General features: G+C 39.0%; 2 long non-coding RNA genes across 5 annotated transcripts; one reads left to right on the top strand and one right to left on the bottom strand.

Annotated features, from left to right (window-relative positions):
• Positions 1 to 18,042: 18,042 nt before the first annotated feature.
• On the top strand, positions 18,043 to 62,984 carry LOC120372459. 4 transcript variants are annotated; one of them, XR_005584984.1, is made up of 4 exons: positions 18,043 to 18,197; positions 46,773 to 46,831; positions 50,606 to 50,706; positions 62,486 to 62,984. It is a non-coding gene; the product is annotated as an uncharacterized LOC120372459 (long non-coding RNA). The 4 variants fall into 4 exon arrangements; XR_005584986.1 differs by lacking the exon at positions 46,773 to 46,831 and adding an exon at positions 29,908 to 29,939; XR_005584983.1 differs by lacking the exon at positions 46,773 to 46,831.
• On the bottom strand, positions 42,949 to 57,822 carry LOC120372460. Its single transcript, XR_005584987.1, has 3 exons — positions 57,773 to 57,822; positions 44,690 to 44,858; positions 42,949 to 43,191 (listed from the first exon to the last, which is right to left on the bottom strand). It is a non-coding gene; the product is annotated as an uncharacterized LOC120372460 (long non-coding RNA).
• Positions 62,985 to 72,089: the final 9,105 nt, after the last annotated feature.

Genomic DNA, 72,089 nt, shown 5'->3' with positions numbered 1-72,089 from the left:
GCGGCTAACACAACTAACTGCAAGGCAACTTAGTCCAGACAGTCAGCAACCAAGCCTAGATTTCCAAACATAGCCCAGAGTCCTATCAAACTTGATGGCAAGTTCCCAGCATCGCTCAGAAAATGCTTCTCTTTTGCTCTCCAATGTTAATCAATATCAATGAGACAAAAGTTCCAGAGATGCTCCCCACTGTTATGTTTATTATGTTTCTAGATGTTCATTGGCTCCTTAGCTAGCTGAATTAACTCAAACGAAATGAGCAGTATATATTAGCCATTTTGAAATTTACTCAACAAGAAGTCAGTTCTAATCTGCTGCCTTGCCTCTTTTCCAGTGAAGAATTGGTGTTGAGGTTATCCATACATCTCTGTAGATACCTACCTCTAATGTTTATAAGCTAAATTATAGGCCTGGCCAGGCACATTCTGATCTGAGATATAATCTGCTCCTGAAACTGTCAGTTTTGTATATTTTAAATACTAACTACTTAGCTCCCTAACAGAATGAAGTAAAAATAAGCTATTCATTTTCACAATGCTTTATTAATTCTCCTAGCTGATGTAAAAGCACTTTTCAGTGAAAGGAAACTCTTTTTTTCAATTTTTCCTAGTTTGCTCATTAGGGGGCAGGTTTTAGCTATAAATGTGAAATCCTCAACATCAAAAATCATACAAAAAGCTTTTTCTGTTATAATGCGACAAAAATAGCTAACAAGATGTTAACATTAATTTTTATCATAACCATTTTATCATGCCTAAAATAAACAGATTATCAAGATATTTGATAGTGTATCTTTAAAACCCTGAACAAACTAAAATGGGTGGGAAGAGGGGAAATAATCTCTGTATTGAGATTTAAAATTAAGGTGTGGCAGAAACAACAACAAAAGTCTCTTAATCCCAGATAAACCCAATTTTGGAGGACCAACTCCTCCAGGAAAAATATGTCTTGCTTGGAGGGACTAGCAGGAAGAGCAAGGATAAATTATTTCACTTGAATTTAATTTCCAAGTTACAGTACCTAGTTTTCATAACAACAATGATGATTTACTGCTAGCAGCCTGAGCAGTAGATATTCAGGTTTTAAAGAGGGTGGGAAAAACCTACAAAATACAATTGAAAGTCAAATGTGAATTTTGAAATGACAGCATCTTGTTTCATCTGTTAATGAATCTTTATGCAGGGGTGCAAACAACCAGAAGTGGTTGAAGCAATACCCAACCACCTTCCCCAGAGCTATATGCTGCAGCAGTCCTGCATTAAGAAATAACACCGTTTACATTTTGTTAGCCTTATTGAAATTTGGTCCAGTCAAATCAAAACATGCAGTAGAGCAAACAAGATTTTTAAGAGCCTGTGGTCTAAAAAGTTAATCACAAATGGGAACTTACTTGGGAAAAGCAAATAATTACGGCAGTTCTTGTGATGGGCACCTACAGAAGACCTAACCCTGCACTATATATGCCAGTGGGAGATCCTCCGTTGTCTTCATTGGCAGCAGGATCAGATCCATGTTCACTAGTTCTCTGTTTCAGCCAACAGTTTGCTGATTGCAAATTTATACAGTTAAGTTTAAAAATCATCATCTATTTGTGTTATGCAGGTATAAATGAGATAAATGAAAAATAATATGACTGGTTTAAGTGATCCTCAGAAATGCTCAGTGATAAGAATGTTGCTAGATGAGTTGATCATATTTTTTCTAGAAAGTAGTTTAACCTCTGACTTTGCAGCTTTCAGGCAATTGTGCTACCTAATCAGCCACCACATTTCAGTCTTCTTCCTGCAGTTGCTGAAATCATTAGTAAGGGAATTGGTGAGGAAACTGTAGAAACTCACAGTAGCAGTGGGGTATAAAGTCTTTAACGGTAATAACTCACACTAAGAATGACAATTTATGGCTTTTTACAGAATGCAATATAATGTATGGGATGTTACACATTGATGTGTATGCTTAACAAGTGTTGTATAAAGCTATAAATCATCAGTATTTCTAGCTTCCTATTAAGGTCTGGTGTATTGCACCATCCCAGCTGTGCAATTTCTCATGATAACCACACCCCTGTCATGCCTTATTACTTGGGGGAGGGGGGGAAGACAGAGAAGGTGGATGTATTAGTAGCCTGATATGATAGATAGAGATATAGATATATAAATATAAAAGAGACAGAATAACAATCCAACCCAATAATGCAGAATGAAAGCAGGATAAGTATCTTAGTTGATAAATGCACTGACCTTTCTGATCTTATTTGTTTTATTAACAACCAGGGGAATACATGGAAAACATTTTATCACATTTATCTGCTAAAATGCAACATCTTCTGTACAAAGCTAATGTAAAGACGGGAGGGGGCAAGACGATCTCCAAAGCAATACATAGTTCTTTCCACCAATGACCAATGTTCCATAGAAACTTGTATTTTGAGTGCCTCTCTCTCACTCACACACACACACGTACGTACAGTGCAAACATCAGCTGGAAAATGTTGACATTTTATGAATCCTTTACTGTAATTTTGAGTAACTGAATGCAACCCTAAAATACCTCAGCATTCAGAACAAAAGAAGCGGGACTGGCACTCACGTTAGAAAAGCCAAATCAGGATCTGGGAACAGACTATTGCCTTAAGACCCTTTTGTACACGAGGTGTAAGATAGTTTCAAGGGAACTGTTGAATACAAAATGAAATGAGATGTTGGGATGGGGTTGATTATCCCTAGATATTATTTGTATGCTGCCAGTACTGATTTGTAAAACCGCGCAAACATTTGTAACTCAATTCACACCCAACTGAAACAGTCCAACTGTTGCATCTGTTACATTTATAAATGAGATTATTGCACTATTTTCTAAGCAGAACTGGTCAGAAATTTGTCAAGAAAAAAATCTTTGTGGTGTTGAAACAGAAACTTTTCACAAAAAAAAAATCTATCAGTTTCCATTAAATTTTTGTCAGGAAGGTTTCTCAGGTCCAGAATGGAATTTCTGGTAAAAGTCAGCCAGACAACCCAATGGGCCTCATGATAGCCACTAGCCCCGGACACTGACTTACAGTGTAGAAGACCCAGCTTTAAGACCCTGCTCTGAATCAGGCAGAGCTGTAAAACACCCTGATCACTGTGTTACTGGCTATTCTAGGGAGTGTCTTTCTTCACTAAAAAAAAAAATATCAAAAGGTCTCACTTTCATTCCATTATAAAATGAAAACATTCCAAAGCCTCCATTTTTCACTCAGTACAATTCTTGTTTCCTGGCCAGCCCCAATTTCAGATCATCAGGCACTAAGTACAATGGTTTAGATTTGGAATCCAGGTAATGTGGGCTGGAGACTTTAAAGACTTTTTGAATGACAGGCTTTGTGGAAGTAAGCCAGTGCAGGGAGGGAAAAGGTCAGTGGCAAGTGGCTGTGGATCAGATCACAGCACAGGAAATTGATTTCAATCAGGTGGTACCAATGCTGTCTGATAATGGGCATTTGTTAGAATGGCAAAATAGAGTGGATGTCTGTGTTAATTCAAGTAGCCACTATGTGTCCATGTTTGTAGTGACGTTTCAGATTAGATATTGTCCCATCTCCAGCCACAAACCTGGCCATGATTCAAGTAAACCTGAACTGAAAAATCAAGAGAACCTGAGCCAAATTTTGAGCAAATCAATGTATGGTTTTTGGTGGAAACCCTGGGAGATGTGATGGTTTACATTGCAGTTCTTTGAGCTTTTAGGTTTGATTGGATTGTCACGACTCATCTCCTGTACTAAAGGGAAGTATGGGAACAAAAAAATTAACAGCTCAGGATTCCTCCACACCAGCAAGTCACTAGATTAAGATCACTTTTTCACTGCTCTGGCAGCATAAAAGAACTTTAGCAGAGGCAAATGACCTGGACACACATGTGTGTGTCTGTGGTTTACATGAGATAACATGATGGGGTGGGGGGGGGAGACAGAGGCAAGTTACTTTATTAAGTAACTTTTGTAATTCAAACCTGAATCACAAACAAAAACAAAAAAAAAGAGATGTATTTATCCTATAAATAATGGAACTCTGCAATGCTGACCATAATAATAAAATAAAAATAAAATAAAAATACTTTGCATTTAAAGCACATTTCATTTTAAGATTTCACAGTCCCTAAACATTAAATCTCATAACATTCCTGTGAAGTGAACAGTATTAAACCCTGTATTCATATTGCACAGGGTCATCCTGAGATGCAGAGAGGTTATGTGAATTATTCATGGTTACGTATGAGCTAATGTTGTCCCCTCCCTCCTGCTCGAGCACAAAGGGTCATATTTGCAGCCTTGGAAGCAGAATACCTTGTCTAACCCTGAGCTTGTGGAACCATTGTCCAATTTCTCTGGCCAGTCATTACCAGAGATAGGAATGGAATCCAGGAAACCTGACTTCAATCCAGTCCCCTGCTTCAATGGTAAGAACACAGACACTTCCCATGGTGGAAACAATTAACAGAAAAATAGCAAAAACAAGAGTTGAGAAGAAGTCAATAAAGAATAGTGTTCTGAGTAGAAAATTAGAGACCTAGAACAACAAATAGAGGACTGGGAGGCTTCCAGAGTCTTGTCTATGGATTTCTGGCTCCAAAATCAAAGTTCTGAGTTTTAATATATTCATAGTGGGCTGTAGAGGGGTCATTCCCATCTACCCTATCCCTTGCTTGGAATATCTCTTTGTTCTCCTTGTACATCGGAGTGGGGGAGCACGTCTTTTCACATCCTTGATAACGTAAAAAATAAAATAGTTTGTACATCGCACAACAGAGGACAAAGACAGAAATTAAATTCTATGGTGCCATGTGGAAACACAGTCAAGAGAGATTACTCTAAGGAAACCCACAAGGAAATGTTTTTCATGTAGAAATATTATGTAACAGACCATTCTGGTTTTGCATGTAATAGATCATCTCTAACTGTGCAAGACAGCAACATTTGTTGATGAAACAGATATAAAAGAATAGTCTATTATAGTATCACTGCTATTAGGACTCTTGACTACTCCTATACTATACTGTGATGTTTGATTTTGTAGGTACTGAATCCTATTTTTAAATAAAATAGTATGCTTGAAAACATTTGCTTAGGTTGTTTCTTTGGTTTTAATGTGTTATCATCTATATTATCTAGCCCTGGAAGTGTCAATTTGCTGCAGAATTCAGCAAAGGATGAAGATGGGTTGCAAAACAAAACAAAAAAAAAACCACCAAGGGTCTTCCCACCAAATTTTATGCTTATTAACAATCGTGTTTGGATTTCTTAGAACTGAGTGTATTTGTCACAAGATTGAAGGAGAAAGACATTTGGATTAAAGAGGAATACTCACTCAGTGACATTGCAAGGAGTGAAATTATAATAGTCCCTAACACAATTCTAAGCATTATTAACTCAAGAGTTCCATATGGTACTGTATCTGTCCAATCACTGGTTCTACCCTAATGGTCTTATCCCAGTCAGGTTGTATTCTGTCATGTCCATTGCTTATTACAGTTCTCTTCTCTGCAAACATCCTGCTTTCTAAGCATGGGAAAGGGCAGATTCTACATCTTTTCAGGAACATCGACATACTTTTCAAATTATTCAGTATCTATTTTCTTGGTGGGAAAGAGTAGTTAATTTTCTGACTGCTCTTGGTCAATCACAACATCAGAAAGTGCTGGGAAGTAGAGAACTTTGGAGAGTTATTTGTAAGGCCGTAGTTCTCAAGCCTGCTGAATTTAGCATTATCCAAAACAAAGTTAAATATTTCTTCCCAGACAAGTATGCAGCCAAGAACTCTTCGGGTACTAAATCGTCTAAAAGAGCTCAGCGGTAATCTGAGAGGTTTATTTTCACGCAGCCAATGAAACTGCAACACAGTATTAAAAATGGACAGTAGCCAAACTACAATTTCTATCCTGCTGGAAAAGCTACTTTCAAAGTCATGAAACATCCCTGACTATGTCCTATAAAATATCTCATACAGAGTTTTCTTTATAAGGGCCCTTACAAAATGTATGACACATCAAATGTTAATTTTTATTAACACCATAAATCTAGACCCAATTTGCTGAGAAAAGTCCAGACTCAATGGAGCTATGGGGAAAAGAAAGTAAACAAAAAACAAAATAATCCATTAATACAAAAATTCCACTAATCTTGGATTCCTCCAAAGAGCATGATTCAGCCCCGCGAGCACTTCAACCTGCTCAACAGTGATAAAAGTTTCAGCTTATGCAGCTGCTTTAAAAACAATTCTTTTAGAAACTCTACTTGGTTTTTCCAGGGATAAAACTATAGATACTACTGATTCCAGCTGCTGAAAAGACTTCTTCATGCTGGTCTAGTGGATAGAGTACTAGACTGGGAGTCAGCGAACCTGCACTGTCAATGACATCTGATAAACTACTTCCTCCTGCCCCCACGGTGCCTTGTATGCTTTATTTAATATTCTTATGTTTGTTTTGTTACAGTCTGTACTGTAAAGAAAGCCAGACTCTGGCACCTTTGCTCCTGGTGAGTAGCACCTTACTGCACAAGTACTTCTTTTGAAATCGAGTCCCAGTGTTAGTGCTAAACCATCAACAGGAACAAGGATGGAAGGATCAGCTGGAGAATTATTATTAACATTAAAACATTATATAATTAACTCTCCAAACTGGATGCACAAGACAGTTCCTGCCTCAAAGAGCTTACAGATTAAACAGGGAAGACAGATAAAAGGTAGCAGGGAAAACAGAAGCAAAGCAACTTGCCTGAACTCACAGTAGGCAAGGAGCAAGTAGGAATAGAATCCAGGTCTCCTGACTCCCAGAACACTGGTCTATTCAGTGGACCGTGCCTCTCTATGTCTGGGTGTCAGCCTGGAAAGTCAGAAGACAAACAGGTACCATTGCTTCAGATGAACATGCGGATAGATGACATGAGACATTTGTCCCTCAACCGAACTCCACCAGTAGATATCGGCTTTACATTTTTTGTAATTTTTTTTATGTTTACACAGTTGTATTTTTATATGGTGCATGTTGGAATTAATGGACGTGCATTGTTCAAACAGTTACAGAAAATTAATACTGCATTTCTGATAAGTGTAATTTATTGTTAGGTGATGTTATTGGCAAAGTATGCAGGCTCCTTTTGTTAATGTGTTTAGGAAGATTTATACTGTGCAAGTGCAAACTAATGAATACAATCTATATTCAGATATTGACTCACTTAACTAATGTTATGCTGTGGATTTTCAAGACAGGAGGAAGATATAAGATCAAAACTGCCACCCCCACCCATCTTCGGCACATGCTCAATGAGGTGGAAAAGAAATGGAAAAACGTTTCTATCTTTCTCTAACTGTGTGCAGATTGTTTCCCTTTATATGCATTTGAGCCATAGGGGACTGATATGGTGGTCGAGTGATGATGCATTTCAGTACCCACAAGGGATCAGAGTCTGAATGCCAGAGCAGATTCATCACTGTGTTGGCACAAGCAATAGTGCATGGACAGAGAGGACATAGTTTGCACCTCACCTACTCAGGACCTACATCATGGTCCCCAGAGCAGGCTTAGTTGTACCCCTGGTTTAATGTCCCCTGTGGTGCTTGCAGGTGCATAGAATCAGGGCATCAGTTTCCCCATCACACACACTCCCAAAGCTCCTCTGCCCTCTTCCAATTCTATCCTGTCAATTCTCTGCTCCAAACCTTCCTCAGAATGTCTACTGTGCGTGGGGTTGCTGCAGTGGAGGTATAGAACAGCCAGAGCTAGCTTTGTACCAGGTATAGGGGTTCCCTATGGGAGAGTACTACCAGACCATGGAAGGTCCTTTATGAACTGATTCCTTCTTCAAATCCTTCCAGAAAAGCCCCCCAACCCCCAAATATTCCAGTTAATAAGGGGTATATTGAGGAGCAATCAGGCAGAACTGATGCATATTTATTAAACATTTTTTCACAGCTGGTTGAGCTTTTGTAACAAATGTGAAACTTGCATCAAGATTCACCAGTGCTTACTGAAGTTCAACTTTTACATACATTGACTACCAAGTCAGGGTTAATTTTTGTTTCAGATGGTAAAAGGAATCATAACAATTACTAGTTAGTGTTGAATTTGAGTTTGGAGCTCATTTTGATCCAGAACTTTAGGGAAAAAACCCTATGTGAACTGAAACAAAAATGAGGTTTGTGTGAAACTGTGACAATACTTTTTTTTTTCACATTTGTAGATACAAACTGTGACAAATAAGGAATTCCTAGTGGATATGAGGATGATGCATGCAGTACAAAAGTAAGCCTAGCATCACCAAATTATTTATCAGTGACTCAGTCAAGAGAATTAAGGCACCTGTATGACTTAATATCCAAAAGCCTGGGTCTCCCAGTTTTGTTTGTAATTCAATCTCTATGTTCATTTAAAAGCCTAGACTCTTTGGAAGATACTAGAGTGGCTGGGAAACTTCCAATTTCACAGTTTGACAAATCACTGATAAAACTTTGACTCATGAAATAGCCATTAAAATTAATGGGCACATTTGATGTTTATTTGCAAGAGGAGTTTTGCTGCCTTTTGTTTTGTTTTTTTTCTTTCAGACAGAAAAATCTCCAGTCTCCTAGGAACAGAGTTAAGAAGTAAGCCATAAGGTAACAAAAGCCTATGAATCAAATTCCAAATTCAAATCCTCACTGGATTTTCCTCAGCTCTTGTTATCAGTTGCCTATTTACACTGCATAATAAAATATGTTTTTCAGTACTGCAAATTCCATTTATTCCGATTTTCTTGTCTAACAACTATACCTTAACCAAACACTAATTCTGCAGCCTGCTGCTTGCATATGGAAAAGATGAATCTGGCACAGTTGGATTGGATTTTTAGTTTTGGCTGGCCAATGGCCATATCAGTTGGCAAGTCCCACCACACCTGTCACCCAGCCAGTAGTCAGTCTTCTATTCCTATTTCTTTCCAGTAAAACGAGCTATTTATTATCCAAGAACACCGCTGGATATTGCTAGAGTATCCAGCTTGGAAATATTATTTACTCATTAAGGAACAAATATGAAGCAACATGCATTCATTCCCGTCCCCAACGTGGGCAAAGTTCAAGAAACAGCCAGTTGCCAATTTACATTTTCACAGAAAACACACTGACAGTTCTTGAAAGTTCAAAGGCCAATAGCCAACTGTTTCTGATTTGTCACCTGCTGGGTTAACATTTGTAGGATGGTTTGTACAAAAGTACTGTATTTCTACAAGTGGATCTTCACTCATGTGGTGTGTAATGAACAAGGTACTTGTTTTGTATTGAAGGAAGAGGTAATTTCTGCTGACAATGAGAAGGCACTACACTTCAAGATGTGAATGGTTAATTACTTTCTGCTTCCCAATTATTCCCCCTGTAGTTGCAATTGGTTATGATATTCTTCTCCACTTCTCGTCCTGAAATGATGTGTAGCGTTACTATGTGCTATTAAATACTTTTCATGTATCTCCCCAGAGAAGGCTGCATTGCAGAGATGGGCAAAAAGATTCCCAAACATATATATTTGAGAAGTACTTTGGGGATCCTACAGGATATAAAGGTGCTACACATTACTATTACAATTTCCAGGTTTCTTTCTTCTTAAAGGTGCCTTCTGGCAGAAGCACTGCATAACACAGATATTTTGGGGTATCCAGTGTTTACAAAAACTTCCCTTCAGAGTTCTGCATAAAAAAAATGAGGTCTGAAGCAAAAATCCAGATGTCAATAGTCCCAACCTCTGGATGGAGGGTTATAAATGTGGATCCTGACTTTGAGACTTAGGTCCATCTTTGACCCAGGAAGTCTGTCAACTTCTCTGAATGAATGAAAGCCAGGGGCATGGATCTCTGCTGATTCTGTCCCTGGACAAGTCTGCAGGTGAGGAATCAGAGACACCATGCCCACTGCCCCCTAACAACCATGCAGAGACTTTTCTTAATAATTAGCAGAGTTTTAAGCCAAGCTGGTTGTTCATACTGTGGGTAAGGCAAACACCACATGCTCTTCCACTGCCCTGACTCAGTGGAAGTATCTTCTTAAAACCATGGGCCTAATACAAAACCCACTGAAGTCAAGAGGGGTCTTTCTCTTTAGTTGAATGGGCTGCAAAGCTATAGTGAGCAGAGCTAGATGAGGTCAACCTCACACATACAAAGAGGATAGAGGTAGGGTGACGAGATGTCCCTATTTTACAGGGGCAGTCCCGATAGTTGGGGTATTTTCTTCTATAGGCGCCTATTACCCCCTACCCCCATCCCAATTTTTCACACTTGCTGTCTGGTCACCCCAGATAGAGGTAGATACTTTCTTTGGATATTTCAATTTTACATTCAGATAAACAACTATTTTTTCCCAGATATCTATAGTCTCTTCCCTATGAAATCTACATATTATATTCTAATCATCCCTCTTATCTGTGATACCAGATATAGCCTTTTAGTCACACGTGTTGACGATTAAAAAAATTGGAAACAAAATATAGTTTGAACCTCCTAATTGCATTTTGCCTGATATATTGACAATTAAAAGGATTCCTAGAGCATTAACAGACTGGGTTTTTCATGGCCTAATGAATGCTGTAATCATTTGTGCATAGCCCCAGAAGGCTTTCTGGTTTTAAAATGAACGTAGGTGAATAATAATTTTTTTGTTTACTTTATAATTATACACTCAAACGCACGTATTTTATTTAAAGATTTACAGGTCAGCACCAAGGCAGTTGCCACAGTAAATTAAGCTAATAATTGGGTTTGAATAGATGGTGGTGTAATGCTATTAGATGAGAGTTTATCTATCTGCAATAAAGTTAGGCTCAAGTGGCAATAAAGTGAATTAGCAGACCTGTGCAAAATTCACTTGCCTTCATTACTGGATTCACAAAATTCTGGATAAGAATCATTATGGCATAACCCTTGCTATGAAATTGGGAAAAAATGCTTAGCATGAAAGGAATGGTTATGCAAAGATGTATACTCTATAGGCAATTGAATCCCTACTGGGCATGTCATTGATTCTTCGGATTTGTAAAATAAACTCACAGATTACGGATTGTAGTCTCACAAAAATTAATAATTTGTTTACTATTCCAGACACATGCATCTCAGTATATGCTGAGAACCACGGGAAAACATTCTCTGCCTCATACAGTTTCAGTATTTTTAAGCATGCAATTTCTATTTCAGCTTTACTATTAACAGATTATGAAAAAAAGATATGTAATCACCTGATGATTCATATTATGGAAAAATCTAGTAAATTTAGAAATATATACAGGATAGTATTGGCCATCCAGTTCTAATGCTTGACCCAATGTGAACACCTGACAACACACAGGGATGAGCTAAAATAGTCTGGCTTATGCTGGACACCTCATGAAGACTGAGCTTGGTCATACTGCTTTGCATTGTCCCCCTGAAGTTATAATATTAGGTCATATATGAAGGAAGTATGGCAGACATTGTGCAATACGTGCATCGCTTGACCACCACAGTTACAGTGTGACAATTCCTCCCCAAACAAGTTGTCCAATAGAAGAATGCCCTTCCATATCCCCTGGAACATATCAAAGATCACTCTGATACTGTGCTCTAATTTTAATCACTGTGTGCTAATCAGCAATCTGCTCCTGTGGGTATGGATATAGTTTGTTGGCACATTTTACATCTCCATAAATAACTAATTACATACTGTGGAGGTTCAAAACAGAGAGCACAGTACAGAACATGCATACAGGTCCTTTTTTGCTATATGGGAGGGGTGTCGCACACTAAGACAAGAAGTACCCCAGCTAAGTCATATTGCATGGGGTAACCCAGCTGAATCAGAAAATGGCATAGTGGATGGCTAGTAAATTCCAGCAGGAGGGCTGGAAAAGATGATTTTTTATTTTCTTGTGGAAGAATTGATAGTAACTGAGGCAAGCTGAAGGCTTCCCACTTGCACTTGACTTCATCAACTGCAACAGGTGAGCCCTGCTCGATTCAAAGCCTCACCGGGGCTAGGTGTCATTCAGGAAGGAAACAGATCAGGGTTACCTACTGGGGGACAGATAGCTGTGGAGACACTAGATTCTATACTGCTTTATTGTTGATTTCAATGTTTAAAAATTGTTCAGGGAATGGGGCCAGACACACACAGCTGCTCTCTCTCTTTTTTTTTTTTTGGTGCACCAAAAATAATAAAATAAAAAAAAACACAAAAGAAAAACCACAAAAAATATAAATAAACTTGGCACTTTAAAAAAGGATTATTCTTTGCCTGACCTGAGAATCCTGCTGAGTTTCTACGCAGCTGCATGGACCTTGGCCCTGCCATAGCTTCCAGAATTAATAGCATAGAAATGTTTATTAACATATCATGCCTGATTACTCTTTAAACTAAAATGAGTGTGAATTGTAGTTTTATTAATATAAACTTATTTCTGTATGTTTGCTTCTACAATGAACGCTATTTTAGGTGACCATTCAACAGCCTCAAAATACGGCTGATTAATGGAGGTTGTCTTCTGCCAAAGCCACAGAACTGTACACAGTTGTTGGGGATGTTTTGAGGCAGTCTCTTAAACAGAGATGGGTGGTCTTAGGGATAAATTGTTATTCAGTGCAGCCCTGAGCAAGGGATGGCATGGGAGACAGTGTGTATCAGACAACCCTTAAGCACAAATCTCTCCCTATTTCCTTGCTCTGGTGGAGAGAGTGGTAGGAATTTGCAGAGCTATTGGCTGGCATGATGGGGTAGAGCCAAGGCTCTACCACTCTGAATCCCTTGCCAAGAAAGGGATGGGAAAGAGGGGTATGGACAATGCCCAGTTACTCCTGCATGTTCAAGGAGAATGTGCAGGTGTGCAAGCAGGGGTCATACTCCCTGTTATAGCCTAAGTTTGCAATCAAGCCCTAATTAGTCACAGAAAGGACATTTTCTTCCCTTTCTTTGCATTTGTCCCCTGTAAAACCTTCAAAGCTTATCAACTAAACAGAAAGGTGATAGTCTGAAATGGCGTTTAAGACTGAAAGCAAAGGTAAGACTGCCAGGAAAATATGTTGCTCAATAGTGCCCCTGTCTAAAAATACCAAGCCCTTGTGGTTTATGCCACTTCCATTCACTGCAATGTATTAGCATAGCCTACCTAGTGGGATAATATTTCCCCCACAGTCTGTCACCACCAGCCATTCCTTGATTTCAGAGGAGGAGTTTCCTTCTCAGAACTGCTTCTTTCCTGGTGAAGGACCAGACGAGGGGGAGGAAAAGCTTATAGGAATGAACAATGAATATGTCCAGTATAAGCCATTATTAAACAAGATCAACAAATGCCCCCACCCAAGTCTGGATACACCTCTCTCTCTCATTCTGCCCTTCTAACAAGTTATCGAGTGACTCCTCCTCTATTTCTGAATACCAATTTACTTTCATGAAATATATGTAAGATGCATACTCGAGAGGGGTAATTGATTTTCTTGAGCTATTTCTTGATTTCTAGAGCAATACAAATTAAGGAACCAGGTAACCATTGTGTCTTAAAACTTTTTCTCAGGCCCCAATATATTTTTGCACACTGTAAAAATCAAGGTCCCTTCCCCTGACTGCCTTCATCCTACATAGTTCCTTTTATTTTTTCCCCACCTCATTTGAAAATCAAAAGTAAAATCCATTGCTAGTGTGATTAAAAAAAAAGTCACAGAATTGTGACTGTGGATGAAGCTCAGCTATTTCATTAAGAATGCAGTCATAAAGTGTAGAGCCAGCACAGAGTGGCTCATTAGACCACTGCAGCACTAAGCAATTCTCTTGTTGTAGTCAAGAGACAAGTAATAGATTCAGGTATAGATTTTCCTCTTATTTCATCTCTCTTATGATATCTATATTTTTTAGAAGGAATCATGTAATGTCTTTATGCTCCTAAAAGTTCAAGTAAAAAATACTGGCATAAGAATTGGATGTTGGTTGAAAACACCCACTGTTTGCCCACGTCTGAATTCTTGTCAGATGCTTTAACATGCATTCTCGCTACCTGCTTTCAGTAAACAGAAGCAAACCCTGGTTTGTATAAATTAGCACCAATTTGGAATGCAGTAATTGGATATATTCATGCTCAAACCAATAACAGCATCCAATACATATGTCATAATTACACCGTATGAAGCTTTTCTATTACAGAACTGCAGTCTCGTCTACATGCAGCAGGGATAACAGTTTACAAGCCACCTCCTTTGTTCTAGGGAAAAAAAGCTGGGGGGGGGAAGGTGTCCTTTAGGTGAGGAGTCAAAAAGATACCCTGCTGAAGAAACAAATTAAACCAACCATCTTTGTACTTTAAATGCCATATAATCTGCACATTGGAAGGACAAATGTTGACAGGGGAAAGCTTTAGGGTTGGTCTCTGAAGATAGGACTAGTAAAAAATAAGCCCCTCTGTGGATTCTGAAGATATACAAGGTACCCTGTATCTGGAATGCAGACAGATATAATGGCATGTTTTCACAGAAGTGTCAGAAGGATTGTAATAACGCATACTTCTTCTTGAACAAAAGGAGAAATAAATGGGATTTTCAAAGCAGACCCAGGAGTGTACGCTCATATTATTAGCTTTTGTTGCCATTTCTATCCTTAATTAAGTACAAAACTAGGCAAGCAACACGGAAACCTATTCTGGCATAGAATTATACCAATTTGTGAAAATGTCACTAACACAACTCATGCAGGTTTATAACTGTGGTATGAGTGGTTATGAATTTGTAACATTTTCTATCTCTGTAAAAGCCTAGGAGATGAATGATGGTGCTCATTTCCAGAGACACAATGTCAAAAGGGCTTGGGATACCTAGTCTCAAGAATAACAAATGTCCTCAGTCAACAAATGTTCTACTTGATACAAACATTTCTAGGTCAATGTTTTGAATTTTTGCCAAGACTTCTGAACATATAAAGCTTATTTTTAAAGCAAGCCCACATGCAAACGGATGTTGCTTGAAAAGGAGAGGACAAAACCCAAGTAAAAAATAAAACTGATTTTCTATCTATCCAGAGTATAAATACATGCCTTTGCTATCCAAGCACCATTATGGCCACAATATTGATTTTATTATTTTTCATCAATTTGCAAAATAGTGTTCAAAAACCACAAATCAAAATGTTAAAGTCAATTAGCCTCTACTTGAATCTTAAAGATCAAAAAAGTCTGGCACAAGGGCAAATCCCATTACTATAAGACAACTCACCTATCAAAGTAATCAGATTCCCACTCCTAGATCTGCTGTGACTGGTCAAATCACATTGTGTTCTACTTTCACCCACCCCCCAGAAACTGGACTGAAAGTTCTTACCCTTGCCCAAGTGAACAACATGTGCGGATATTTTTACTAGAACATTCTGTGTTTATATCTCTTGAATAGCATCTAGGTCCTAGCAGGCAAGTATTTAGTACGTGTTTTGATTTCCACAGAGGATATGAATAATATGTAAAAGAAAACAAGATCGTTTTTAAGGCACAATGCTGAGGTGAGGGCGAGTCAAGGACCTTTCCTGTTTTAATACTGTTTGGTTTATTCATCCTCTTTAACTGAATTTAATTCAAGGATATAGAATCAAAGGACTGGAAGGGACCTTGAGAGGTCTTCTTGTCCAGTTCCCTGCACTCAAGACAGGACTAAATATTATCTAGACCAGGGGTGGGCAAACTACAGCCCAGGGGCTGCATCTGTCCCTCCAGAAGTTTTAATTTGGTCCTCGAGCTCCTGCCAGGGAGCGGAGTCCAGAGCTTGCTCTGCTCTGGTGCACCAGCCGGGGAGCAGGGTCAGAGGCTTGCCCCGCTCCACGCAGCTCCTGGAAGCAGCGGCATGTCCCCCCTCTGGCTCCAATGCTGCCCCCACCCCAAGTGCTGCCCTTGCAGCTCCCATTGGTCGGGAACCACAGCCAATGGGAGCTGCAGGAGTGGCACCTGTGGACAGGGCAGCGAGCAGAGCTGCCTGGCTATGCCTCCGCGTAGGAGCCAGAGGGAGAACATGCCGCTGCTTCTGGGAGCTGCTTGAGGTAAGCGCTGCCCGGAGCCTGCACCACTGACCCCCTCCTGTGCCCCAACCCCCTGCATCACCCCTGATCCCCCTCCCACCCTCCGAATCCCTCAGTCCCAGCCCAGAGCACCCTCCTGCACCATGAAATCCTCATCCCCAACCCCATCCCAGAGCCTGCACCCCCAGCCGGAGCCCTACCCCCTCCTACACCCCAACCCCCAATTTCGTGAGCATTCACAGCCCACCATATAATTTCCATACCCAGATGTGGATCTCGGTCCAAAAAGTTTGCCTGGCCCTGATCTAGACCATCCCTGACAGGTGTTTGTCTAATCTGCTATTAAAAACCGCCAGTGATGGAGATTCCACAACTTCCCAAGGAAATTTATTCCAGTCCTTAACTACCCTGACAGTTAGGCAGTTTTTCCTAATATCCATATGATAAAAGGAAAGGTGAAAAATCTCTGCATGTACTGTAAGGAAACTATGCTTACTTTATCGCTTAGATACCAGTAGCACTTACTGTGTACAAATGTTAACTACTTTCTCTTATAATACCCAAGAAACCCTCACAAGCAAGGTAGGTATTACAATCCCCATTTTTAAGAGAAGAAAAAAAAGTGACGTGCTCAAGACTCACTGCATGTCTGCAGAGCAAGAAGTAGAATCCACAAATATCAACCTCATTCTCAGGTAAACTGTAAACTGTTATCCCTGATGCGTTCAGCAACCCCACATTCAATGATAGATGCTCACTATTTATTAACATATTATAAATTATAAAACTAGAATTCAACAGTGCTTGTAAGTCAGTTAGTTCCCTATACAGGACAGCAATCAGGTGACAAGAGCAGGTCTAATCAATGCAATGATTCCCACTGTGTTAAAACATATGTACGCAAACTGAGAAGGTTTCGGATTCAGTATATGTAACAAGCATACTCTCCACCCTAATCCCTGGAGAGCTGAAAGCATATGCTGCGAACCCTCAGCTGGTCTGTTCCCAACCCCTTCCTCACACATTTTTTCTATGGGCTCATCATGACATAACCCTCGAAATTAGGGGATGGAATACCATGGAAATTTACTGCTCCTCCCAGGATTCTTCATTGGCAGCAAGTGGCTGACTGGAAGCAGAAAGCTGAGTGCCCTGGTGCCTGCTGCTTACTAATTCTGAATCAAAGTCCACTCCAGCTATAGCCTCATATCCTGCCAAGGATCCTGCCTTAAGCTTTAGGTGAACTGAACACCACATTAGTGTCACAGCATAAAAATCAAACCGAAGAACTCAGATTCCTGATATTTTTTGCACCCATTCCTGTCAATGAGCTGAGAGTCCATGATCCAGGAGCCAATGGGCCAACAGAGCAGAGATTAGCATTCCTAGCTCTGTCTCAGGGACTCGCCATGTGTTATCTCCCTTCTCCACTCAGGACAAGGGCAAAAAGGTGCATTGTTGTCATTTTATGCTTGGATCCTCCCAGTCTTCTTTTAAGTCACGATCCTTGACTGTTACTTGAAATATTCAGTCTGCCCTGATAAATTTACCTAAGCATTGTTCTATTAGACTAGGCAGCAAGAGAGTTGCAAATGGTTCTGTTTACCAAAATGAATTTTCCAGCAAAACAATGTAAACCCAGAGATTAGCAAAACCCAGACCAGATAAAACTCAGCTGACTTCAGGTCTCATATCATATGGATAATGTATTGTAAGTTATAACTACTGCAGGGTGAGTGAAATCCTGGCCCTCTGCTATGAGCACCTTAGAACTGAATTTAGGGATTATTTAATAAAATAATGCATTCAAATTCTCATTTTTTCCATCCAATATTTTTTCAAAAAAAAATGCTTCTTTTCTCTACCAGCTGTAGCTAAGACAGAGTGAATGTTATCTGTCCCCTGTGTGGCGATCCAGAGTGTAGACAGGGTATGTTTGCCAAAGGGATTTCACAACACCCTTATCTCCATGGCAACTATACATAGAACCATAGTAGATCAGCTCAGGTGGTGACTTTGCATATTAGTCTACTAGCTCACAAATCCACACAGGGAGAAAGATGGCTCAACAGCCTACGGTCATTATTACAGCTTCTAAGCTGCAGTAACAACCACAGATATACCATGCAAGCATCCAGACTAATTCCAGATTGGAGGGATGATACTATCTCCCAATCCCCAGGTAAGAGTCTAACACTAACCCTGTTTACTCAAACTTTGTGCAGGGGACATGAATTTCAGCCTTAAAACGTATTTATCGCTTTGCATCGCCAGAACTTCAGAATGTTCCAGGTTTGTGACCAAGAATTATTGAGCTTCCTGAGGTTTGGACTCTATTGAAAATGTTTCTATTGCACTAATAAGTGTCAGGTCTCTGTCACTGGCTTGCTAGATGACCTTGTGCAAGGTCATAGCAACACTCTGTGCCTCAATTTCCTCATCTGTAAAATTGGAATAATGTTACTTAACGCCTTTGTAAAGCACTTTGAGATCTACTGCTGAGAAGTGCTATGGAAAGAGCTAACTATGATTATTATTCATCATTATATGGTATAAGTACTGAACAGAACGCTTGTCCTTACTCAGTTTACCCATTGAAGTCTAGAACTTGCAAGTTTGCAGACACCTTAAACAGCTACATTTGTGCACACAAATGATTTTTACCATATTTAAAGTACTGTTCTCATGTATTAAGCTTAGTCCAAAAGTATTGACTTTGATAGGAGTATTAAAAGAGAGTTGGTATATCCAAGTGTGACAAACATGGACAAGCTGTCATGGGATAAGATAAGTCTTCTCATGGATTGGTAACTAGTTTAAAAAAAAAAGGAGACAAAGGGTAGGAATAAATGGTCAGTTTTCGGAACAGAGAGAGGTAAATAGTGGTGTCCCCCAGGGGTCTGTACTGGGACCAGTCCTATTCAACAGATTCATAAATGATCTGGAATAAGGGGTAAATAGTGAGGTGGCAAAATTTTCAGCTGATACAAAAAACTACTCAAGATAGTTAAGTCCCAAACAGACTGTGAATAGGATCTCTCAGAACTGGGTGACTGGGCAACAAAATGGCAGATGAAATTCAATGTTGATAAATACAAAGTAATGCACATTGGAAAACATAATCCCAACAATACATAGAAAAAGGATAGTGTCTAAATTAGCTGTTACCCCTAAAGAAAGAGATTTTGGAGTCACTGTGGACAGTTCTCTGAAAACATCCACTCAATATGCAGCAGCAGTCAGAAAAGTGAATAGAATGTTTGGAAGCATTACGAAAGGGATCGATAAAAAGACAGAAAATATCATATTGCCCCTGTATAAATCCAGGGTACGCACACATCTTGAATACTGTGTGTAAATGTGTCGCCCCATCTCAAAAAAAGATATATTGGAATTGGAAAAGGTTCAGAAAAGCTAAACAAATGATTAGGGGTATGGAAAGTCTGCCATAGGAGGAGAGATTAATAAGACTGGGACTTTTCAGCTTGGAAAAGAGATGACTAAGGGAGCATATGATAGAGGTCTATAAAATCATGACTGGTGTGGAGAAAGTAAATAAGAAAGTGTTATTTACTCCTTCTCATAACACAAGAACTAGGGGTCAGCAAATGAAATTAAGAGGCAGCAGGTTTAAAACAAATAAAAGGAAGTATTTCTTCACACAATGCACAGTCAACCTGTGGAACTCCTTGCCAGAGGATGTTGTGAAACCAAGACTATAACAGGGTTCAAAAAAGAACTCAATAAGTTCATGGAGGATAGGTCCATCAATGGCTATTAGCCAGGGTGGACCGCAACCATGTCCCTAGTCTCTGTTTGCCAGAAGCTGGGAATAGGCGACAAGGATCACTTGCTGATTACCAGTTCTGTTGCCTGAGGAGGTTGTGAAGGCTAGGACTATAACAGGGTTTAAAAGAGAACTGGATAAATTCATAGAGGTTAAGTCCATTAATGACTATTAGCCAGGATAGGTAAGGAATGGTGTCCCTAGCCTCTGTTTGTCAGAGGGTGGTGATCAATGGCAGGAGAGAGATCACTTGATCATTACCTGTTAGGTTCACTCCCTCTGGGGCACCTGTCATTGGCCACTGTTGGTAGACAGGATACTGGGCTGGATGGACCTTTGGTCTGACCCAGTATGGCCATTCTTATGTTCTTAAAATATGATGTTGCTTAAAATCTGGAGTGGGAGAAATAGACACCTGAAGACTGGTCAAAATTGGGACACAATATGACCTTGGTGAGCTTGTATTGGTGCAAGAGTTGACGTGTGATTATTTCTTAGGAACCAAAGATCCTTCTGGTGCAGAGCTGACACTTCATAAAGGTCTTGCCTCAGCTGCAGCACAACATATTGTAATTCCGATTGATGGCATTTTCTGTGAAATAGCAGGAAACATTGCAAGTGACTCCAGCATCATTTTCCTTATGTCAACAAGACTGTTTGATGAAAAATAGTGGTGCCACTAAAAGAATAGCATCTCTCCTGTCAAGGAGTTGCTGAGTGCTTGGTTCTGCTAAAAGGATTTTTATTAGTAGATGAGCAAAGCTAGTTCCCAGACTTGAAAAACTAGGACATGTGGTGCCTGTCTACACACTGCCGTTCAATGCTTCTGCATTTCCTACTGGCTACAAATTTGAGATGGCAGTTTTCCATGCCCTATAGTAACCAAACTTCACTTACAAAAGAGAGATGAGCATATCTGTGATATGTCTTTAGAGGTGGGACAAATTCCAAAGTCTAAGCTAATATAGCATATATATCCATCAGCACCTTTTGGCATTCATGTTACACAAATGTAGACTGTCTTAAGCCTGGTCTACACTAGGCGTTTAAATCGGTTTTAGGAGCGTAAAACCGATTTAACGCCAAAACCGTCCACACTAGGAGGCACCTTATATCGATTTTAATGGCTCTTTAAACCGGTTTCTGTACTCCTCCCTAACGAGAGGAGTAACGCTAGTATCGGTATTAACATATCGGATTAGGGTTAGTGTGGACGCTGATCGACGGTATTGGCCTCCGGGAGCTATCCCACAGTGCACCAGTGACCGCTCTGGACCGCAATCTGAACTCGGATGCAGTGGTCAGGTAAACAGGAAAAGCCCCGCGAACTTTTGAATATTTCCTGTTTGCCCAGCGTGGAGCTCCGATCAGCACGGGTGGCGATGCAGTCCGAAATCAAAATAAAAAAAGAGCTCCCGCATGGACCATGCGGATGTGATCGCTGTCAGGGCAGGCAAATCCGTTCTATCAGCGCTCCGTTACAGAAGATGAAATTCAGAATCCTTTTTTAAAAATCTCCAGACAGACGCCATAGCAGGGACTCAGCGCACTGCAGCGTGACAAACGTAACGGAAAGCCAAAGAATCAAATGGATGCTCATGGACTGGAGGACTGAAGCTATCCCACAGTTCCTGCAGCCTCCGAAAAGTATTTGCATTCTTGGCTGAGCTCCAAATGCTTCTAGGGTCAAACACAGTGTCCGCGGGTCAGGGCATAGCTTGGCAATCTACTCACCCACCCCACACCCACCCCCAGAAGCGAAAGGTAAAACAATCCTCTGACTCTTTTACATGTCACCCTATCTTTACTGAATGCTGCAGATAGACGCGATAGTGCAGCACTCAACACCAACATCCTTGCTCTCCCCCCCCCCGCCATGGGCGGCTGATGGTACAAAATGATGGAAATCCATCCTCATCATCAGCCTCAGCTGATGGTACAAAAGGACTGGTAACCGTCCTCGTCATCAGCCTATTGGCCCTAATTTTTTCTGGTGGATGGATGGTGCAATATGGCTGGTAACCATCCTCATCATAGCAACAGGGGGCTGAGCTCCATCAGCCCCCACCCTTCATGTGTAAAGAAAAGATTCAGTTGCCCTGGACTAGCAGTGGGATGCTGGGCTTCTCTCCTACACACTGCTTAATGTCCTGTCTGGACTATCATAGCAGCTGGAGACTGCCTTCCACTCATTTCTCACTAACAAGTCAGTGTGTCTTATTCCTGCATTCTTTATTAATTCATCACAGAAGTGGGGACAATGCTACGGTAGCCAAGAAAGGCTGGGGGAAGAACGGAATCAACAGGTGGGGTTGTTACAGGAGCACCCCCTGTGAATAGCATACAGATCATAATTTCTGCAGGCTCTGACACAGAGCAGCTGTGCTCTCTGGTTCTATGATACGGTGGTTCTCTAGTACACTTGCCTATATTAGGCAGCACTGATTCTATTTTTAGATACCAAAAAGGAGGGATTGACTCAGGGAGTCATTCCCAATTTTTGCTTTTGCGCCCCTGGCTGATCGGCCAGGGGCACTTATGACAGCAGCTAATGGTACAAAACGATGGAAGGTGCAATATGGCTAGTAACCAATCTTGGCTTTTGCGCCCCTGGCTGATCGGCCAGGGGCACTAGCAGCAAATGGTACAAAAGGACTGGTAGCCATGATCATCCTCATTCCAATTTATGGAAGGGTTTGGATGGTGCAATATGGCTAGTAACCATCTCTGCTGTCATGCAAAAGCAAAAGCATGCTTCTGTGTAGCGCTGCTGAATCACCTCTGTGAGCGGCATCTAGTACACATACGGTGAGAGTCACAAACGGCAAAACAAGCTCCATGATTGCCATGCTATGGCATCTGCCAGGGCAATCCAGGGGAAAAAGGCACGAAATGCTTGTCTGCCGTTGCTTTCCCAGACGAAGGAGTGACTGACGACATTTACCCAGAACCACCCGCGACAATGATTTTTGCCCCATCAGGCACTGGGATCTCAACCCGGAAGTTCCAAGGGGCAGGGGGGCTGCGGGAACTATGGGATAGCTAGGGAATAGCTACCCACAGTGCAACGCTCCAGAAATCGATGCTAGCCACGGACCATGGACACACACCACCGATTTAATGTGCTTAGTATGGCCGCGCTCCACCCGATTTTATAAATTCTGTTTTACAAAACCGGTTTATGCAAATTCGGAATAATCCCGTAGTGTAGACGTACCCTTAGACATCACAGCTACTTCCTGATAAATTACTTACACATTGCCTCTGACTTGGGCTGACTTAAGTCCTGAGTTTCAGATGGTGCAAGTAGGGTGACCAGATGTCCCGATATTCAGGTCTGTAAGGGTGCAGACTCACCCCTGCAACACCTCCTGCTGGTCATCCTCGGGAATTAGCTCCTTTTCAGGCCAGTGTCCCACTTCCACTTGGCCCCCATGTCCCTCCCAGGACCCCGGTGCCCCTTTAACTGGGTGCTGCCCCCCTACAGTTCTGGGTCTCCCCCTCCCAGGGGAACCCCCACCCACTATCCCCACTTCACCTCAGTCTGGGCTACTGCCCAGTCTCCATCTAGCCCCCATTCACTAGGGCAGCCTGCAATGTAAGCCACTCATCACAGGCAAAGGGGTTTGGACCTTCTCCCTTTGGCTACCCATGGGCTGCCCCTGCAACCCAGTACCTAATAGGCCTTACCAGGCCTGCAGCCTGGGGCTTTCCTAGGCTGGAGCTCCCAACTCCTCTAGCTCTTGCCCAGCCCTGCTCCAATCTAGGTTCCTTATTTAGCACCTTGCAGCCAGGCCCTTCTCCCTCTACAGGCAAAGGGAGACTGACTGGGCTTCTGGCTCACTGCCTCTTATAGGGGCCAGCTGGGCCTGACTGAGGCTTGGCCACAGCTGAGCCTACCTTCCCTAATGAGCCCAGGCTTCTTGCCCCAGCCACAGCCCTCTTCTGGGCTGTTTTTAACCCTATCAGGACAGGAGCAGGTAACCTCCCCGCTACAAGGTCTTTTTCTTATAGGTCCCTATTACTCCCCCACCCCATCTCGATTTTTCACACTTGCTATTTGGTCACCCTAAGTGCAATTGACATACAAAAGACTGGCAGAGAGGAGTCTAGCTGAAGGGTCTAAGAAGCACTAAATGCATTTTTTTAAAAATCCACCAAATTATACACAAAAACTATCTTTTAATAACTTATCAGTATAACTAAGGGAGGCCATTGGTTAGAATCTTAATCAGTTCACGAACCCAGGATTGTGTTTCATTCTATACTACACTGTGGCTGAAAAGCTTAGGAGAACAAAAGAAGTCACATAAATATCCAACTAGACATAATTTTTGCCTGGAGTATTTATTAAATTTTGAAGCTCATTTAATATGAACGGAAACAAACAGCAATTTCAGCAGAAGATAAAACATTAAACAAAAATTCACACAACTAACAATAATGGAAAAGATTAGAATAGGAATACAGCCCCAAGATTGAGATACCAATTTACAGGAACATAGGTAATTGTGTAATCTTCAGTCTGAAATTTACAAGAGAGGAAAAATAAATTTTGATTCAGATATTTTATTATTGGAAACAATCTGAATTACAGATGAAGGGTCTACCCTTGCAGTCAAGGCATGGGAAAATTATCATAATAATAATCATAAATAATCCCAATGGATTATTTCCTGTATAAAGACTGCTTTATATTCTCCTAGGGCTAGTTTCTTCCATCCTTATTCTTCATGCCTGACTGACCAACCAGGTTGGGGGTTGGGGGAGAGCATACTTAGAAGTCACATTTGCAGTCATGGTACAGGAGTCAAGACTCATCTGGGTCCTGATACCAGGAGGTCAGAAGCTGGAAACAAACTGGAGGTCAGATACAACAAGTTAGATGTCAGGAACCAAAGTGGAGTTTGGAATGCCAGGAGATTGAGCTGGGGCAGGTAGCAGGAAGCAAGGGTGGAGTCTAGTTGTTCAGACTTGGTTCTGCTGCTGGCTTAAGTAGGTCCAGGGGGCCAAACAGCTGTCCTGGGACTCTGCCAATTGGTGCTTATGAATGCAGCCTCACATTGGGGCTGGGCTCTGATATCTGGATCTCAGATAAGCTATTGCCAGCTGACTGTGTTACCCAGGGTTCTTTCGACCCAAAGCTCTCGGTAACTTTTACTCTGTGCAAGGTGGTGTCAGGAAATAGATCAGAGGAGACACGGCCATCCGACCGATAGATGGCTGGAACAAACAGGACAACACAAGAGTGCTTTCACTTAAAGCTAAACTTAGTCTCAAGCACTTACACACGTCCGCAACAAGATTAGTAAAACACCTCCAACCCTTGATAATTACCAAAGCTGAGTGTGGCTCTTGAGTGAAACAGCGGCAGGCTTCTGGCGGCCAAATTTTCCGTCTGCCGGTGGGGACCACAAGATGTATTCAGAGGGAGAGTCCAAAAAAGTCCAACTATCTCAAAACTTTTCCCCTTATTTATACATTAGTAATAGAATGACATATCCCTTAAAGAAAACTTGTTAATCAAGCAGTTCCAATGGGCAAGCAAGAGCCTCCTTCTGATTACTGATTAATCAGGTGTGGGTTTTTCCAGAGTTTACAGCCTTGAGACATTCCTGGGGCACATCCTGCTCTTTTAAAATGCATGTATCAGCAACTTTAACACAATTCTTATCAGGAAGGACACGGGGTCAAGCTGCCCTTTCTGTGGCACCCCAAAACCCCCTCCCCTCATGCCTTGGTCAAGATGATTCTGCTTAATACCCAATTTACAGCTTGCTGACTAGGCTGCCTTTAACAATAAGCCATAGTGGTTTCAGGCACTTTACTGGTTTGCCAAAGTCTCCCTGTACACAAGGGGTTAGAGCATGGTGGCTCCCATGAACCTTGTGAGCCTGGGTACAAGACCTGTGGGTCATGACACTGACTCTGTGCAGAACCATCGACTCAATGAGTAAGGGCATCATCATTCTCCCAGAGATGAAAAAGGCCCATTAGACAAGCAAAGGCAGGATTGGTGTGTCAGTACATTTTCTAGCGTTTTGCCTAGTATAATGTTAACATCTCTTTTGCCTTCCCCATTCTACCCTCACACATATTTTAGCTTGTCTTCAGTTTTAGTTTAGAGTCAGTGACTTCTTTTATTATCTGACCAAGCTCCTGCCCCAGGTAATCCCCTGAGATGTCAGTAACACTAGAAATTGTCTGTATGCAAGAAAAAAAGGCATACTCAAAAGGGATTAATTTTAATTAGACTAAGAGATATGATGCATTGTAGAGTCTTTGTCCACTGGTGTCTGTTAACAGGCACTGAGAGATATGGGGCCTGATTCTGCAACCACATTGAGTATTCCCTTTGAAAACACTTTACTGCTTCTCTGTAATTAACGTATTTATGAATAAGTAGTTAATATATTCACTATATTTTAATAACATGTTGATTAATGCAATTGCAATAATAAGAGTTTTATAATGTATACTAAAAGCAAGCCTTTACAATAAAATTGCATGTTAATTCAATTACTATCTCGAGATCATTCAAAGGATAAATTCTGTGCTTCTAAAACAGTTACAATCCTAATATTTCCAAGGATGGAAATGATGCCTCAAATTATCATAATCTAAAATGTGTGAAACTAATACACAATGTGCCAAATTCAGACCTCAGTTACACCTGTGCAGTTGAGGCTGTTGGGTTGTAAGGGTGCATTTGAGGGCAGAATTTTTCCCAGTATGTTACATGTGATGCGTGCTAAAATTCACAGACATACTTACATGGTAAGTTGTAGTAGTAATTAATAAGATCCCTTCAGCAATTGAAGTGATGGTACAATAACTTCTGGAAACACTTTTTTTAGTTATACTAAAAATAGGTCCAGTAATTCCTTTGATCTGGGCTGTATTTATGGATTAAGAGTAATTTCTGAGTTACAATCTTCATATATATTGTTACTGATCTTGTAAGAATTAAAGATAATTCATTACCCCCCCCCAATGACTAAAGGCATAGAAAGAGATGGACTTACTGTATCGAAACTTTTAAAACAACTAAATTGGCCCAATTGTGGTCCCAGTTAGTGGTATAAATCAAGAGAATCTCCATTGATACCAGTAAAGCTTCTCTCATTTTCCAATGATACATCTGAGATCTAAGTCTGGACTAGTCTCCTTTGTTTTGATGACTAAGGGGATATAGCAGTTCACAAGTAATTAAGGGTCTAATTATCAAGGAAGGAGATTAATTGTGTAAATTGCTCTGTAGGACATTGCCAGGAGTAGTAGGATAAGACACAGACAGAAAAAAATTAGAATGAATATGAGTTAGAAAGAATCCTAATGGTGAGATCAATTATACTGTGAAATGATCTCCCGGAAGAAACAATGGCTCCATTCCTTCTGTCCATTAATAATGGACTGAAACAAAGCACGGAATAAACTATGGAGAACAAACTGACATTAGCAGGCATTAAACTGGATCACCATCACAGTGGATAAATCTGTGAGTCTTGCCTCTTTCTACTTTAGATGCATTGGTGAAGAACTATAAGTTTAAAACTAATTTATAAAAAAGAAATCCAAGTGCTCCTGTATCTTTTTCATCAACAGTGTTGAAGAGTCCAATATTAATCAGTCAGCAGTTGGGTAATTTTATACAGTAGAAAAAAATATATAATGGATGTACTTAGTATTGTGGGTCAAGATTCCCCCCTTGTCCTCCTCCCCTAAATACTAGCACTTTTAGGCACACTACTTATTATATGGTTAGCTTATTTTCAAGTGATAAGAAATACATTTTTCACTAATATGAGTGTTATAATGTGTACTGTGCATGCAAGTAAAAATCACATTCCAGTCCTTTAACTTCATCTGGGACCTGATCCAAATCCTTTTTGAAGCAAATGGGGAGTCTGTTTGTTGATTTCAATGGGCTTTGGATCAGGCATCTGGAGCAGCCAACTTTGTATGCAAAATCTGTGCAGTTGTGATTCCTAAGCTACTAGGTGCTTTTTTCAGTTCCATATAGTATGCTGATACAGTGAGTGCATCATGGATGTAATTGATATTTGTATAATAGCTAAAATATATTAGTGGCATGTTCACCTTGAATTATGTGCACTGTTTATCTGGATGTCAAAGAATGAAGTTGTCCTAATAATGTTCATATAACTTCACATCCCTTAGGTTACCAAACACACAGAACAGTGCTGCTATTGTGTTCACAGCTTTTTTTAGTTTATTAAGCAAAACCACCATTTACTGGGATTGATTTATAGTATTCTGATCAAGGCAACAAAGTTACCAAGACCTAAGTTTGTCCAAAGAGTAGAATTATTGCTTGATTGGCCATGTGGGTGGACATGTATTTTTTAAAATGTCTCTGTCACTATATTACTTGCAGAGAAAATACATTTGCAACAGCGATCCATTTTAGAAAAAATGTGCAAATAAGTTAGGAAAAAATGCAGGAATTAAGCTCTGCACTACTACTAGAAGAAACGTTGCACTGTTGCAATTATTATATGTTCAGTTTATATGAATTATCAATTTGCATACACTGCACAAAGTATTTGCTGTTTGCAACTATTGCATGCAGCCTAAAGGTCAAGAGGATGACAGAATATTTAATATTGACATTATATATTTGCACAGTTAGGTGGCTTCAATATGGTAGCAACTTATTTCTATATATTAGATACTAGATCCTCTGGAGCTCACCTGGAATCACTGTGGTTTTTTCCCCCTTACACATGACAAATTAAGGAGATTAAGGAAACATATGTTTAAGAACATAAGAATGGCCACACTGGGTCAGACCAAAGGTCAATCTAGCCCAGTATCCTGTCTTCCGACAGTGGCCAATGATAGGTTGACTCCCTCTGAAGCACCTAACAGGTAATGATCAAGTGATCTCTCTCCTGCCGTCTAGCTCCACCCTCTGACAAACAGAGGCTAGGAACACCATTCCTTACCCATCCTGGATAATAGCCATTAATGGACTTAACCTCCATGAATTTATCCAGTTCTCTTTTAAATCCTGTTATAGTCCTATCCTTCACAACTTCCTCAGGCAAGGAGTTCCACAAGTTGACTGTGCACTGTGGGAAGAACTTCCTTTTATTTCTTTTAAACCTGCTGCCCATTAATTTCATTTGGCAGCCCCTAGTTCTTATATTATGGGAACATGTAGGAACGTTACACTTCTTAAGCGCTAAGGGGGTAGGAATGCCGCCCCCGGATTTAGAGCGGCTGAAGTGGTTCCCACACCCCCACACTTCCGATCAGGAGACACACAGATAAAGCGCCGACCAGGTGCATACCACTGGAGTACACAGTGCATAAGGCACCAATCAGGGGAGGGGGCGAAGTAGTTGGATTATGTTAGCACATGCGCATAACAGAATGATTTATGTAACCATTATAATAAAAGACGTGGAAAACCCCCGCTTGGGGCACTCCACCGGAACAGACTGACTGACTTGGCTTCATTCATTGCTACAGGAACAAGTAAATAACTTTTCCTTATTCACTTTCTCTACATCATTCATGATTTTATATACCTCTATCATATCTTCCCTTAGTCTCCTCTTTTCCAAGGTGAAAAGTCCTAGCCTCTTTAATCTCTCCTCATATGGGACCTGTTCCAAACCCCTAATCATTTTAGTTCATTTTATTTGATTAAATGGCCCAGTCTGGGTTTTCCATTATAGTGCAAAAAAAAAAAAAAGAAAGAAAGAATATCGTAGTTGTTATATAACCCTCAAGCAGTATCCCTTTTGAATTAGATTAAGTTGAACAAGAATAATTTCAGTCTTTCAAAACTACCATTTTTGTTCTTTTTTTCTGGACACTTTCTCAAACTCCAATTACTTTCACTAGCCTTTAGGTTAGATATTATTCGCAAAGTGCCAGATGCGTATTGTCTGTATACACACTGCCCACAGTATAGCAAAAATGATAGTGTAGCACTGACAGACACTCCGTTGTCATTGGGTGAAATCGAACCAGTTCATGAGCCTCTACTGCATGAGCTAATAGCTAAGGGTGTGGAGCAGCCTCAAAATCAATCAATCAATCAATCTCTCTCTCTCTCTCTCCCCACCGGTAGCCACTAGATGGACAGAACACCACACCCAGAAGGTATGTGGGTTACAGTAGCATCAACAAGATTGTGTTAAATAGGTTAACGCAGATCGTTTCCATCCTTCTCCAAGTTATTTCTTAATTCTATTTACATAGAACTAACTGGCATCTTGGGGAAAAAGTAAGTGACCTAATACTTTTATAGTGAGTAATAAGAAGAATCACTTTTTGTTTTCCAGCTTCCATTCTTTTGGTACTTGTTCAGTTTAGATAGAACTTTTGCTCTTCAAGCAATTTGTTTTATTGGTTTGGGTAGTTTAATGGAAAATCACTGAATACAAAGAGGGGAAGTTCCTGTCAATGGTATTTCAAATTAACATTAAAATGTTGCTAAATAGAGTTTTCTTCCATATTCATTTTAGTAAAATCTCCAGAAGGAAAGGACAACATAAAATGCCTTTACCTTTAAAAAAAAATCACTTATTTGCCAGGCACTTTTTAAAGGATTTCCCAGAACTGTAAAAATAAACTGTGAACAACAGTTTATTTGCAAACAACACTCTTATGTTTCTCACTGACTGTACTATGGTATTATAGGATAAATTCTCTAAGGATTATACCCTGAAAATGTTTTCTGGAAGACTTCTTGCACCTGCAACATGCTGTTTTTAAAACAAATAGTGTTTTAAAATCATGGCACTTGCTTATCTGATCTGCCTGCATCTTCAGAAGAAATTGACTGAGGCTCCTGGGTAATCTGAACTGCTAATTACTTGCAAAGATTTGGGATTGGTGTTCATTACTAGAATTAATTTACTGCACAATAAAGACTGACTGTTCATTCCAGGAAACCAAAATGAGGTTTATTTTAAGTGGTTCTTAAGGGGGTGGGGAGGTGATTCAGCACTGAAGCATCACTGCTTCAGGAGGAAGGAAAAACAAAAACAAAAGGGTGAGGGGCAGGAGGGGGAGGAAATGTGGGGAAAACAGAATTGGTGGAAAAGGCTTGTCATGTGCAGAACTAGTGACTGTACTGGGTTAGAACGTAACTATGGATGATCATCTCCCACCCCCAGCTCATCAACCTGAAAGCTGACACATATCAGAAGGGTCCTTTCATCTAGCCTTCAATTTGGAGAAGAAGTTAACTCCAGAAATACAAAGAGTCTGATTTGCAGTGAAGGCCATGAACTTTGGTTAAAAAGGAAAACAAGCATGTACAAGAGTATGGCCAAGACCAGGAAACTGTTTGAAGAAATGTCTCCTATTCAGATAGCAGATTACAAGAAGAAACCTAGGCATGTCAGATTTAAGATCTAGCAAAGAAAATTCCAACAATTGGAATTACAATATGAGGTACTGTGTACAGTAACTCCTCACTTAAAGTTGTCCCGGTTAACGTTGTTTTGTTGTTACATCACTGATCAATTAGACAACATGCTTGTTTAAGTTACGCAATGCTCCCTTATAACGTTGTTTGGCAGCTGCCTGCTTTGTCCACTGCTTGCAGAAAGAGTAGCCCATTGCAGCTAGCTGGTGGGGGCTTGGAACCAAGGTGGACCGGCAGCCCCCCATCAGCTCCCTGCTCCCCTAAGTTCCCTGGGGGGCCAAAGGGTGAAGTTTACTCTGAATTGTATCAAGTGCTCAAAAAGATTGAGTTTGGGGCAAAGGTTTTGACATCACAGTCAGAAGCAAAGCTAGAGAGATCCAAATTGTGAAAAAAGAAATAATCATATCTTCTTCATGCGAAGAAGTGTTTAACAATTCTGACTGCCAGAAGAATAGTGTCAGAGGCATGGCATGTTTTTAAAATGAGACCCAATACCCATTCTACTTTGCAAAAAAAGGAATAGTTTCATAATGGGGTGTATTTATTCTCTCTTGGGGATATTATATTACTGGATTTAATTGTAATTCCATTTGATATAGATGTCTGGTACCTCAAGATAAGATTTAAATCATGTTTAATGGGGTAGAATAACTATTAAAGAAACTGAAGTCAAACTGAAACCAGCAAGTGATTCTAAAAAGAAGATATAATAAGGTGGGAGAAAGAAAAAAACATGCATTGTTAAGAGCAAAATAGGATGTTAGGAAAATAACACACCCATTGACCACTTTAATATAATTGCTTTAACTTTAGCCTAAAATTCAATAATATGAATACAGAGAATAGCTATAATTTAATTACTAATTAATTTTGACAATGGTATTTGCCACAACCTGCGTCTATATGTACAGTACATCCATACTGAAACACTGCCTACTGCTAGCATGGATCTCCACATGTGCTCTGTGAGCCCTGCCAGGTGTTATCCTCTTTATGGAAATGAAGGAATCAGATTTAATTCTTTATAATTTAATAGCAAAAGTGTATCTCCGCTATAGAATTGTATAGGGTAGTTCTGAAATGGCAGGAAGTGTAATCATTCTATACCAGAGAGAGATGGGGAGGGGCAAGTTACCATGCACTCCCCATTCTATCCCCAAACTGCTCTTACGCTCAGGACACACAACCAGCTTGTAGTCTCCAGGCTGGTAGGTATGAAAATCTCCACCTGCCAACTAGCTTTCTCCAGCATAGTAAAGGGAATGTGGGCCTTCTTGCTCTTTCCCTTTCAGCTTCCTTCCCCTGTCACTCCACCCAGTAAAAACACTTTCCCCTGGCTTAGACAAGATCACATGGCTCATTACAACTTTTGCCCCTTCATGGATCTTACATGGACCCCAGGAAGAGCAGGAAGTAAGGTCCATGGGTTCATGGTGGGCGGCAGGAGCACAGCCTAACACATGCAGCATTGCTACCACAGTTGTGTCGCACAAAGCCTGCACAGAGATGTCAACCACCAGCAGGCAGGCCTGTTAGCAAAGACTTAATATGCCTCTAGTTATATCATTTGCTTTGCCAAAGTGCTGAAACTGTAAAATATTTTTTGTACACGATCTCAAAGATAATCAGTGAGAACAGCAAAGCCATTTGCCAGCAATATTCTACATTTTGTGTTTGTGTCATTTTTATTGCAGTCCTAATGCACTTCCAAAAACCTGCAATATTACAAATTTGACTTGCCAATGTACTCTTGTCAAAAAATAACTGTAAGTAATGCTAAGCTTGACAAACTATATATATGCCCAGACACACACAATTCCACTCACAGCATGATGAACTGAATATGTAGATTTATACTTATCTACTGGAAACTTTATAATTTTGTAGCTCTTCAGCACTCTTACTACTAAAGCAATTTCACTAAGCATTGCAATTTATAGGCAGAAATGTACACAGCATTCATTTAGCTTATCAGCTTTTAAAAGGATGGGGGGACTGTCACAAAGCACAAATTTGCCTGCTTTGAAGTTTGTTTGTTTTGTTTTCAATGTAATGAAGCTCTGGACAAGCTGGGATTCAGCACCAACAGCTGACAAATAATCCAGCCTGACAGCCATCTTGTCTACCTACCAGCAGCCACTCCCTGAATGTACTAGTAATGCCCCTGCCAGTCAGCCAAAGGAAGCACTCTCCATCAGAATGAATCTCTTTACTCGGTGTAGTGAGAAACCATGTCCCAACTGCAACAGTCAGAATTCTCACAAAGCTTTGAAGCAAAGAGGGGGTGGGGAAATCTTTCTGCTTTGAAGCGCATGGCTTTGAATAAGAGTTTGCAGTTCCGTCTCCACTGTATTTTGTGTGTGTGTGTGTCTGTGCGAGAAAGTGTACTGTTGTTTTCCAAGCCTCAAAAGGGGAAAAAAAAAAAACTTTACAAGCATTAAACTTTGCATGCCAACTACTGCAGTAATGCTGTAGGGTATACATTTTGATTGCTTAAACATTGTTGAGCTTTGCTGTCAGTAGCCTTACTCTGCAAGCATCTCTTCAAAGGTGAAAAAACAGAGACTTTACATATCACTTTACCCTTCTTCTAAAAAACCTGTTAACATAGAAAAAAATTATTTGTAAAGAAAGGGGTGAAATAAGGCAGTAGGAATCATGTCTCTGTTATATAAAGGCTGAAACTTGATATGTAGCATATCAGGCATTAGACTGAAGTTAACCCGTGGGTTCTATTCCAAGCTCTGCCAATGGCCTGCTCTATCATCTTTGGCAAGTTATTTGATGTCTCATTGCCCTGTTGCCCTTCCATCCTTTGTCTGCCTTGTTTATTTATATTGGACAGTCTTCATGGCAAGAACTCTCCTCCTCCCCCCAGGTGTTTGTACATTACCTAGTACAATTTCCAATTTTGGTTGGAGCCTCTAAGGGCTACCATAGTACAAACAATCATGATAATATCAGCTACGCTGCTGCCAACTGCTTGTTTTATAAGTCATATACAAAGATGGGAATCTCTGCCCACATCTTTGCAAATATTTAATAGATGCTGTAGTGAGACTGCCATGTAACCTAGAATGTCACAGAGTACCATGAACCTATGGTTCTTTTGTTGGCATATCTGAAGTGATTTGCTGGGCTTGGTCTATTCAGGACAGAAATACACATCACTAAAATTATTAACAAAGTATTAACTGGCATCCTCACTTTAAGTGTTACCAAAGGTGAGGCCTCCCAAGAAAACTGGATGAGGAGTGTGCACTACCCCTTCAGCCCAGACCAGAGATCAAGCATGTGTGCTCTTGATATATCTGTTCTGCAGAAACAGTAGAGGATTTCAGTTTCTACTTCTATCAACCCAGCATCTTTCACCCAACACTCAATTCATTTTAAAGGGTTAAGGGAAAGCAAATTATGACCTCATGTCAGTGCCTGCACAGAAATGCCAATTATATTTTAAAATAATATTTAAGTATGTCATGGCTTATTAACGTTGAAAAAGACTGTTTTACCTTAAAGACTGCTTTAACTGGTCTAAGCAAAGTGGTTGGAGGTTCCCTTTAATGAACCCAGTTAGGAAAAGAATATATTCATTCTTAGTATTTCTTAGTAGGGGTATTTGCTAACTGAGTTGAAGAAGCAGCTTTACTAGCATAAAATCAAAAGAAATAATCGTATATAAAGTATGACTGACTTACAATTCCTTACATTTGAGAGTTCATAAACTAAAACATTTTTGCCATTTGGGAATACCGAACATTCTGGAATTTGGAAAGTCTGTAGACAATATGTAGCAGAAGACTCATAAGAGGTAGCATTTATTTGAAACATTGCATATTTATTCAATCTAATAACATATGCAAATTTATGTAAATATCTTGCCCTGATGTGTTAAATGTGGGATTACATCAGAAACGACCCACCCCACAATTTCTTTTAGATTTTATTCAATCAGATTTAATTAAATGTCAGTCTCAATTTTATTTATTTGGAGACTTAACTTTTATGATTACTAGTTCAGGATGTCACAGACAAGGAGTCTAACCATGCTGGTAACTAGACTATTGTTCAAGGAGGTATGGATCAGAGACGTTACACTTACTTTATTATTTCAAACATCTTTCATAATTACGGAGTTTTGGAAAGGTTAGGAACAAAAGATCACTGGAGATCAGTGTTTTGAGTTCATTATTAAATGTAAGAGCAGAAAGAAATAAAGGAAGTTTTTTACATCACTTTATTAGAAGAGCTAACAGATGTGTGTGTAAAAATTTAATAAACTCACTGGATTTTGCAATAATTAGCAAAAAAAATCAGTGGAATCTTTGCTATTTTTGGTCTCTCACTATTCATCTTCATGTATTAATAGGAAAAAATGAATAATGGTATAGCAGAAAGATGGAGAGGGCTTTGTTCGAGACTGAGAAAGGGAATCTGCAGCTGTTTATCAAGATTTTGATATTGTTTGGTTTCATGGGCCATAATCTCATAGCCATTCATTATGGCCTATGAACACGAATGTTATCTACATCTGATCAGAATGTTTGCTCATCCATATTTACTTTCTGAAGTTAAAAATGGTAATAAAAGAAAAAGAACACTCCTTATGCTGCACAAGTTGCAGTCTGCTTCCATCTACAGCACAGGTACAGTAAGTCACATCAATAGTCTGGATATGAGGAGGTCACTCTGGATAGACCATCCTTTGACAGGAAGGGATGAAGTCTCCTAAAAACCTGAAGGTGGAAAAAAGGATCTCAAGCCCTTGGACTTCTGGAGGGAAGTTTCCCAGGTTAGAAGACAAAGTCAGTGCCTTATCCAGTTCCTCGGTGTTTCCTCTTTTCCATTGCCATTGATTCTGTTTCCTTGAAACAGTTTGAACCAGTTTTAGGCCTGGTCTACACTATGACTTTAGGTCAAATTTAGCAATGTTACCTCGATTTAACCCTGGACCCGTCCACACGATGAACCCTTTTTTTTCCAACTTAAAGGGCTCTTTAAATCGATTTCTTTACTCCACCTCTGACAAGGGGATTAGTGCTGAAATCAGCCTTGCCTGGTCACATTTGGAATAGTGTGGATGCAATTCGACGGTATTGGCCTCCGGGAGCTATCCCAGAGTGCTCCATTGTGACCACTCTGGACAGCGCTCTCAACTGAGATGCACTGGCCAGGCAGACAGGAAAAGGTCCACAAACTTTTGAATGTCATTTCCTGTTTGGCCAGTGTGTTTGCAGAGCTCATGCAGAGCTCATCAGCATGATGTGCACATTGGCAGGGCACATGGTACTTTGTGAGAAGTCTATGACCATGTCCCTCTCGTCACCACTCTGCCATCATCTCCTCGCCTGGTTTTGCGCAAAACGATTGTCTGCCGTTGCTCTGACAGAGGGAGGGGCGACTGATGACATGGCTTACAGGGAATTAAAATCAACAAAAGGGGTGGCTTTGCATCAAGGAGAAACACAAACAACTGTCACACAGAATGGCCACCTCAAGGATTGAACTCAAAATCCTGGGTTTAGCAGGCCCTTGATTTCACAAAACAAATCGGGTCAATTTCTTGTTTTGATCCATCTATCTTTTACATCTTAGGCTGGCAGCAGATGGTGCAGTATGACTGCAAGCCACTGTCATCTCCAGTGCTCCTGGGTGCTCGGCAGAAGATGCTGCATTACGATTGCTAGCCATCATCATCTCCTGGCTGCTTGCCAGAAGACGGTGCAGTACAAGTGCTAGCCATTGTCATCTCCTGGGTGCTCAGCAGAAGATGGGAATGACCTGGCTGAGTCACTCCCATGTCTGCCCAGGCTCCCCTGACCGTTCTCACCAAGGTCAGCTAAAAGAGCACCCAGGAATATGACGATGATGGCTACCAATCATAATGCACTGTCTGCTGCCAAAAGGCAATGAGCTGCTGCTGTGTAGCAATGCAGTCCCACATCTGCCAGCACCCAGGAAACATACGGTGACGGTGAGCTGAGTGGGCTCCATGTTTGCCGTGGTATGGCGTCTGCTCAGGTAACCAGGAAAAAAGGCGCAAAATGATTGTCTGCCATTTCTGTCACAGAGGGAGGGAGGGAGAGGAGGGCCTGACGACATGTACCCAGAACCACCCGTGACACTGTTTTTGCCCCATCAGGCATTGGGATCTCAACCCAGAATTCCAATGGGCAGCGGAGACTGTGGGAACTGTGGGGTAGCTACTCACAGCTACCCACAGTGCAATGCTCTGGAAGTCGATGCTAGCCTCGGTACTGTGGACGCAGTCCACTAACTTAATGCACTTAGAGCATTTTGTGGGGGGATGACACACAATCGACTGTATAAAAACGATTTATAAAAAACGACTTCTATAAATTTGACCTAATTTCATAGCATAGATATACCCTCGAGGGTGAGCAGTGAGACAGAGATCTTACAGGCTCTGGAACTTTTTTGATGGTGGTGGCTGTGTACATCAATAAGGAATGAAATGCTGGGTCTTATCAGTGTATCATTTGGTATTAAAGCCAATGGCTTCTCAAATCCTCCCTAGCTAGATATTGAAGGGGAAAGGATTGAGTTGCGGCAGGAATGAAGACCCTGTTGGACTCCAACAGTATTCATTCTTGGGCATGAGAAAAGATTGACCATCAAATCCTGAATAAAATGAATGAATGCAACCATTAAAATGCTGTTGCTACTTTTTCGGTGACTCCACCCAAAAAGGGAGATGTTGGAGAGTAAACATTCATACTGCACTCATCACCCTGATATCGGAATACAGCCAATATAATATCTTTCTAGTGATTTCTTCAGCGTCATTTTAAATCATATAAGTGATACCACATCCTAATATACCTCACTGTTAGGTCAACATTTTTCCTGATAAAAACAACAAAGAATCCTGTGGCACCTTATAGACTAACAGACGTTTTGCAGCATGAGCTTTCGTGGGTGAATACCCACTTCTTCGGATGCAATTTTTCCTGATATCATCCTACTTTCTTTCCAACACTCCTTATTTAATATTTAATATTTATACACTTTTAAACCAGCCTGCAACAGTAGCCCTTGAATGGGGCTGTGCAAAATGGTCTAGATGTTTAACTTTTGTAAAATGTTAGACTGTGTTCCCATTCCCGTGTGAGTTTTGGAGGAGAAAAAAGAATTAGATGCGCTTTCTCATTTCTGTTTCCATTATCTTTTCATGGTAATAAGCCTAAAACAGACTCATTATGACCCACAGGGAAATGTATCAGTTCTATTGACCTGAGAGGATACATTTATGTCATATTATTGTTACAAAAAGAGAGGTTGCTTATTATCCTCATCAGAACATTTTGGAGGCATTACCCTGACAGTGTCTGCCTCAGAATGTATTTTCATACTGAAGAGATGGCTGCCATGTTTCTGTTGATAACAAAATCAGAATTATTTTCACAGAAACATTTAAATTCTGCCCTGTCAGAAATTACTCTATCATTCTATTAAAGGAAACTATCTTGAAATTAGACCATCAGCATTACTTTTCTGCATGCACAGCTATTTGTTTGCAGAAGGGGACAGGAGGAGGAATAGAAACTAGAAGGTGCTTGCAAAGGCACAAAAAGGAAAAAAAGAAAACAGAAAAAAAGTAAAAAAAAACAGCACGGCAAACTATTGGGGTAAATTGGATAATTTAGAGCATTTCCCCAAAGAGTATTTTATTTGTTCTAGATCCATTTAATAAGCTGGTGAAAGTAGCATGTGCTTTAGTCTTCAAAAAATATCAACACTGCTCACTCTGTGGACTAAACCTCCATAAATAGGTGCAAGCTGGATATTTGTCATTCAGGCTGGATTTGGGAAAGGGTGGGATTGGAGTCCCTCCACACCTTCATTAAGGCCATTCAGCCTGTATTTGGTTTTAACCACTGACTTTCCCAGGCAAGTGAAAGTAATGAGTTTCAGAGAGGAGTACAACACAAAAAATTCAAACTAAAAAAAAACAGTATTTAGAAAAGCATCACTCAGTTGAAGTGACGACCCTTGTTTCCTTCCCCCCTGCTGAAGTTGTGAACAAAGGAGAATGGGAATGGCTGCGTAACCATAGTAACATTTCCCCATTATTTTTCAAAGAATTTATGAGATTAAAATTCATATTCTGCATTCTGAGGATAAAGTTTGTATCTAGAAGAGGAATTGGTGAAAAAGTAACTCCATTTTGGTTACAGTCTTATGATTGCCATCTTGCAGGCTTCCTCAGATAGCTTGAACTATGGGTCAATACTTAGACTTGGCCGAATTTGATTTTTTTTCCCCTTCATAATTTCAACAGATAATATAGCAGTTTATTTTTAAAACTTTTTTTTATATTTTTTATTGATTTATATTTTCACTGTTGTGGGAAATTATGGGGAAGGGTCAGACCATAATTATTTAACAGCAGATGTTGAGATTCAAAAAGTGTTAACTTTATCATAGTTAAAACAAATTGTCAAAATGTATAAAGTAAAATTTCCTTACATCAAACTCTAAAGTTCTTGAGCAGCATTTTTATTACTTTGCCTATCTGTCAATTTTGATTGTTATTAGCACAAGTATTTTTTCTTTCGTTTGTCTGTACAGTGCAATCAACTTTTAGCGATATTTACTTATAAAAGTCTCATCCTGACAGGCCTAGCTATACTGAATCATCTCTCAGAAATGAAATTAGCAAGAGACGCTAGCTATACTTTATGTACAATTACAATTGTGAATGCTTAAATGTGCCTGTTCTTTAATAACGTTTTGTACAAGGTTCAAATACATGAACAGCACAACTAATAGAAGATTGCATCTGGCAGTTACTTTTGTGCATAAAAAGGCACATGGTATTAAATATGGCCAGTCATATAAAATCTGCCTGAATCTAAGATGATCTTACAGTGTGTAAAAAATTCACATAGGTCACCACTCTATTTCATCTCCATACATTACCCACTTACCCAGTGGTCCTGCTAATCATGATCAGGGCAAGGGTCAAGTCCCAAGTACAAATCTCTTGGCTTTTGTTGCTTAAATCAAACTTGAAAAGTATCCTCTCTCCACCCCACCTCGCACCTTGCTTAAGAGTCTGCATTTGAAATTTAAAACTATATTTGTGTTGCCTCTTATGCACATCCGTGTATTTATTTTTAATCAACTCCCCACCCCCAATCTTCTAGTTTTATATAAATAGATCTATGATGTCACTCAAGGAGTTTTAAGAAAAACAAAACTGTTATCAGATTGAGGCATAGATACTTGATGACCAGCAGTAATATATTGAATAGCATGTGGTTTAAGTACCTTAAAATCTTTAAAGCAGATTCTGTTTAGTTATTATACCAGCTGAGCCTGTTTTTCAAGCAGGAGTCTTTTCACACTACATCCATTGCCTCAGAGACATGTGTTTTCAAAGCTAGATTTACTCTCTGTTCTTAATCTCAGTCTGTGATTGTTTGAAAAAGACTATCAGGCCGTACGCTATCTCTTGCATCTGGCAGTGTATGTTGGTTACTGAATTCAGAAATGAACTGGTTTCCTTTAGTGTCACAGCTGTATACTGCTCTCCTGTTTTTATGGGCCTTATTTATTATTTGGCAAATTCTAGCAGATTTACAATTCCAGATGCTTGTATTGTTTCCATGTTAATCAACACCAAATTTGGACTGGAAAATTAATCTTGTTAGCATTTACTCCCACATAACTTAAAATGATTTAACACACTAGCAGGGGACATTTTTGAAAGCACATAAGAGATTTAGGTTCACAAGTCCCTTCACTTTCTAATATAAGGACTTGTGCTCCTAACTCTATTAAGCTCTGATGAAAATCTCTCTCAATTATAAATATGTTGCCTAATGTGATTTCCCCTCCTGATTATTTTTTACCAAGACTTGGCAATAACTGAAGAAGAGACCGGACTCAGATAACCCACTCTCAGTTATATAGTGAGCCTAGCAGATGCTGGCAAAGGACTTCAGGATTCTTCCTGCAGTGAAGGCACGATCAATGAAGCTTATAATTATGTGACCGCTCTACTGAGTCTCTGTACATTAATTTAAAGAGCTCCCCTATAAAGTGAAGCATGACATATAGCTCTTATGTCATAGCTCTTTCTAGGAGGGGAAGGGGTTCGGATTTCCAAAAACAGGAAAATGGAGGAATTTATGTGTCTTTCTAGTGACATGAATTAAAATCTCATTGTGCCCGGTCAAGAAGCCATATTCTCTCTTTGTCTCTCAACAAGTGCAATGAATAGTATAAACTGACCTGCACTTTACAGCCTGCTCCTGATACTTGTATGCCCCACTTACCTCTCATGACAGATTCCCCCAATCTCACTTACTCCCCTCCCATATAGAATGAGGAGCCCTTTTTATGGTTTTGGTCAAGGTAGAGGTCACATGACTTCAGTAACCAAATCTCTCATGGAGTTCAGATCCATTCCCTCAGCCCTGGAAAGCTACCACAAGAGAAATCCTTGCTCACCCATCTATCCAGAGCTCAGCTCCCATGGGATTAATAGAGCATGTGTACACTGCAATTAAAAATCTGTGGCTGGCCCACTCCCGCTGACTTGGGCTCCTGGGGCTTAGGCAAAGGGGCTGCTCAACTGCAGTGTAGACGTTCAGACTTGGACTGGAGCCCAGGCTCTAGGACCCAGCTAGGTGGAAGGGTCCCAGAGCTCCGGCTGTAGCCCAAGCCTCAACTCCTACATTGCACCTTAGCCTGAGCTCCATGAGCCCAAGCCAGCTGGCACAGGCCAGGCACGAGTTTTTAATTGCAATGTAGACATACCCATAGATTCAATTGGGATCTCAGTACTCTGGGAATAGTAGTTGGCACCTTTTAAAACACAAGTGCTTGCTCTGCTAAACAAACTGGAGAACTGTGCTTCTGACCAAGATCCACTACCCACCAACCTTAAAAGAGTTTGCACAGCCCACTGTAAAGACTAGTCCTAATCTCAGACGATATTTATTTACCTTACAAATGCAGGGCACTATTGGGTACAACTTGCAAGTTCTGCTCAAAAGAATTCCAGGAGTATAAAAGTAGGGAATACCATAGATGAGGATAAAAATGAAATGGCGGGAGTTATGTGAAGAAGTTTGCAAAACACCTGTGCTTACAGCCAATCAATCAGATTTTAGTCCCTCTTTTAAAAACTATCTGTGGTTAAGTTTAGTAATAAAGGAAATGAAAGTCAACTCTAACAATTTACTTGGATCCAAAACAATTCCTATACACTGTAGTGTTGGGGAAAGTGACTTAATTCTGACTGAATATCATACAAGGATAAACAATGCAACAGACTTTTGATGGTACTTCCATTGGGAAGGGAATAGCTACCATTTCATATGTGAAATTGTTCTATATATCTTACTCAATGGCCACCACAATTTTATTTTTTGATATTTGGTCAAAATACTATTCAGACCTAATATTTTGATGTATGTAAAATTCCAAGGATATCTTATGTACAGATAAAGAAACTGAATTATCTAAGATTGCATTTCAGAACTTTTTTTTTCAAACTAACTTATGCCTATATTCCTAAATTAGCAATTGACAAACTTAAAATATTATTCAAGAGATGGAAAACATTACCACACTTATCCATCACAATTCTTCTTTGCCTTTAAATTAATAAGGAACATCATTTACATGATTAACTCCCTTCTCTCTTTACCTCATCAGCCCTCTTCTACATTTATATGTACAGGGAAACTCGACTTAGCTGTTTTCAGAATGATTTGACCTTATTTTCCTCTAGTTCAAATGAAGTTCTTTTCTTGATTTCAGCTCCCTAATAATAGTTCTAGGTGGTCTTCTTGAAATTAGCACCAGCCTATAAGACCTGGGAGCTATCACTTGAGAGTGGATGTTGTGAACATTGGCTGGGGTTTAATATTTCTCTTCAAGCCTACATTGCTGAATCCCTTAGGAAAGCTGTTCAAATTCATGTTTCTTTGTAACGCTGGAACTCTAGAGATGAAAAAACAAGTGTAATAATAGCTAGACCTCTTCAAACTACAGGAGCCACCATCACCATAAGGCAAGTTAGGAGCATTCAGGAACAAACATAAAACACTCAAAAACAGCTAATATTTCAATAAATTGTCTAAAATAAATACATTATTTCTGTAGTTAAGTAAATATTGTTTGTATTGCTCGTAAGAGTATGGAAAATGAGAAGGAAGCCACACATTTCAAACTTATGAACTGTGCAAACAGTAGCTTTAAAAAAAAAAGTTATTTTGCAGCAATTTATAGTTGATGTTCAATTTCAGTTTACTTGTGTTTTCAGTTTTCCAGTTGGTGTATCCATTTAAGCAGTTCTGGCTATGCTCTTAACACAACAGGTGAAGGTAAACATGAAAAAGTAGAAAGATAATTTTAATATGATTTCTTGTATTAGTTTCCATGTACGAGTAGCCATTTTGCTGTTCTTATATATGTTGCTGTTAGCCAAGCAATTCTGATGTACTTTCAGTTTTATCTTACGTCTGGCTAAGCAAGATGGCACTTTTTTTCTGGAGGCTGCCAGCTTCTATTTCAGAATCTCACTTATGCAGAACTTTGCCAGAATTTAACCATTGAGGTTGAACATTTCCATGCTTGCTTTCTTCCTCTGGATGAATGATTTGGGGGATGTTTTACTGAAAACAGTTTGATCATTTCCAAGAACCGAAGCTTAGTAAAAACTTCAGTTTTGCCAAAATTACTTATTTTCCCTATAATTTTTTCTTTGAAGACCTATTTCAACTGCAATTTGGCAAGGAGACCAGGAGTCAGAGAGTCTTTTTGCTGCTTCCATGAAAATTCTCCCAGATTTGTCAGAAGTCTCATCATTGCAATTGGCTCAGTAGAACCTATTAAAGGTTTGCTGTAAAAATCTCTAAACACTTCATCTGTACTTAGCATGCTCTGGCCCTTTGGAGCTCCTTATACACTAACATGCCAGCATCCCAAGAGCCCAGCAGAGCATGCTTGATCATATTTTCAATATCCACATACTGTTTTGAAACTTACTTTCTATTTTGGCTTCTTATTTTCATAACTCAATTGAGTAGACCTTGATTTGTGGATAGAGCTATAAAAGTACCATTACTTTCCCCTATTCAAATCTGAACCTGAATCTGAACCTGTGTTTTCCTTCCCCCCGGGGAGAACTCAGAAGAGCTTCAAACAAGGCAAAAAGTGAGAACTCTTTCTTCCATGGAAATTATGATTAAGATTGTCTATCCCCACCCCTTACACACTACATAATCTCTGGATAAGGAAGGGTTAAATATTTCTATGATATGTACAATTGAACTTTCACAAAGAAACTTGATTTGAAATTTGTTTTAGCCCAAAGAATCATCTTTTTGTTCTGTAAAAAGTAGTGATGTATTTCCACTATGAAACATTTGCCCAATGTATAAAATAACCATTTTCAGAAATTTGTAAGTACCACTGGTAAGCAGAAATAAATTCTTACTGTAGTTATTATTCTCAGCAGAATAATCATATAACCTTTGATTCCCTCAACGGCAGTTAAGAGTTACCTCCTTTGTACCCTTTTCTGCAATGCTTTCCCTATTTTCTTTGTTGAAAGTCTGGTCAACCTACTCCAACTTCTTTAATCAGCAAATGTCTAAGCTTTGCTTCTGCAGAAGAAATGTGATATGATAAAGAAGAGCATTATAGACATGCGATTCATCTTTTCTGGACAAAACAAACTAGTTGTCTTACAAAAATTAAATTATTCTTCAGCTTTGTTATTAGTCATATATAAAACTGAGTAATATATACAGTGTGTATTTATTCTGGGAAAGCATGTTGTATGTTGATTTTATAAAATGGAGAGAAATTGTGGTCACATGTTTAAAGAACTAGGCTAAGATTATGTAACTACGCCATTGACTATGTGATTGTGGGGAAGTCACTTGCCTTCTGTACTTTAATTAACTCCTTTGTTCTGTTTAAGATAATATTTCTTCACCTTACAGGGGCTTTGTAAGCCCTAAATAATATTCATAAAGCATGGAAAAAGTTAAGTAAATGATTTATTCAGGGTGTTTTTAATGCTTATTAAACAGAAATAATCTTGATGGAAGATAGAAATAACTACAGACAAGAAATGTCCATATATAATAACTTCAGGGTGATGGGGACAGTTAAAAAAAAGACAAGATTATTTGGAACCTCCTGGTAAACATTTAGATAAATAATGTACTTATACACAATGAATACAGCACAATCCGTTTTGTTTTATCAATAGGAATGGGAAGAACAAGGGAATAGTCCTGTTAGAATCCAAATTTGTCTTAACATTCTGAGTTGGAAATAGCCTAATGCAACTGCTTCATTTTTGTCATTTAAAAGAAAGTTTTACTAACAATTTTCTCACATTCAACCTTGGCCAATCCCATTGGGTAAGAAATGGCATAAGCACACTAGGTGAGTGACAGAATTGGGCAAAAAGAGGGGTGAAAGAGGAAAGGGTAGGGAAGACGAAATAGCATTAAGATGGTACTTTGGTACCTTCAATGACAGTGACAGGGTTTGTCTACAGAGTCAGTTAGTGCACAGCAAGCCAGGATGTAAATGTACAGCACTCTAGCCTGTCACACACTAACTAACCCATATGGACCCCACTGTCATTTCTGTACTGCACTTCCACATAATTTTAAATGAGCAGTAGCAGGGTTCACATGGATAATTATTGCATAATAGGCCAGAGCACAGTAGAGTCATACCCTGGGTTTCCTCACACGACTAATGCCTTGTCTACACAGCATTTTGGAGCCCACAGGAGCAAGCCTCCCAGCCTAGGTCGACAGAATATAGCTAAAAATAGTAGTGTAGACACTGCTTTGAAGATGCAGCTCAGGCTGGAGCTCAGCCTCTGAAGCCTAAGGAGATGGGAGTGGACTTCAAAACCCAACTTCAAAGTGTTGTCAACAAGCTATTTTTAGAGCACGAGAAGGAGCCCTACTAGCCCAAGTTTGTCATCCCAGCTGAGAAGCTCACACCCATGGGCGATAGTGCAGGTGATGTTGGTTTGGCTGATCAGCCAAGTCACCACACAAATTTAACCCTTCCCAGAAGAATAACAGTCAAAGTAGATGTCCAAACAGATTCTTCTGCTGTTCTTCACGCAACCAGTTCTCCACCCCTTCTTAGCTACCTTTAAGCCTTTCCTTGCTCTATTATAGAGCACTGACTCCTAGGTTCATTTCCCGAAGTCCCCCTTACAGTCTATTTCACACTGCAGTTCCCTGCTGCCTGCAGATCCTATCTCAGGGCTTTGCACAGGAGTTGAAGCCACTCCCAGAGTTCCTCTTTCCAACTGAGTTCTCTCAGCCCTTTTAATGAGGCCTAGGGTATTCCTCAGGCTACCACCTCATGACATTAGTCCCACACCCTCAGGCTGAGAGGGAGGTAATTATGGCACATCTGGCTGTGACTGAACAGGACTGGCCAGCCCAAGGCCACATAGTCCTTAAAGGTGAAGGCTGTCAAGTTACAACCCTGTATTTAGCCAAGTATCTTGTGTTTTTCTATTGTTTACCTTCTAGAAAGGCATCCATTCCGGATTTGAAGGCATCAAGCGATGGAGATTCCACCACTGCACTTGGTAACTTGTTCCAGTGAATAACTACCCTCACTGTAGAATATGTTCCCTATTTCCAATTTGAGTTTTTCTGGCTTCAGCTTCAGACCACTGGTTCTTGTTATGCCTTTCTTTGCTAGATTAAAAAGAGAGTCCTGTAGTACCTGTAGTATTTTCTCCCCATTAAGGTACTAACACACCAATCAACAAATCACATCTCAGTATTTTTGATAAAACAAACAGTCTTTAAGTCTCTCACTGTCTCAGATTCTCTCTGACCCTCAAATAATTTTTGTGGCTCTTTTCTGTGCCTCTCCAACTTGTAGACATCCTTTTTAAAATTGTGGACACCAGACCTGTATGCACTGTTCCATTATCGGTCTCACCCATGCCACATACAGAGGTAAAATCACCTCCCTATTCCCTTGTTTATACATCCAAAGATTGCATTAGCCCTGCTTGCGGCAGCATCGCACTGGGAGCTTATGTGAGTCACTTGCCCGCTATGACCCCTAAATCCTTTTCAAAGTCACTGCTTTCCAGGATACAGTCTGCCATCCTGTGGCTATGGCCTATATTCCTTCTCTCTAGGGCAGGTCTACATTACCAGTTAAGTCAACCTAACTTATGGCACTCCGGGGAGTGAAAAAGTCCCCACTCCCAGAGCAATACAAATTTCACCATGTCCACACTGGTGTTAAGTCAGCAGGAGATGCTCTCCCAATTACATAGATTACATTTACACTTCTCATTGAGGTGGAGTAATTATGCCAATGGGAAAGCACTTTCCCATCAGCAGAGCGTGTCTTCACCAGATGCCCTACAGCAGCCCAGCTGTGCTGCTGTAGTGTAGACTTGCCCCTAGATGTACAACTTCTCCATTTCACTGTTTTAAAATGTATGTTGGCTGAATAGGCCAAGCTTACCAAATGACCCAGTTTACTCTATGACTGCCCTGTCCATCCTCCACCAATCTTTGTATTATCTGCAAATTGTATCAGAAATTATTTTATATTTAGTACCAGATCATTGGTGAAAATGTTGATTAGCATCAGGCCTATTATCCATCCCTGCAGAATCCCACTAGAAATACCCCATTCAATAATGACTCTCCATTATTGACTACTTTTTGAAATCTGTCAGTTATCCATTTTTTAATTACGGTAATTTACAAATGTGTCCTTTGTTGATATCATGTACTGATTTTTTTAAAACCAGAATGCCATGCTGTAGTAAGTCAAATACCTTATGAAAGCCCATTTCAGCTCTGTAACTACCCTTATCAATCAACTTTTAATCTGATCAAAGAATGAGATCAGGTTTTTTTGGCAAGACCTATTTACCATAAAATTATGTTGACTGTCATTGATTGTATCCCTGTTTTTAGTAATTCAGTCCCAAATCAGCTTCTTGATTATTTTTCTCAGGATTCGTGTCAGGCTAACTGGCCTATAGTTACCCAGATGATCCCTCTTGCCTTTTATGAATATTCCATTTGAATACTGGCACAATATCCAGTCTTCCGGAATTTGCTCTGTATTCCAAGATTTAGTAAAATCACCATCAGTGGGACAGACATTTCCTCAATCAATTCTTATAGGACTCTTGGGGGCAAGTTATCCGAGTCTCCTAATTTAAAAATGTTTATGCCTAGTATACGTTGTTTAACATCCTCATTTACTAATGGACTAGAAAGTACTTCAGTTCTGTGTGATACATCCTGTTTCTTTCCAAATACAGAACATAAATATTTATTGAACACTTCTGCCTTTTCTGCATCATTAACAACAATTTTACCATCTCCCTCAAGTAATGGGCCTACACCAGACTAGGATTTATTCTTCTTTTAAATGATCTGGATAGGTTTAACTGTGCCTCTGCCAGCAGAAGGAAGATGGTGTGATCCAAGTTAGATTAAAGGGAAGAAACCCAAATTTGGATTCAACAATGGGGGAAAAATGATTTCCAGTAGGTGAAAATTTGCAGTCCTCAACTCCTTCGGCATGAACAAATGCCCTGAATACAGAAAACCTAACACAAACCTAGAACTAGTCGGAGACATGAGCCTATTTACAAAATTTCCTTCTTTTACCTCTTGAGAGGAAATAAAACATTTCATTATACACAGAGTAAGATATTACCATGTATTATCTAAATGTGGAGAGAAGGAAAATTATATAAGAGTAAAAGGTATTCCCATTATGACACAAAGATAGTAACAAGGTGATCATCATTTATCAGCCAAATACAAATTCTGTTGAAAAAGAAAACATAATGGGAGCAAACATAAAATAAAAAACCAACAGAAAAATATGCACAACTTAGAAATGGAAGAAGGATGAATGTTCTAGTCATAGAAAAATTACATCCAGCACAGGAGATACCATGCAACTACATAGATCACTAATTTATATCATTACATCCAGTAGGGAGAGTTAGAAATTTAGGTCTTTATTCCCGGGATATATGTTGTTGCCAAAGACCACACTGCAATTTCTATTCAAATACCAATGGGCAGATCATTTGCTTGTGTAAATCAGCATACGTCTATGCTAGTAAATGGAATGATATAGATTTACACATGCTGAGAATCTGCCATTTTGTTTCTATTTTTCAAGTTTTTATCATATCAGTAATAGCCAATATGTCAAAGCCAATTAATAATGGTTAGAGGCAATAACTGATCAAAGTAGGTTTTATATTTTTTGGAGGTATGCACCTTGTGAGGAGAAAGTGAATTAAATTTGGCTAACTAGTGCACTTAACAGATAGTGTTCATGAACTATCAATCTAGTGTGTGAAAGTATTTCTTCACCAAATACCAAGTCCATAAAACAGGCAGTGATTTTCTACTGATAAGCCCATGGAACATTGAATCAACAATAAAAAAGTGATCCAGCTTCCCAGATGCCCTGGGTGTCCTTAAGAAGAAAGGATAGCCCTATGATTTAATCACAGGACATGGAGTTAGGAACCCCAAGGTCTATCCCTAGCTCTGCCACAGACTTCCTGTGATCTTGGATAATTCATATGTACCTCATTTTCTTGAGCTCTAAAATAGAGATAATATTTACTTTACTCACAAGGACAACAAGAGTCTCAGTGTACTGGTTTGTAGAGAACTTATCACAAGATCACCTCATGAACTACCTTTATGATTATATAATACAGTCTCATGAACATAGTTCACTGTGTTTGAATCCTTATTAATGCTAAAACAAGAGCCTTAATTTTGAATCGCAGCCACTCACAAATAATTGGAGGTGTAAATGAGGGCCTGTAGACATCTAACATATTCTCATGTCAGTTTGTGCTAACAAACAATTATACTCACAAAATCACATCTAGAAGTATATGGGGGCACAACACTGTGAGAGTAAAGAGGGAAAGCAAGTTGGGACCATGATCAGTCGAACTGTGTCAGCTCTAAGAGCTGTCTGATATAGATTCAGAGAGTTTTTTCATACACTCACCATTTATTTATCAGAAAACTGTATTTCCAGCTGTTATCCCCACATAAATTTAATGTCTGCTCTTGTTAATTCTCAAGAGGAAATAGAAAATAAACACGTTGTTTTAATATATCTTTGCTATTAATATGCTAAGCTTTCAATCATATTGACTTTTTAGAAGATACAGATATTGACTTTTTAGAGGAAGCCTTTTATCCCTTTCTCTTTCTAGTACACCAGGCAAGAGGTGGTCTGGCTAGGACGGTCAGCAGTGCAAGTCTGAATGAGGCATGGGTCTTCCTTGAGCAACTGCACATCAGCCAGTGGTTGTGTTTTTGTTTTACAGGATCACAGACTACATCTGTTCTAGAAATTGAATCGATCCCACCACTTCAAATTATGAGTAATAGCTGTGAAAAATCTCATCAGATGTCATAATCTCAAATGGTGAGTTCAATTCTGTATAACACCACGTGGAACTGTCCCACTGTCTGTACAGAAATCAATAGTTTACTTTGTCAGTCACTCTTTCCTTTACCATCAGTCCTCTTTTTCTGAAGTTGAGGGGCACAGTATGCAGTTAGAGTGTTTACTAACATGAAATATTGATATAATTTCATATTATGAGTACTTGTTTTCATCTTGTTTCTACATGGATATTTTGTCATTATTAGTGAGCTATTCACAGTGCATGTTTTGTATTTTTCTTTAAAAATTCAAATAAATTTATGTTCACATAAAATAAGTGGCAATATTAGTAGAGAGAAAGCAAAAATATATTTTTAGCATTTGACTATATCAGCTATCTCACTGAACACTCAAAATGAAAATATTAACACAGTATTAAGATTGAACAACATTCAAAAGCACCAGAAGAAGAAATGAAATACAGAAACAGATGCACTTACTGGAAGTTATCAATTCCCACATTCCCTCAGTGCCCCATAGCTCTTAATCAAAACATGGAGTTCAATATTTCTTCTGAAGAAGTTTAAAGACCTGCTGGTTTAGGATACGACTACTGGAGTAGACAAAAAAGGTGCAATAAATTTCATTTACTTTCATTTCCAGAAAGCATTTGGAAAAGTTCTACATAAGAGGTTAATGCCAAAGGTGCGAAGTTCATGGAATAAGTGGAAAGTTGGCTCCTAAGACCAAAAACTAGCAGCTGATTAATTTATAACATGTCATTTGTCACATTAAAGGCCTGACAATCGGAGTCACCATAAAGGGAGGAATATGACTGGCAGCCATAAATTAAACATTTAAGCAACTTACCTAACCTGGTCCCTGGGATACAAAAGTGATTCAAATCTAGGGCAGAGGTTATTTCTTTATGGAGCAAAGCTCTGTTTATCATGGAACTGACCTTTAGCAGGTTCAAGCTTATTACAGGGAGTTACTTCTGTTGCCCAGACAGTAGTAAATGTGGGAAAACAATACACAATGGTGAATGAAGCACACATGAGCTCACAAAAAATAGATCAAAATAAAGATAATAAACTAGAGATGGATAGAGAAAGACAGCATTAAAACAGCTATATTCCTTTTTGCTGGAAACGGTTTGCAAGATTAGCATTATTTTATAAAAATAATGAGCTAACAAATATTCTCATGGCCATGCTAACCAGCCAGTTGTTTGGGAAGCAGGGGTGTTTTTTTTGTTTTTATTTTTTAAATAAGAAGTCTGCAACGTCAAACTGCTAAAGTAGGCTAGACATTTTTGGTTGTCACTGCCCAATAAGCTCAGATTCAACCCTTTTTTTCCATGACATTCCAGCTTTTAAATGAGAAAATGAAAAATATGTTTCAGCCAACCTGGATGAACAAAGGAAGTACATTTCCTTAACTAAATATTCAAGACAGAATATATGTTTTTATTCTCACAAAAAGAATTTAACTTAAGAAAAAACACCCAGTTTGGAAATAACAAGAGAGATACCACACTGAAATTACTGGTTGGCATTAAGTGTAGTCAACCTCCCAAACACCACCACCTTCAGTGTTAATTATGCCAAAATTCTTGTAACAGTCATCCTAGGTACCTACTTTTCTACTGACAAGATGAAGTTCTCTGCAAAATTACCTAAGGCCAACATGCAGCTGGGATCTAAGACCCTATAATCAATAGTAAAATTAAAATATGTAGGACATACAGCCACGCAGGATCTCAGGTTTAAACTTTCACAGCTGAAGATCATTTTAGTGCTTATTGGACATTAGCCATGAAGAAGATAGCTTTATATTATAGCAATTATATTTTCTGGAATTGTGGGGAAGGAAATTGGAATTCATTACACATGCTATGGTTATGTTTTATACTGACAGAGGCCAGTCTAATTCCTTTAAGATTCTGTCACTATTGCCTTTCCCCTTGTTGAACTTCAAGAAATATGTACAACACCTCCGAACATCCTCCTCCTGGTCTACTGATGTAACATTGTGTAATTCACCACCTAATGAACATACAGGATTGGTATGTGGTGTAAGCGCTATGTGATTTTTGAGAGGTCTTCCCCATTCCACTCTCAATGCACAGTTATCTGTCCTACTTACAGGTAAGAAAATCAGAGACACTGCAATCCTTTGAGGGCTCAGGTGTGATAAGCATAATTAGGGCTTCATTTGTATTGATATCAAACTGGACACAAATAAATGATTATGTCTGAAATATATTTTTCCAACTGTTTCATCTCAAATGGATAAAAAAAATCCTGTAGATAAGTTACAAGAATATATGTTTGTAAACAACATGCCATACAATTTCTCAGGATATTACACTAGAAAAACAGAAGTCCAGGGGATATAAATGATTTGCCCCTTTCAAAGGCAAGTGAAGTGTGGAGAGATTCTAGGTCTGTAATACTGACAAGCAAAAGAAGCAATTTCAGTTGAGGAATCCATGCATAGGTGAGATACCTGAGATGTTAGGAAAGGCAAAAAGAAGCCTTCTCAAAAGTTTGGCCAGTAATCTGATGGTCTGACCTCTTCCTCTGGGGGAAGAAAGGGAAAGTGGAAGAGAGTATATGTTCTCTAAAGCAGGAAGACTGATATGGCTGTCCATCTCTAAACAGGTCTCATCAGAAACACACATTCAGTAGAAATTAAAAGGAACTGGTGCTGGGGCATATAACATGGTGGTTATTTACTTTTTGCCCTCTCTTGTATCCAGGGGTTGCTTTGCAGGCACCCTGCCTCTATTACCCCCTCTTGCACACAGAACTCCACATAGTCTCTCTTGTGGCTAACAGCACTCCAGTCTGGTGTTGGTTGAGCAAAAAATGGCTCAAACAATCCATAAAGTCCCCAAAATAAAGTCCATAACCATAACCCAAAATTTCATATATCTCCCTCATTTTTCTGCCACACATGGAGCTCTTCCTCTGTCCGAGTCTCCTTCACTTGAAGCCAACAGTCCTAGCCTTTTCTCACTGGAGCTCAGCTCTCTGGTTCTGGCTTCCTTCTCCTGTCAAGCACACCCTGCAACTTTCAACCCCCCGGTATCAGGGTCTTTCCAGCAGGAGCTTTTCTTCCTTCCTTCAGTTTCCTGAGCTGCAGCCACCTGCTGCCCTTTATAGGAAATTACATGAGCCAACCCAGATACGCTTATTTAGTTATCAGGGTTGGCTACCCCTTGGCTTTACAGCCCTTAAGAGGCAAGCCACTCTGTTACAGGGGAAATAATTTTGTGTTGATTTCCTTCAAATAAATCAAAATTATAATAATCAAAGGATAATGTGTGTTATATATTGGGGGATGAAGTCCAATGCAGTCATTCATTATAGGAGACATACATGGAGGCCAATAATTTAGTATATGCAGTGCCAAAGACACAGGAAGTGGTAACTTTAGCCTTCAGATTTCCCTTAATCCTAGGGCCATAGTTCTCAATTAGTTCTCATAGGCTGGGTGAACACAGGGTTGCATGACTAAGCTAGTTTTACAATTAAAGCTAAATAATTTAATAAAACCATTGATATAATCCCAGTAGAATTTTTTATTTTTATTTTGCTGGTTTAACAGGGAGACGCCATAACTAGTGCATCATATTTCCTGGTTTCTTGTGCTGGTCCACATAAAGGATGACAACCTACTACTACAATCAGTTATTTTACTAGGCAGAGGTCTGTGCAGTGTTTCTAGGGGTGCCAACTCTGCTGATGACCGATGTGAGCGTCAACGTGATGCCACACACTGGATTTTTTTTTACAGTTTGCTTTTTTAAAACCTAGGTAATTATACACAAAACAATGTTAAAAATTTTTTAGTCAGGCTCTCAAAATTTTGGAAATGCCAGAATTAAGATATTTGCTTGTGCAAATTTAATTCAATGCCTTTATGCATGTGCATGATGATATAGTCTTTAACTGCAAAAATAGTATAATCATATGTATAATGTAAGCCTGTGCAGAGGCAATCTTAATTTTAGCATTTCCTAATTTTTGATTGCTTGATTTTGCTTCTTTAATTATGCTCTTTATCTTATTTTTGGTATGTCATATATACATACACATTTAGTGTACATTATATAAAAAATCTCCACAATTAAGATAATTAATTTTGTCTTTTTCAAGTTTAAAAAAAATGCAAAGTAGCCCCCAAAATTTTTCAACATAAATGTTAGATTTTTAAGGACAAAGAGCAAGCACACTTGTAAGAAAAAAAATATACATTTTGTATCCCCAACTTCCTGGTATAGATTCTCAAGAGGTCATCACCAGTTTATCTGGGAGCACCAGTACAGAACTGTTATAGATGATTAAAGCATTTCCTCTCCTTTTGACATCTTTGATATTAATTTAATGATAATTAAGATAAGGTAGAATTGACAGCCTCCCTTTCCCTTATGACTCATAACTATGCGGGACTAGGAACATAGAAAATATGGAGTGGAAGTTTATTGAAATATTTATACCAAGTATATGGTACGTACCTCACTCTGGGGTCACCTACAAATGTAGCCAGTCATCCCCACTTTGTGGTTTATTAAAACATAGAGAGGGAAGAGATACTCTCATAATAATTTGTGCCAGAATGTAAGCAAATTTAAACAAACATGCCAAATATTAAGTATTTGACTATAATGCAAAGCACGGTAAACCTTCCTATAAATAGGAACAACAGTCTAAAGGAAATATGTAATCTACTATACATGTTCACATCCTGTATGTGGCCAGTAAAAGCAATTAGGCACTGACAAATATAGGCATAGGAACAAACATATATGAGTAAAACAAAGTTATCCCTGCTGCAGGCTAAATGGCCTATGTGGAATTCTCTTCCTGTACATTACAAAGAGACTTCCACCAGCAGTGAATAGGGCCTTGTACATCTTCTGTAGGTGTTCATCTATTGCCAATATATTAGTTGGGCTCCTCTAAAGATAGCTAAGGTACTATATTATCTGTATGTTACATATTCTACGCATTCTATTAAGGAGACGGCACCTCCCCCCACCCCCCCAAAAAAGTACTATGGCCATCTTGAAAGAAAAAGTGAAGGAGACTACTTTGATTTTGCATTTAAAGGCTTTTCAGCAGCTTGGAAACAAGATGGCAGGAGCAGCACCACACTCCATTGCAACTGCCTTCTTCTACTGCCTTCTTTAAAGAGAAGGGAGATTTTCCTTCAGGCATAGTAGTTGTAAGTTAAACGATTAATATAGCACAAGTTTTTGCTCCAATAATGTTTTGACCACTTGACAAAATAAAGCTTCTCAATGACATACATCTTTCACCAACAGTCATAGAGCACAATCCTGTATTTATGCTATAATCAGCATCACACACTTAAGGCTCTTGGGATTAATTTACATACCCCCAAAAATAAATATATAACTACATGGACAATGAGGGAATGAGATAATAGAATCTTTAATTCATTCAAAAGATGAACAAAAATTACATGATTTTGCTTTAACTTTCAGTTTATCTTATTTTGGAATATAGATTTCATACTATGTATTGATGTGTGGGTTGGGTTTTTATGAGATAATGCTTTCTGTGAAATACATTAGAAAATTGTATGCTCTATTTCATGCAACAGTTGGCATAGTATTGGCAACTCTAGCCTTTGGAATAGCAAAGCAAATGAATGCTAAAGCCAAAATAAATATGAGGAAGTGTGATTTTCAGCCGGCTTAAGATTTATTTGTTGGGGTGCATGAAACATTTTCTATACTATATTATTACATAGCGTGTACTTCTACTGCTAAGTTTATCTAGAACAATTTGCATGGGTTTGTAATAGCCATAAAACATTTCCTCTGTACAGAAAGTATGTGTTGTTTCAGAGAGAACCTTTATTGTCTTTGACTAGTATGATTTCACATGATGAGTTCTTTAAGAAGTTCTTCAAGTGGAATCCCTACATGTCCAAAGTAGTTTATGGTGTAAAGCTCTGATAACTCAAATGAACAAGCTTTAAGTCAACTTATAATTAACAGTCACTAAAATTAGTATCCAGAGACAAAATACAAGTAGTAAAACTACATAAATCTCCCTCCCCCCAAAAAAAGTTATAAACAAACATAGTTGGTGCAATTTTCAAAAACATTCAGGATTGCCATAATTCTACTCCCATTGAAGTCAATGGGAAAACTCCCACTTACCTCTATTTTTGAAAATCCTACCCAACATATTCAGGGTAAGAAGATTATAATAAACAAATTCCACCAAAGTAAAATCTATAGGCACTCCAATTGTACATGAGTAAAGTTTTTTCTTACCAATCATGTTCTCATGCACCATTCAGAAACTCATGGACATGTCAAAATTGACAGATATTGTCGAATTTATCAGCAGACAGCAAATTGACATGACCAGTAGGCATGTGAATTTCTTACCTAAAGACACAATTTTTTTCATGCAGCTCACCTAAACATGATGCATCCCTTCTACACTCACTCTGTGGCACATTCTGCACCTTGTAATAAACAAGAGCCCTGCCTTTACGCAGCCATTTTGGTCTCAATGTTCTTGCAGTTTACTATGCAGAGTACTCATTTTTGTTCCTCTGCTTAATCTAAACTAAGAGGCCCTCTAACTGAAACTACACAGCTGCTCTTTATCTACGAGCAAATACAGTGTATCAAAGAATAACCATTCTTAAAATACTGCTGAAATGATAGAAAGATAGAACAAAAATCCATGAACAACATTCCAGACACTGGAATATATCAGTATCATTAAATGCCATTCAGAATAACCACCACTAGAATATGATTTACTAATTATACCCCATTATATGCTAAAGATCAGCTGGCAGAAAATACCAATAATAGAGAAGTCATGATAAAAGATTTTGTTCAGCTATTTCCTCTCCAGCTTTGTAAACAGCAGCCACCAAACTCTACCATGGATTTGAAGTATGATAGTGAAAAATCTTTCTAGCATCTCATGATTGATTTGAGAGCAAACATGAAATTTGATACAGGTGGGCTAATCACTTAGTACTTTGGAATTTTAATTAGAAGTCATTTAATTTAGAAAACCATCTATTGCCCCTTAATTACCTTTAATCAAAAATGTCTTGTGTGTGTGCTCTAATAGACCCTAATGGAGTTGAAGGTTAACAATTCAAAAATTAATATGTCTCTGGCAATGGAACCCTGGCAGCCTCTCTGTGTGCATCATCCAAACGTTATGAGTTCACAATAGGTGCTGACACAGTCTACCGTGTTAATAATCTACAATTTAAACTACAGTAAGCCTAAATAAGCATCCACAGTAAAGGTGTCAAGGTCTATTATGGCAATAACCCACATACTACAAAGTCCCTAATAAGGCCTCAACACAGCCCATAATGACTACAAATTACCACTGTAATTGTATTATACACCAGAACTGATTCATCACCTACAGGGAAGACAGAGTAAAGTTATTTTTGTACTGCTTCCCTCCTTTATAATCCTCTTTTCTGTAATACATTCTTCTTTACATCAGCATTTCATTGATCTGTTTGCCACAAACTATTTCATACAGTTTTTGAAGTCTAAACTAACTTTTTAAACTTATTACCACCAGTCATTTAGTGACTAAAGATCAAAGTATTCTTCAGTAAAGAGAAAACCTGAAATGTTCACATCATTATCCAAAGCCATAATGAAACAGATAAAGTTCTCCATATATCACTCCTTTCTCCCTCTTTCATCCCAAACCAATCAGATGATTTTTTCTTTCCCTCAGCCTCTTTCTTCTGCTCCCTTAACATCAGTGGTGCTAAGCACTGGTTGTAGGGCGTTCCTAACCCCTCCTTCTACTCACAAAAAATAAAAATCTTTCACAAACATAGTCTATTAAGCATGTGACTTTCTGTTCTGTGCTCTCAGCTACTCTCTTCAAACTCCATTTTCCCTTCATTTCCTTAGAACACATCCTACCAGCCCTTACAAAAACAAAACCTCTGTTCAAGAGAGGCTGTGTATTTATTCCTTCTCCTCTTCTCCCTCCCACATAAGGATCTATAAAAAGAATTCAAATATGAGAACATATGTAAAATAGACCCTACAGAGAATTCCTGTAATATATTAGGACTTAAAACACATACGAGCACCAAACGGGATGTATTAAATTACAAAAGCACTAGGAAAATTAAGATTTTTTAAAGCATAACTGAATTAAAATCTGAGCCCTATTATTATTGGGATTACTGAATGGAAAAAATTAAAAGGGGCAGGAGAGCCTCCAAACTTCAGCTTCAACATCCAGCAAGTAAACTCATTTTGGCAAAAATTTACCAAGGATAAAATTTTCAAAAGCACTCATCTGACTTAGAAGCCTGCTTTCAGAAACTCCTATGTCACCTAAGGGCTTTAATTTTTTTTTTAACCCTTGGCTATGTGACCAGATGAAATGCTCAATTAGTTTGTTCCACCTGTGAATTATATTTTAAGTATTTTTTTCTTTACAGTAAAAAGCTTGAACATCAATTATAACATGCAGTAGCATTTGTCCAGGTCATTACTACAAGAAAATGAGTGACTATCTTACCAAATGTACACAATTAAAAATGTCAACACTGCAAAGGCAGATTGAGGTAAACTGATAAATAATGTTTTCACATCCAACAAAGATCCTAGCATACAACAGAGTTATAATTCTTAGAACTGTCAAATAAATTTGTAAAAAAAGGTATGTCAGGATGTGTAGGTCTTCACAAAATCAGCTAAGAATAAATTGTAAAGACAGAAATGATGTATAAGTAGGGATACAAAGAACATTTTCTTCCACTAATACTTATCAATCTTGCTCTCACAGAAGGAAGAAAAGAAACAATGAAGGCATATGCACACTTGAATTCTACTATAAGGGTACATATCCCAAAATTGGAAAGATGGGGTTAATTTGTGACATTAACAAACAGGCCCAATGACAGCACAGGGAAAAGATAGCTCAGTTGTTTGAGCATGGGCCTGCTAAACTCAGGCTTGTGAGTTCAATCCTTGAGAGGACCATTTAGGGAACTGTGGTAAAAATCTGTCTAGGGAGTGGTCCTGCTTTGAGCAAGGGAGTAGACTAGATGACCTCCTGAGGTCCCTTCTAACCCTGATATTCTATAATGTACCAGAGAAATCTGAGGAAAAGATCAAAGTGTTAGGATATAGGTCCTTTAGTGTCTTCAATCCCAGCAAAATACTGATCACTTCAGGAAATAAAGACCCCATAATCTCAAATGCTGATAATTTAGCCAGTCTCCAGTACAAAACTTATAAATAAATCCTATTCTAATTGGGATGAATAAAAAGAGACAAAAAGTTAAGGCCTCATATCAGGCACACAGAGAGAATAGTTTGTGTGGGTCATCAACAACCCACTCCTTCCATAATTAAACAACAGAAAAGAATTCAAACAGATAAAAAATAATTGCCACCACTAACTCCTGGCAAAGCAAGCATCCTTTGAAAGGCCCAGGTGCATAATCAGTATCCAAGGCACAACATATAATTTAAGGATGAGCAAACTAATCTGCATGCTTTATACCAAAGGTCTCAGCTGCAATCAGAAAGAGCCATAGATTTCATTGGACTTAAGTGGTAGCTCACTACACAGAGGAATAAATATAGTGAAGATTATAAACAGATAAAAGTCACCTTTGCCATGCTAGCAGTCTGACTGGTTCTGGATATATTTCTGGGGGAAAAAAGCAATTTTTATTTTTTAGAGTAGATCAATAATTAGAACACATTGACAGTGTTAGCCAGGTTTTCAGCCAATATGTGTTTAAAATACAATAAGCAGAGGGATGCTTTTAACACAGCTTTCTGAAATTAGAATGGATGTATCCATTTTTTGATTAAGTTTAAATCAAATTGTTTGTTTGCATTGCAAAAAAAGTAATCTTACAATGGCTATCTTGTGTCTGTTTTTCTTCAATGTAAAAGTGTTCAACAGTTTATTATGTGCCTCCCCACCCACCTTCATATGTACCTCCTCTCTCTTCCCTCCCAGGTTAGCACCATAGTTAATGAAAATGCAAGTCCCAACTAATTTAGGGATTTTCTCAAACCACACACCAGGAAAGAGTTGAGAAAGAAGAAGAAGGGGGCTATCCTGATGATATGTAGAAGACTTCCCCCTAAGAAAATATATTGAGGAGAGTGAGAGAAGGTTAGGATTGTTGAAGGAAGAAGGTGAGCATGGAAAGGAAACAGTTAAATAGACCCATTGCCCCCTGGGGATGCAGTGAGTTAGGAAGAGAATAAAAAGTTAACTAAACTTAACCAAAAGTATGGCCGGTTTGATCCTGGTTTAAATAATTAGTAGAGATCCAAGGAGGCTCTCATTGGTTTGTCATCCAAATTGTTTGCCCATCTTTGGTGAGCTCCTGCTGTGCTCACTCTGAAAAGTCTAGAAGTCTGGCTGACGTCTACAATATATTTGGGCCCTTGCTGCAATTTAAGACCATTGCTTCTTGTCCTATCCTCAGAAGTTAATTTCTCCCTCCTCCTTTTAACAACCTTTTATATACTTGAAAACTAATATATCCCCTCTCAGTCTTCTCTTCTGCAGACTAAAAACACGCATTTTTCCCCAAAAATCTTCCCTCACAGGTCATGTTTTCTACAGCTCTAATCATTTTTGTTGCTCTTCTCTGGACTTTCTCCAGTTTGTCCATATCGTTCCTGAAAAGTGGTGCCCATAACTGGACACAATAATCCAATTGAGGCCTACTCAGTGTGGAGTAGAACGGAAGAATTACTTCTCATGTCTTGCTTACCACACTCCTGCTAATATATCCCAGAATGGGGTTTACTTTGTTTGCAACAGTGTTACACTGTTCACTCTCACATACATAAAATATACAGGCAGGCAGATAGACCATTTTCTCTTTACAGAGGATGCACCAAGTCTTATACTGATAAAGACAAACACAGTACACCATATGAATTGACTTACTTTGCAGATGATACTTAATCAGATATGCTGTGTGCATCCAGTAATTTTTAAAAAAAAATATCTTTCCATACCAATTATTAGCAGCACTTACCGAAATCCTGTACACTTGCACAGTTACCACAAGCAGGGTTTGGGTTTTGCTTTGTTTTTAAGCTATGTTTTACTCTGCTGGGTATTTTTAAAATGTCAAAAGGTGAAGATCTCAAATGTTAGCCCAGATTAAAAGGGGTGGGGGGGAATAAATTTTACATGTTATTCAGCAACTTGATTGTTTTGTGAAACTGACTCTGTGAATTGGATCATCCCAGGATATATTTAATGGCAGAGAGACAGGCTAACATCTATAATACTTTCAGTTTGCATCCCAGTGTGAGTAGAATTTACAACTCTATTCATTAACCTTGTTTTCAAGCAATGCTGTTTTGCTTTGTTTTAATAAATGGTCATGATTTTACTAGCCTAAACCACTCTCCTCATTACAGAGATTTTCAATGACTTAATGCTGGACCTTTCCATTCTCAAAGGATTACTAATAACACAACTGCCACAGAATATAATTATCCTCATTCTGTAGCCAAATGAAAAACTTTTGAAATCCGATCTTTGCCTTGGAAGTTAAGGGTCCCAGGAATTAAAAGTTATTTTGCTCAACAGAAAAAAAGGTTATTCATTTTTATTGGAACAATCTCATTACTCAAAAGGCTGAATCAGCTTTGTGCTTTAGTAGGTATAATGTAGATTATGAAAGTCAGGAAAGAAGCCAAAGCAGCTATTGGCTCAATTTTGGAACAAGCCATAGAGAATGCCTGAAAACTAGTTTTTTCTTGCAGGGCCCAATCACTGAAGGTGCTGAACAGCTCCTGTGAGAAGATGATCGGCCTCAGATCCTATTGCAAACAATGACATTTGGCCAGTAGAAGAAGCCATGATGGTTCACCCTTTTTAATGTTGGATACAAGTTGCAATTAACTTTGCTAGCAATAGAGGTCCCTCAGAAGTGACCAAGGAACATTGGTTTACGCAATTTAACTACCAAGAGCTGGGCTGGATTCAGATCAGTAGCCTGGAAGGGAATGGCCTCATAACTCAGTCATCCCAGGGAACTTTCATATAGAGGACTGTGATTTATTTGGTTTCTTTCTCCCAAGAGTTTTACTGCCTTCATTTTTTGGAGCAGAAGAGAAAGAAAGATTATTACTATGTAGAAATTTGACTCTTCACATTAGGAATCTGGCAATTAGTGTGGTAGAAAACCAAATACAGCCCTTTTCAGATAGGCATTTAAGTTCTTCATATGAAGAAACACATGAGGTTTTGGATACACTTGGGGAGGAATTGGTGACGTAGTGACTAAAGTAAAAGTCTGAGACTCAGCACTTCAGCTATCTATTATAGGCACAACAACTTTGGGATTGGGGAGAAATTACCACCTCTGTTTCTCATTTCCTTCATCAATAGAAGGAGCTGACAATATTTCTAAACATGAAGTCTTGCAAGTTAAGTATAGAAGTAAGGATCATAAGACACTTCAGAAAATGACTATACCGTGATTCTGATTTTCTTTACTCCATAGCTTTTTTGTGGTTATGCAGTTGGAAGAGTAACTATAAAAATGCCATCAGGGTTTCCATGTTTATATCCTCAATTACTTCCATACCATTTGCTTAGTTTGCAAGGGATTCTTCCCACAGGCAGCCCTGTAAATTCAACCTAGGAACTTAAATTCAGCTGTATTATTTCTCCTCCTTTATGTCATCATTAGTAACAAAGAATCGGAAATCAGCTGACAGTTTTGCTGGCAATACACTATCTGAAGCAAGATAGAATCCCGCTCACTCTTCCATTCCTTTACTGCCTCTCCAGGCAAAAAAAATCTCCTCTGTTTAGCACTGCAAACAGCAGGTATGACATACAAATAGTAGATACTTTGCTTATGGTATGAAAGGTAATAAGTAAAAATGGATCCTGCCTACTCAACTGCAAAGCTCCTGGATTGTTGGTGAGTTCTTCTATGTCACCATAATGTAGCAGATAAGAGCACTAGATGGGACTCAGGAGATCTGAGTTCTAGTCCCAGCTCTGCCATTGGCCTGCTGAGTGACCCTTGGGCTAGTCACATCCCATCCCTGTGCCAGAGGGTACATCAACACTGTATCTGGGAGAGTGCTTGCAGACTTGCTAAAAAAAGAAAATAGCAGTATAGCCAGTCGCTTGAGCTAGGCACCTTACATACCTGGTCCCCCTCTGTATATAGTTGGGTTTGTAGCCTGAACTTCTACCCACCTTACCCCTAGCTACACTGTTATTTGTAGTGTGCTAGCTTGAGCAGAGCTAGTGCGTGTCTGTCTTCCACGCTGGGAAACATGCTTCCAACTGCAGTGTAGACCTACCCTTAGTTCTCCCCTATGGTAAAATGGGAGAAATGACACTTACCTTCCTTTGAGGTCTACTGATAAAGAAAGCTAGGTATTATTATTATTAATGCAGTAAGTTGGGTGATGGATTTATTAAGCAGCTTTTCTGATAGGCCAAGCCAGCACACAGAAAAGCAAGTAGATCCACACTTGTTTTCTGTGTGCTGGACTGGCCTATCAGAAAAGCTGCTGTTGGGTTCTGAGAGCAGGTAAGGCCACTCTCAGTGCTAAAAAAGAAACAGATGGGCGGAGGGGTGGGGGCTGTCAGAAGGCAGCTGTACAGTGGCTCTCGTGGGTCCTGCCCTGCCAATACTCCCTCTGGCTCCCCAGGTTCTGCAGAGAATCCTAGCACACTCAGGTATCAGGGCCCTCCACATAGATCCTTGAATCCAAGGAGCAAAAATCAAAATCCATGTGTTCTGCCTTAATTAATCCAGTCACTTTTCTACACATTGTCTGTCTCAACACTACTGTAGAGGACAACTCTACAGGTACCATCTGGTTTCATTCCACAGTCTGTCTAATGCAAGGATTGAAGGGACACATGGATAAAAGGTAGAAAAGAGAGTTGAGCCAACATTTAGAATGAAGAAAGTCAACACTTCCAAAGGATGGGAGAGCAACTCCATCCTAAACAACAAACAGATTTGAAGTATTATCTTTGTTTCCATATTTATTGCCTATATATATCAGATTAGATTGAAAAAATAAGAACTTGGGCAATCAAGGGCAAAATATACCCTCTAAAGTATTTTTTTAAAGTTTAAAAACAATTATTTGCATTTATCATCCCCTGAAATACAGATTTTATATAGGCATGCATATTAGATTCACAGTTTTCAGTGTATTTTCCTGTCACTCAGAACTCCAACCAGACAGCTGTATTTTTGAATGCTTATTTTCTCCAGTGCAGCCTTTGCAGTTGCACTGGAATGAGTAAAAACAATCTAGATTTCAAATATTTGTCAGTGGATTTGGATAGAAATATGCAAACATGGAACCATCCAACTAGGCCAGGAACAGTTTGTAATACTTAAAATAAATGTCCTATTCATGCTAATTGCATGCTTGACATATACATTTTAGAACATTTTGCTCTTAAAGAATGAGATCAGTAGATCACTAATTTTTTTAAAAATTCCTCTTTCCTCAGAAGATTACCTCAATAATGTATTATAGTTGCAGATCATACTTACATAAAAACATTGCATTTATCCACACATGGGGAGTACTAGTTAAAACTGAACTGATCTTGTCAGCTGTTCCTTCTGTATATACACTATCTAGAAAATAAACATCCCTGCCTGTTATAAATTTGATTATAGCTGTGTACCAATCAGAAAGATGGATATTGATTTAGTATAGTAATTATTCTCCAGTTTTAATAAAATCCAAATCAGTAAGAGAATATTTAGGGTTCTGAGTAAATTTCCATATTTTAACTTCCCATCATCAATTTTGTGACTAAAAAGGAGGAAGAGAAAGACAAAAGAAAAATAAAGGAAAAAATATGCCCAATTGTGGTGTATGTACTGAAAACCATTTTCAGGATTTTACCATCATGAAAATGAGTGTAATTGTAAAAGCCTGAATCACCATTCAGTACACAAATATCAGTGATTATAAGTTCTTTTTATTTTAATTGACATGACTTCAGAGTTAATATATCCCAGGATATAGGTTTTAACCATATAAACAGGAAGCAACATTTTTGAGTTACTATAATGTAAATTCTAGTGATCAACTATTTGACACTGCTGAGTTTGAATTTTTTGTTCTACTGTCCTCCGGACTAGTAGACCTGTTAATTTGTGCATAACAAGCAACAAAATCAGACTACAGATACATGCATACTACAGGGCTATGGAGTAATTAAAAACAATTTAGGAGCATGAGATGATTAACTTCCCATTGGACTGGTTGTCTTCAGCCAGTCACTTAGCCACTTTTGAGAATCCTATTCATATACCTCCCATGCAAGGTTTTTTAAAAGATTCCTTAAAGATTTTGGAAGAAAGGCTGTGGAACAGGGAAGGCATTCTTTTCAACATACAAAAAAATTGCTTTTAGCAGAAGGTCTGCATGGCCAGAATGACACTGAGGATGGGCAGACTGGTGGAGTAGGGGTAGCTGTGAGTCTGACACTTTAGTTGTGCCAGAAGGTAGCAAACTTTGTCAATTTCAACTGATCTTCCATTGTAAGCATTTAAATTGTGAGTTTCAAATAGCTTCTGGTTATTATTTTATATAAAGTGTCTGGAAAAACATGAATTGTTTCTGAAATAGCAGTGTAACATTTTTGGGGTGGACAAGGCAGTTGTAAAGAGTCACTTTGTCAGCTTCAGCCCCCACTCTCCAAGTTATTTGTGGCTACCGTACCTATTGCTTTTTAAAAATAGCACTTGTCAATGCGAGAAGGAAGAAAGAGAAATATTTTTTTAGCTCTTCCCCCAGAACACTTCCTCGCCCAATTTAACAAAATGGTCATCATTTTCTAATTTGTTTGTATAGATTTTAGATGTTGGGGTGAGGGATGAGTTTCCAGCTGTGTACCATTGGCACTTCATGCACAGTTCTACCTTTCTAGAGAAGCCCAACCTGCCAATCAGAACATGGTTTTGCACAATCACTACGGTTAAATCATCTATAGTTTTAGACAGCATATGAACAGTGTTTTACACTGCTGAATAGTTCAAACACATCCCTAAGCAATTAGTGTAGAAGATTTTCTGTACAAATCAATATTAAAATATATGCCAGATGCCAACTGACAAGTACAGTCCAGTTATTGATTCAGCGGTCTTGGATATTAAAAGCATCTGACATATAACTTTCTAAATGAAAAACACAATAGAACTGAAAACAGATGAATTAATGTGAAAAGGGAAAAAAACAAAGTTGCACCAGAAAAAATCACTAATAGCCAAAAATACTCCAATTGTCCCTTCTTCTCAGCAACTTCACATAGGTAATTTATTAGCAGTAATTGGCATGGATGTTTTCCCATATGAGACCTTTTGGTTGATAAAAAAGAATAGAATAGTACATTGTCAGGGAACCTCTCAGAATATAGTCCAAATAATTGTTGATATATGTCAGTGCTATGAAGCTAATAGAACTATTATCTAGATAAAGCAATTGTAAAGTGCCAGCAAATAATGTAATCTAAAGCAGTACAATCTATTCAGTACTTTCTTTTGTGCTCAATTTACCTAAATAGTATTTTCTCAGTTTAAAATCCATTCATATAATCTCCCTATTTTCCCTAAAAGAAAATCCACTTGCAATTAAGGTTTTTAGACATTGTGATATATAGCCCTCCAGGTTACTACTTGGCTTCTTATACTGGAAGCTTGAAGATCAAAATTAATTTAATAACACCATATGTAGATGTTATAAGCTGAAAGCTAGTTATAAATATATAATGTATGAACTGATATTTTCTCAGAGCTGCCAAGAAACACTGAAAGTGCAATCAACAACTTTCAGAACTACTGTAATACTGAAACTATATTTAACACAATGCTGAATCCCTGAAACCAGTGAATCTATTATTGCAAACCATGCAAACACATGGCTCCATCAAACTGCAATAAAAATGTGTTTATGTATGAAACCCTTACCATTCATTATTTTTGAAAGTGAAATCAGTAACTATTTGGTGCTCTCGTTAACATTATGGTTGTGAATTGCCCTTTCTTCCACCATCTGCTTCTTCCATCTGTAATTCTTACATGATCCTTAAGCTTCAAATTATATTCTGTGATGACCTCATCACACATTGTCTGGCTTGTCAGAAAAGGTGTGTGCTCCCATTAAGGGAGAGAGATAAGAGAGTGACTTGCTGTGGCAGCTTCATACCAGGTCAGAGTGGGGACACTGACTCATCCCTCCCCCGAGGTGTCTGGAAGAGAGTCGGAACCATTTATGTCCATGGCAGCACAGTAAAAGCCCTGTTGATACTCAAGGCTGATTTAAAGATCCTCTCAGATGCTTCAGGAGATACAGGTTTGTGAGTATTTTATCAACGTAGCAATGCCCTGAAGACATAGTGCAGGTTATAACATTTCTGGATTTTTCACATTTTGGTTGCAGTGGTCCTTAGGGAAATGTAGTTTGTTAATAAAAGGGTGCATCTCAGGTGTGACAACCTGGTGGTTGTACATACTATCAATCGCCAGCTCTCCAGATCACACAGGTTATGAGGCTGGCGAGGGCATATGTACTACCATGTTTACATCTTAACATCTGTTTCTCTTCCAGACATGTGCCTATGGTTAGTGATGCTGCAGATGCACTGTCTCATTTTCAGGTGGACGGTATTTCAGGATCCGGCACCAGAAGCTAGAAGGGAATCTAAACTGATGCCTCAAGCACTATGAGCCTTGGCATATGGCATCTGTCAGGGTAGCGTAGAAATCAGTGGCTCCACAAACATTTCGGAGCTATGAGAGAAGTTTTAATGATTTTGTGCAATTTTGGGAGTGGGAGAGTCTGTTACCAATATGGCCCATTACAGAGGAACAGTTACTGCCTGGGACACGGGGCCAGAAAGGGTTACACAACTAACAGGCTAATTGACCCAGATTCAACCTTTAGATACATATTAGTAGATAATGTTTGTATTTTTGTGTATTCACATATATATTGTTAGAGGTTGACAATGTAACCAAACAGTTCCTGTCTATTTCTGTATTCTGTTAATTCAGAGATCAAAAGGAGATGTTAACATTTAAATGAACTGTGAATGTAGTGATATCACTGTCTTCATTTCTCTTTAAAGTATATAGTAAATTGCCTGTTAATGGCAGGAGATAGGCAATTGCCTTATGTTAATCCAAAAAAGAATTTGAAGAACAGCTAGCCAAAGACTCAAAAAGTAATAGCAAAAAAAAAATTAAGTATATCAGAATCAGGAAGCCTGCTAAACAACCAATGGGGACTCTGGACAATCAAGATGCTAAAGGAGCACTCAAGGACGATAAGCCCATTGCAGAGAAACTAAATGAATTCTTTGCATCGGTCTTCATGGTTGAGTATGTTGAGGGAGAGGGAGATTCCCAAACATGAGCCATTCTTTTTAGGTGACAAATCTGAGGAACTGTCCCAAATTGAGGTGTCATTAGAGGAGGTTTTGGAACAAACTGATAAACTAAACAGTAATAAGTCACTAGGACTAGATGGTATTCACCCAAGAGTTCTGAAGGAACTCAAATGTGAAATTGCAGGATTACTAACTATAGTCTGTAACTTATCATTTAAAACAGCTTCTATACCAAATAACTGGAGGATAGCTAATGTGATGCCATTTTTTTTAAAAAAAGGCCTCAGAGGTGATCCTGACAATTACAGGCCGGTAAACCTGGCAAATTGGTTGAAAATATAGTAAAGAACAAAATTGTCAGACACATAGATATGTTGGGGAATAGTCAACATGGTTTTTGTAAAGGGAAATCATGCCTCGCCAATCTACTAGAATTCTTTGAGGGGGTCAACTAGCATGTGGACAAGGGGGGGTCCAGTGAATATAGTGTATTTAGATTTCCAGAAAGCCTTTGCAAGGTCCCTCACCAAAGGCTATTAAGCAAAGTAAGCAGTCATGCGATAAGAGGGAAGGTCCTCTTGTGGATTAGTAACTGGTTAAAAGATAGGAAACAAAAGGTAGGAATAAATGGTCAGTTTTCAGAATGCAGAGAGGTAAATAGTGATGTTCCCCAGGGGTCTGTACTGGGACCAGTCCTATTCCACATATTCATAAATGATCTGGAATAAGCGGTAAATAGTGAGGTGGCAAAATTAGCAGATGATACAAAACTACTCAAGATAGTTAAGTCCCAGGCAGACTGTGAAGAGCTACAAAAGGATCTCTCGAAACTGGATGACTGGGCAACAAAATGGCAGATGAAAATCAATGTTGATAAATGCAAAGTAGTGCACATTGGAAAACAAATCCCAACTATATGTATAAAATGATGGGGTCTAAATTAGCTGTTGCCACTCTAGAAAGAGATCTTACAGTCATTGTGGATAGTTCTCTGAAAACATCCACTCAATCTGCAGCGGCAGTCAAAAAAGCGAACAGAATGTTGGGAATCATTAAGAAAAGGATAGATAGTAAGACATAAAATATCATATTTCCTCTATATAAAACCATGGTACACCAACATCTTGAATAATGCATGCATATGTGGTCGCCCCATCTCAAAAAAGATATATTAGAATTGGAAAAGGTTCAGAAAAGGAAAACAAAAGTGATTAGGGGTATGGAGCATTTGCCATCTGAGGAGAGATTAATAAGACTGGAACTTTTCAGCTTGGAAAAAAAACGACTAAGGGGGGATATGATGGAGGTCTATAAAATCATGACCGGTGTGGAGAAAGTAAATAAGAAAGTGTTATTTACTCTTTCTCATAACACAAGAACAAGAGGTCACCAAATGAAATTAATAGGCAGCAGGTTTAAAACAAACCAAAGGAAGTATTTTTCATACAACGCACAGTCAATCTGTGGAACTCCTTGCCAGAGGATGTTGTGAAGGCCAAGACAATAACAGGGTTCAAAAAAGAACTAGATAAGTTCATTAAGGATAGGTCCATCAATGGCTGTTAGCAAGAATGGGCAGGGATGGTGCCCTTAGACTCCGTTTGCCAGAAGCTGGGAATGGGGAACAGGGGATGGATCACTTGATGATTACCTGTTCTGTTCATTCCCTCTGGGGCACCTGGCATTGACCACTGTCAGAAGACAGGATACTGAGCTAGATGGACCTTTGGTCTGACTCAGTGTGGTCGTTCTTATGTTCTTAGCTAATTACTAGTGATGCTTAGGAAACAGGAAGTTACTTCAAAGACATTATTCTTCACCCAAGGAACACCTGCTGTCAAGAGGGTGACAATAGCCTGCCAGGAATCTATAAAAATTCTTGTGCCATGATCCTTTCATCTCAGATCTGCTTAAGCTTCATCAGGGGAAGCTTGAGTCACAAGATTGAGGTCTCCATTCCCATCTGGATCACTCTGATATTGGACTTTGGACTATTACCTATGGACTAATTCTGAAAGAAGACTTTAGAGTTGCAAAGCTCACCATCTCTATTATGAAACTTGACCTAAGAACTCTATTCATATCTGTTCATACAATGATCTTTTAAACAGCACTCTCTTTTCTTTTTTAATAAATCTTACTTTAGTTAATAAGAATTGGCTGTACATGTGTATTTGGGTAAGATCTGAAATATTCATTAACCTAGTGGGTAATGTGTCCAATCTTTTGTGACCGGTAGAATTTTTTTATATGTTGAACAAGATTTTCAGGGAATCCGCATCATATTTGATTTGGCTGTCTGGGTGGGAACTGAAGCTGGGTTACTTTAAGGGAACTGTGTTTTGGCTTCTGGCTAACCAGTTAGGTATTGTAGAAGCTGTTTTGTTGCTGGCTTGGTGAATCTAAGTATTAGAATCACCACCCATTTGGGGGATTTCCTGTCCTATTCTTTGCAGTTTGTCCTAACTGAGGAATCTCAGAATGGGCCCCTTGGACCTCAGTCACACTGCCGTACGTGGTATCATTAGCAACCCAGCGACTGGTGTCATTGACCATCTCTACTTACCTATCATGCCTTACATGTGTCAGTAGGCTGAATGGTTACCCAGATCCTTCTACTGGGTTTTTAGTTTGGGTTTGGAGGATTGACAAGCATAGGAGGTATTCAAATAGGGAGGTAGCCAAATTCATAAGTTGCATGGTGCATGGGTCAGAAATTTCTCACCTGGATATAACATATGAGGCACCAGAATTATTCAGGGAGGATGGGGTCTACCTGTCAGACTTAGGAGATGCCATATTTTGGCCAGTATGAAAGGTGGATTTTGTAAATGTCTGGGAAAAGGTATGTGAGGGAGACAGACAAGCTAATTGTTGGCATCTCCTTGTAGCAAATGTCCAGTGCAGTTACTCCATATGGAAGGGATACGGTGATCAGATAAAATGGATTGGGAAAAGATTTAAAGGAGGTGTCCT

This window comes from Mauremys reevesii, linkage group 9, assembly GCF_016161935.1.
Source record: "Mauremys reevesii isolate NIE-2019 linkage group 9, ASM1616193v1, whole genome shotgun sequence".
NCBI classification, from domain to species: domain Eukaryota; kingdom Metazoa; phylum Chordata; order Testudines; family Geoemydidae; genus Mauremys; species Mauremys reevesii.
The sequence above is the reverse complement of the archived record's forward strand: the minus strand, read 5'-3'. Positions and strand labels throughout refer to the sequence as shown.